The sequence below is a fragment of the Mobula birostris genome, chromosome 1 (assembly GCF_030028105.1).
Source record: "Mobula birostris isolate sMobBir1 chromosome 1, sMobBir1.hap1, whole genome shotgun sequence".
Lineage (NCBI taxonomy): Eukaryota > Metazoa > Chordata > Chondrichthyes > Myliobatiformes > Myliobatidae > Mobula > Mobula birostris.
The window spans coordinates 236,007,781-236,071,762 of record NC_092370.1 but is presented as its reverse complement, the minus strand read 5'-3'; the positions used below and the strand labels follow the sequence as shown (position 1 = coordinate 236,071,762).

General features: G+C 41.5%; 2 protein-coding genes across 3 annotated transcripts; one reads left to right on the top strand and one right to left on the bottom strand.

Moving 5' to 3' along the window:
- Window positions 1-3,381: 3,381 nt before the first annotated feature.
- On the bottom strand, window positions 3,382-12,366 carry LOC140186583 (NPC intracellular cholesterol transporter 2-like). Its single transcript, XM_072240950.1, has 4 exons — window positions 11,999-12,366; window positions 10,562-10,669; window positions 6,609-6,781; window positions 3,382-4,587 (listed from the first exon to the last, which is right to left on the bottom strand). The coding sequence occupies exons 1-4, from the start codon at window positions 12,081-12,083 to the stop codon at window positions 4,501-4,503; spliced, it is 453 nt and encodes a 150-aa protein (XP_072097051.1). The 5' UTR covers window positions 12,084-12,366; the 3' UTR covers window positions 3,382-4,500.
- Window positions 12,367-12,683: 317 nt separating this feature from the next.
- isca2 (iron-sulfur cluster assembly 2) lies at window positions 12,684-32,754 on the top strand. 2 transcript variants are annotated; one of them, XR_011888012.1, is made up of 5 exons: window positions 12,684-12,768; window positions 23,176-23,362; window positions 26,269-26,384; window positions 28,053-28,365; window positions 32,392-32,754. XR_011888012.1 is itself a non-coding variant. In XM_072273817.1 (4 exons), exons 1-4 carry the CDS (start codon window positions 12,707-12,709, stop codon window positions 28,225-28,227), a joined length of 540 nt encoding a protein of 179 aa, XP_072129918.1. In that variant the 5' UTR covers window positions 12,684-12,706; the 3' UTR covers window positions 28,228-32,754. The 2 variants fall into 2 exon arrangements, 1 of the variants encoding a protein (XP_072129918.1); XM_072273817.1 differs by having other exon boundaries at window positions 28,053-32,754.
- The last annotated feature ends 31,228 nt before the right edge of the window (window positions 32,755-63,982 follow it).

Here is a 63,982-nt window from a genome sequence, read left to right as displayed (position 1 = left end):
CCATCATGACTGATTTATTTCCCCCCAGCCCCATTTTCCTGCTTTCTCCCTATAACCTTTGACACACTTAATTATCAACCTCCACTTTAAATATGGTCAATGATGGCCTCCACAGCCATCCGTGGCAACAAATTTCACAGATTCACCACCCACTTACTACAGCAATTCCTCATCTCTGTTCTAAAAGGAAATCTTCATGAACTGATTCTATGCCTTCTGATCCTAAACTTGCCAACTATTGGAAATGTTCCACTCTATCTAGGCCTTTTAATATTCAGTAGGTTTCAATGAGATCCTCACATTTTTCCAATCTTCAGTGAGTATAGGCACAGAGCCATCAAACTCTTCTCATACATTAACCCTTTCATTCCCAGGATCATCCTCTGGATACTCTCCAATACCAGCAGATCCTTTCTTAGAGATAGGGTCCCAAAAAGAGCTCACAATATTCAAAATATGACCTTATAAAATCTCAGCATTACATCCTTGCTTCTATATTCTAGTCCTCTGACTTGCTTTCCTTACTACTAACACAATCTGAAAGTTAAACTTTAGGGAACCTTGCACTAGGACTCCAAAACTCCTATGCATCTCCAATTTCTCAATTCACTCACATTTAATGGTTTACACTTTTATTCCTTCTACCAAAGTACACGATAAATCACTTTCCTGCACAGTATTCCATCTACTGGCTCTTTGCCCATTCTCCTAATCTGTCAGAGTCCCACAGACTGCTTTCCTCAACACTGTCTGCCCCATAACCATCAGCTGCAAACTTGGCTACAGAGTCGTTAATTCTATCATCCAGATCATTAACATATAAAAAATAGTGGACCCAACACCAACCCCTGTAGAAAACCACTAGTCACTGGAAGACAAACCAGATAAGACTCACTTTATTCCCACCCTCTGCTCTCTGCCAGTCAGTCAAAGCTAGTACCTTTCCTGTAATATTACAGTATCTTGCTTAGCAGCCTCATGTGCAGCAGCTTGTCAAAGGCCTTCCGAAAAAACAAACAGTATCCATTGTCTCTTCCGCCTGTTATTTCCTCAAAGAATTCCAACGGATTTGTCAGATAAGATTTCTCCTCAAGGAAACCATGCTGACTTCAGCCTATTTTGTCATGTGCTTCAAAGTACCCTGAAACTTAACCCTTAATAATGTAAAATCTTCCCAACCACTGAGGGCTGACTAACTGGACTATAACTTACTTTCTTGTGCCTCTCTCCATTCTTAAAGACTGGAGTGACATTTGCAATTTTCCAGCCCACTGGAACCATTCCAGAACCTAGTGATTCTTGAAAGATGACTACTAATGTCTCCAACAATCTTTTCAGCTGCCTCTTTCAGAACCCTGGGTGGCTTATCTACCCTCAGACCTTTCAGCTTCCCCAGCACTTCCTCCTGTAATAGCACTCACTTCTATCCACTGACACACTTGTATTTCTGGCATGCTGCTGGTGCCTTTGCAGTGAAGACTGATGCAAAATACTTTAGTTTTACTGCCATTTCATTGTTCTCCATGACCAACCAGCATCATTTTCCATCTGTTCAATGTCTACTTTTGCTTCTTACTCTTTAAACAGACCTGGGGGGAAAAAATCCTCATGTACGATTCCCTGAAGATTAACTGACAGGTTGAGATGATGGTAAGGGAGGAAAATGCGATGTCAGTATTCGTTTCTAGAGGACTATAATAGAAAAGCAAAGCTGTAATGCTGAGGCTTCATAAGGTGCTTGTGAAGCCTCACTTGGCGTATTGTGGGCAGTTTTTGACCCCTTATCCCCCCAAAAAAAGGTTGTGCTGACTTTGGAGAGGGTTGAGAGGATGTTCACAAGAATGATTCTGGTTATTGTATGAGGAGCATTTGATGGCTCTGGACCTGTACTCATTGGAATTTAAAAGGTGTTATTAATGATGTTTTTAGTCATGTTGTTGCCTTTTGAGCTACTAGTAAGCTATCACCCAGCTTCATTAGTGCCAGCTTAAACAAGTTCATAGGGTGGATTTTGTCCATCAAGAGACACCACGGAGATCATTTTGCCTTTGTGTGACAACTCTAGGAGAAATGCAGGGAGCAGAACTGTTATATCTTTGGTAGCATTTTACAATCTCATTAAATCTTGATTACATCAAACAGGAGGAAGTAGTGAACTTTCCATAATTCAACAACGTGTACAAATTCATTTCCCTCTGACCACAAGTTCGTGCCAATTCATGCTACCATTAAACAAGTACGCACTGCAGCCTGCTGTTACAAAGCTGCATCAGTGAGAAAGATTACCATGTGTGGAAATGCTTCACCTCACCTCCTCCAACAATTTTTCTGATTAACTGGAACAAATCTACGGGGCTAATGGAAGGAAAACTTTTAAGACTTGTCACCTCCTCCACAACATACAGTAAACAAGGTCCTCCACCAACTGCTGCTACTATACAAAGCCTCTGACAATGTTTCATGGAGAGACCCCGGAAGAGTGAACCACTCCTATTTCTCAGGAGCCAACTCTCAAAAGCAGACTTTGCTGAAATTCTGAGAAATTCAGCAGGTCAGGAAGCATCTGTAGAGGAATAAACAGTTGAAGTTTCAAGCACAGACCCTTTATCATGACTGATGAAGGATCTTGGCCTGCAATGTTGATGGTTTCCTCTCCATAGGTGCTGACTGATATGTTGAGTTCCTCCAGCATCTTAAGTGTTGCTCTGGATTTCCAGTATCTGTAGAATCTCTATGTTTCGGCATTGCTGAAATTCAATTATTTTTAGTACATGAACAATGTCCTTTGTCCACTGAAGATAAAGGACCAAGATCACCCAGGACTTGTGTTCTATGAATTGGCAGTGATTCCTGCCCTCCATTACATTTCCTGGATTTGGACTACTGACAATAGGTGCCTCAAAGCACTGGCAAGAAGATACTGATCTCCCTGTGATATCCTCCAAATCCATTAGAAACACAAGTGAACCGGTATTGCCCCAGAAGCCAAGTTGCACTGTGCTAGCTCTGTTAGGCAGGTGTCATTGTTTGCCTCTCAAAAGAAACACACTTCCAAGCCTAGGAAAAGATTACCTCAGAGGGAGGAAAGGATTCAAGGATGTGGTCAAAGCTTCCTTAGGTTAAAAAAAAATTGCAATATGCCACAGGCTGCAGGGTACTTCTGATCACGACCGTTGTTGCATGAAAGTAGTCATGGTGGGAGAGTACTGGTAGTTATGAAGCAGCCTCTGTACTTGACAAAGCAGCATCAAATGGAGACCCTTTTGGTGGAAAAAGATCTGCTTGGTCCACACTATTCAACATTTTATGCACCAAAGATCAAAGAAAAATTCAGGACAATTCAAGCAAATCCATATTTACAATGGTTTATTTAAACCCTACATCACTTTCACACTTCCCTCCTTCGTACCCATACTACAGACACACAAACAACGCATTTAAGTCAGAATTGTCTGGTTTTCCAATTAACTGTGATGTCTTCCAATTAGCTTAGTTCTTAGGAACCCATTGTTCAGAGTTGCACTTCAGATTTAATCTTCAATGCATATTCGGATCTGAAGGTTGGTCACTGAAGTCAATATTCACTTTATGTCCTAACCCCAAAAATACCCCAACAATGACCGTGCTGCAGAGGATAGCAAGATTAATATACCACTTCAAACTGCCCACTTACCCATCCTGTTAAGGCTGCCCCATTGGTTCAATGCCAAGACCCAAAGAACCAAAATGAAAGCCACCCATCTTTCCTGATAGATCTCCCATTAAGGACCTCAGACATTAAAAATTCACATTCATCTGCAATTCATAGTCATACTTTATTGATCCTGGGGGAAATTGGTTTTCATTACAGTTGCACCGTAAATAATTAAATAGTAATAAAACCATAAATAATTAAATAGTAATATGTGAATTATGCCAGGAAATAAATCCAGGACCAGCCTATTGGCTCAGGGTATCTGATCCTCTAAGGGAGAAGTTGTAAAGTTTGATGGCCACAGGCAGGAATGACTTCCTATGACACTCTGTGTTGCATCTCAGTGGAATGAGTCTCTGGCTGAATGTACTCCTGTGCCCAACCAGTACATTATGTAGTGGATGGGAGACATTGTCCAAGATGGCATGCAACTTGGACAGCATCCTCTTTTCAGACACCACCGTCAGAGAGTCCAGTTCCATCCTCACAACATCATTGGCCTTACGAATGAGTTTGTTGATTCTGGTGGTGTCTGCTATCCTCAGCCGACGACAGCAAACATGATTGCACTGGCCACCACAGACTTGTAGAACATCCTCATTTATTGATCCATTCAATTGTTTACAAAAGGCAATAATGGGACAAATCATTGTTTAGAAATGCATGTTCAAAACTTACAAATTTAAGTAAATGTTACTTGCATTAATTTGGCTTAGTCCTTAAATAAATAGGTGATAGAAACTTCTTGGTTACATGGATAAAAGGACGTGGATACTGTTGCAGCAGTAAGGAATACAGAACCTAATTTATTTGGAAATCTGTACAGGGATCCTGCAGCAAAAGAGGTCTCGATCAAGCTCATCCTTCAGCTCCCATTCAACCATCAATTTAATCTGGGAAAAGAAAAAAAAATGTCATAATCATAGAATTGTTATGACCTGGAACAGACCGAACTGGCTTCTCGTTGAGCAAACCCATTTTCCTGCAAACAACAGGAATTCTGCAGATGCTGGAAATTCAAGCAACACACATCAAAGTTGCTGGTGAATGCAGCAGGCCAGGCAGCATCTCTAGGAAGAGGTGCAGTCGACGTTTCAGGCCGAGACCCTGCATGTTCATTACAGCTCTTAAATTCTCTAAACAATTCACTTTGATGCAATGATTGGCCATGTTTCCATGGCGCAGCAGTCAGTTCAACCCAACCTTCAGTGCTGTCTGTGTGCACATTTTCACCTACTTTCAAGGTGCTCCAATTCCTCCAATATCTCAAAAGATGTACGATAGATTAACTGGCTACTATTAATTATCCCTAGTGTAGGTGGGTCACACACAATAGGGGAGAGTTGATAGGCATGTACAATACAGTAAATTACAGAGAAAATGAGAGAATGAGAATGCTTAAAGATGGCTGAGTACTGGGCAGAACAGTCTCAGATGTCATCAGAAAACAAAGCAGAAAAACTTGAGCAAAAACAAAAAAATCTCCCTCATTTTCCTTTTATCTTTTGGCTAAAATTTAAAATTTGTTCCCTGATCCTGGAATAGTTCATTAATGATTTCCTTTCATTTACCCCAAAACATTTCTCAATCCTGACTCTAGAGCAGCTCCACTTCTCCTATCTAAACTTATAACTCCCATCCCAGGAAATCTAATAAATCACTTAATTATATTAAATGGTGTGTGCTGATTAACTAGACATAGTGGAGTGAATGTATTTTTTCATTCTTTTAGTATATTTCTCACAGAAGATGAGCATATTTAGATGATAAAACAAGTTAACACAAATTCAATTTCACTGAATCACTTCAAAGGCTGGCATTCCTAAAAGCAGATTTAGATTCACTTTTTCCTATTCATCTGCTGTCTAACATTATGCAAGAATGGATACAGTGTGCAAACCTGCAAGCTATAGAATTTAGCTTAATAGCAGCTTCAGAAACAGAATTGTCCTTGCTGGGATGACGAAAGTGCATGACTTCACATTTCTGTTTGAGATACAAGCTAGCAGACCAGGAAGTGTGTTGGTTAACCCTTGTGAACTTAGACCTACATTTTCCGAATGACCAAATGTGCAGATCTTGCTGATAACTGGCCATATGCCAGAGCAAGATCCGTCAAAAAGTACTAAAGCAAAAGGCACCCATCCATGATTTAGCACAACATGGCATTTAAGCATTCTGCACCTACCCAGAAAGTGAACTTGCTACGTGCAAGTAGTAAGTTTAAATACTTTCCACTTCAACTATTCCAAATTATTCATAGTGATAGCTTAGATGTCTAAAGCAAAAGCAGTATCACAAGATATACAACCATCTGGATACCTTGTTTTAAGAGATAAATGATGTACCCTTTCCTCACTAAACATATTCCATGAAGACTATTCAACTTAAGATTTTAAATACCTGATAGAGCAACTAGTTTAAAAATGTTAATTGCTCATTACAGCCTTGTTTTATTGCTTGTGGCAATCATACAATGCCAACAACATGGTTTCTCACATCAAGGAAATGCAAACTAGAAGGTTCTCTAATATTCTGCTATTAAGAAATTAATTTAAGGAAATTGAAGCTCTTGCATTAATCAGGAGGACAGCACTACTAATACTGAAAGACCGGTGAGAGCTGCTGGAATTGTTGAAGTGTTATTTTAAACTAATTAGACAGATTTTGGAATCAAACAGTTTACTTAAAATTTTTAAATAGTAAGACAAGAAAGTATACACACATCTTAAATTTCAATGTTCTAAGTTTATTATACAATATCCTCACTGAATGGAGCAGAGCTCAGCATCAACCTGCATTCTAAAGGACTTGTATAAAAATGCCTTTTGTTAAAGTATATAACATACAAGGCTTAGACAAACAATGATTAAGTTGAAGATATTAGAATTCATTCATGTTTTATGACACTTACTGATGGGTATTCCTTTTTTATTCGTAAGTAGTTGAGGTAGTGGTAGTTCTGATTATTCTGAATGGGACACTGAATCCCAGATTGACAACCATCAGCATTAGGAATATTAAATGGGATTGCAATGCCATTCATAATGCCATAAACCGCAGCCACAGTTTTTTGACTCGATGTTTCTGCGAAGAAATTATAACAGTTAGCCTTCATTGATTCAAGGCCAGGTTTCAGAGGAAGGGCAGTACATAGGGTCATAATTTCTGCTAACTGGGACAAAGGGCATGTTTCACAATAGAAGTTGCAATGCTCACACTTTACATTTCCAAGCAATCCATTACTGTTACATTTTGAAAAGCTTAAATATTGTTCTAGCACTCAGAAGCCTAAAAGGCTCTTCAATTTCATCCAGAATTTTAATTACATGACAAAATTTGTAATGAAAAGTGAAAATATGTTGGTGAATATTAAAAATTAGAGTATGCAAGTTTGGCATTGGTAGTGCTGATAATGAGCTGTACATGGAATCTAGATTAATTGATTGAGCCTTTTAAAGTCAGACAAAGCTGCCTTTATTACTGTATCAAATCTAGTTTATTTAATTTTACAGTAGTGGGTTTTCTAAGTTTCCCTTAATAACAATTTTGCTTTTCCCAAAACTTTCCTCCAGGTCAATTTACTAATCTGCTCAAGAAAGACTTGCTTCCACCTGCATATCCTCTCTCCACTCTGCAAATCTCCCTTGAAATTGTCATCCATGCTTTTATCTGGACACCCAGCTATTACAGAACACTCTCTACCTTCGCCCTTATTCTATTCACCATAAAGTTGACTGAAAACTCTTTTGTTCATAATACATGTCATGTCATAAATGCACCTTATTTGTTCATTTATTTGTGGTAATATTACTATGCTTTGTGTGTACAAGTTGTATGTACTGTGTTGTGCACCTTGACCCAGAGGAACGTTGTTTTATTTACTGGTATACATGTGTATGGTTGAATGACAATAACTTGAAACTGAACATGAACAAAGTGGACTTCCCACCATTTTCCCTTAAGTTTCTGGAAAGATGGCAGTATGTTCAAACGCAACGACGTCTACAGGGCCAACCAAAGGTATTGTCCTTTTTAAACATTTTATTATTTTTTTTTTTAAGATCACAGGACTCTGCTGGCCATTAAGAACTGCAGGTCTATCCCATCACAGAGTTACTCGTTGGCTGAGAAACTGAAGGAGCTGAACTTGGATGTGGAATATGCACCAGAAAGGCGTCGGAGGAATCGGTGTGCAGTCTAACAGCAAGTGATCATCTTAGTAACTCATCTTGTGACAGCAAGACTCTGTTGGACATTGTTAATGTGGAATGCTGCAAATCTGATTCAGTAATTTATTAGCAGACGGCAAGGAAGCAGTGTAGGCTCAGCCGCAGCGGGGACTCCGCCTCAGGCCACAGTGTTACCGTTTACAGCTGCCCATGAGAGATGGCCCATCGGAGGCAGTGTGACACATGTCCAAGCTGCAGTCAGTGGTGCCCCCCACACCCCCGTCCCAGCGTTTGCTTGGCAGAAGTCAAGCTGTATTGTGTTCAACTGCAGACTGTTCCAACATTCATGTGCTCAGGGACATTTTTTTTGTGACTACGTTTTACTGATATCTTGTATGTGCTACATGTGCCTTGTGCTGTGTATGTCAATTGGTACTGTGTTTTGCACCTTGGCTCCGAAGTAATACTGTTTCGTTTGGCTGCATTCATATGTATTTATGTATGGTTCAATGACAATTAAACTTGAACTTGATAGCAAACTACCCTGGCTCCCAGCTCAGCAGTACCTCAATTTCAAAATTCTAACCTTCATTTACAGAGCCATCCCGTTCCTCAAGCCTACAGTACATCTCTCTGATTGCCTCAAAATCTCAGCCTGCCAAGATGCACAGCCACAAACAACCTGTGAATTTTGTTTCGTTACTTATCCAAGCTTAAAATACTGGTCAGGCATGTCTTTAGTTCCAAATCTCCAGAGTTCACTTCCTACCCTCCTCCCCACCCCCAAATGCTCTTAAGCTATGGCCATCTCTCCTCCAACTTTCAATCCAGATGAAGGGTCTCTATCTGAAACACTGGATATCCACTTCTATCCGTAGGTGCTGCCCGATACCCCAGCTCTTCCTTGTAATTATTTTCTCAATTCTATTTTAAAATCCCTGAATGAATTTTGAGAATCCTTGCAGACAAGAATTTTTCAATGAACAAATGATGATGAGGAAGCAGTATGCATGTGGCAAAATCTGCAAGGACGATCGTGGCTTGACGATCCACCAAGCGAGGATGAAGTGTTTGGCGGGAGCAGGAGCAGCACAACGCGCAGGTGTCCAACCTGGTGAGACGAAGGAGGGGCCAGGCCCGGGGTCACCCCATAGTGCCCGGAACCTCCAAGTGTTGCAAACTAATCCCTCTAATACGAAGTCTAACAGGAGGCGGATCAAATGGCCTGCAGCTAACATGACTTCACTGTGGAAGCAGTTTGATGAAGATGTTAACCAAATTCTGGAGGAAATGGTGAAGGAAAGGATTGGTAGGAAGCTGCAAGCCATGACAACAATTATTGTCAGTATTGCCCAGTGGAGGTTGGTTGTAGGGGTTTTGCAACCCGTTCCTTAGTTAGAGCCTTCAGCAATTTGGGCTTCGAGGGGGAGAGGAAGAGGAGAGCCATCCGCAGTACCACCGATGCGGCAGACAGGGCCTCAAAATGGCTGTGGCTCAAAATGGGGGAGCCATGGAGTCATAAGTAGCTAGCCATCTGGACACAAGCTGGGGTCTGATCAGCCCGGCTGGGTCACCTGGAGGAGGTTGTATGATGTTGAAAGACCCGAAACACTCAATGATTCCAGGAACATCACTGAAGATGTGGCCAGAAGCATCAGTAGATGTATGTACACAGTTTCCATCCCCACACATCTTCCACTTTTTAAAATTCATGTACCCCATCAATCCCACTTCATGGCATGTGTGAACTATCAAGAGGAACAATTTTCTCAAGGGATCAGGCACAATATTTTAAAAGTCCTGTTGTCTCATTTAATTTGCCTGAAGGAGAATACCTCAGCTTCCCTTGCAAGCAAAAATCCTTCACCCCCAGAATCATTAGTAACCTAATGGGTTGATGACAATATTTGGAAAATGCTGAAACAGTTAATTTAAGGTAGTGGCTAGTGTAATGCTTTATAGTATCTTCATCTGGCTCCCCAAATCAAAAATTTCACTTTTCCCATATTTGCCACCTGTCTGGCTATTCTACAAAATGATTTCCTTACTATGTTTTACAATTGGTGTCATTTACACATTATTCACACTTGTGCCAGTTACTGATAAGCAAAAAAAAATACCAGCAGCACACTGGTCTTTACACGTACCCTGGCAGACACCACAATCTCCCTCCAACTTCAAAGACTACCATTTCATATTTTCTTAGGTACCCAAGGAGGCCATTCACTTCATGTCCATGCTAGTCCTCACAGCAATCCTATTCCTCAAATTACCTCCCTGTAATCTATTCTCTCTCATGTGTCTATTAGTTCCACACCCTCCAGCTCTCCTACCACCACCCCAGCAGTAATTTATGTGTGCAAATTAAGAACCACCAGCATACTTTTGGGACGTGGGGAGAAACAACATCCAGAAGGAAAACTCACATCACAGTGAGAACTTGAGACAAATCTTAGGGCTGAGCCCAGGTCACTGCACTGAGAGGCAGCACCCAAGTGTTTGGACCACTGTTTTACCATTGCCTCTTATTCCATGAGCCTGAATTTGAGGATATAGAATTTGAAAAGGTACAACAAAAGGGATCAGATTGCTTTGCAGGAACATTCAATAGACTGCTTTCCTTCTGAGCTGAAGGATTCTCATCTGTGCTGAGGTTTCTCCTTTGCCAATTTTACACTTTAAAATCAAGACTTACTGCTAGCAAAAGTCACGTTCACAGCATAGGATTGTCCTTTGCGGAGTATACACGGCAGCGAGGGGCAAGGTGTGATATCCACTATTAAAATTTTTCCGGATGTAGATCCTGCAATACAATGAATACAGATAGAGATTAACTATAGCTAGTACCAGAAGTTAGTGTTGCACTGGTATACCGTCAAAGCACCAACCTTTATAATTCACAGCAACACACATCAAAGTTGCTGGTGAACGCAGCAGGCCAGGCAGCATCTCTAGGAAGGGGTACAGTCGACGTCTCAGAACGAGACCCTTCGTTAGGACTAACTGAAGGAAGAGTTAGTTAGAGATTTGAAAGTGGGAGGGGGAGGAGGAGATCCAAAATGATAGGAGAAGACAGGAGGGGGAGGGATGGAGCCAAGATCCCAGCTCTTGGCTCCATCCCTCCCCCTCCTGTCTTCTCCTCTTATTTTGGATCTCTCCCTCCCCCTCCCACTTTCAAATCTCTAACTAACTCTTCCTTCAGTTAGTCCTAACGAAGGGTCTCGTTCTGAGACGTCGACTGTACCCCTTCCTAGAGATGCTGCCTGGCCTGCTGCGTTCACCAACAACTTTGATGTGTGTTGCCTGAATTTCCAGCATCTGCAGAATTCCTGTTGTTTGCGTTTATAATTCACTGACTTGATTTTTGTTTAGGATTAATGGCCCTTTATCCCATCCCCCAGCCCACTGGCCCAATTGCCCAGAAATGTATAATCAAAGCAAAAAGCTTGCTCAAACCAGATTTTGGAAAGAGAAACAGTTAATGTGCTAGGTCAGACATCCTTCACCAAAACTGAATTACCAGTAGATACTAGATGCAATTAGTCACACAAAACCAAGTTGGAGAATGACAATAATCTACCAATAAAACATCAATCTAGGATGTAAATTAGATCAAGCAACACACATCAAAGTTGCTGATGAACGCAGCAGGCCAGGCAGTATCTCTAGGAAGTACAGTCGACATTTCAGGCAGAGACCCTTCTACTCCAACAGCCACTTTCTCTCAAAGGTGACATTAATTACAATGGCACATTCAGACTTTAAAGCACAATAACCAAAACGAAGTTTGTTTTTAAGAGTTAAAGAGCTAATCATGGTTACACTTCAAAAATCGTAGCACGTGGAAAAGTACTAACTCTGAATTTTAAGGAGAAAAATAAAATGCTTCGATAACAGTATTATGGAGTCGACGTTTCGGGCTGAGATCTCATCGGGATCTCCAGCATGGATGTTGCCTCCTCCATCATTTTCAGTGTGTTGCCCAAGATTTTCAGCATCTGCAGAATCTCACGTGTTTGTGCACCAATAACAACAATACTCAAACTTTAGGGCAAATGGATCATGCAAAGTATTTTTCTTGAATTTCTACTGAACTGCCGAATAGACCGTAGGATGTTTTAGACAGACTTACCGCAGTCTTTAAACTTCACCGGCTGTGCCGCACACAACGCGGCCAGGAGCACGAAGCCGAAAGCCACCTGACACCTCAGCTCCATGTCTCACCGTCCTACAGTGAGCGGCTCGCCGCCGCCGAAAGATGGTTTTAAAGCCCTGCCATCCATCCCGGCCGGTGGGCGAACCCGGACCCCACCTTCTTGTTCACACCGGCATCCCATCACCCCTCAGGGTACACGTCTGCTTTCTGCATTAAACACCGCCTTCCTTTATTTGGAAAACACCTACTCACGGAGAATTTAAGAATATTTTTATTGACAGTCACTCAACTGTACTACGACCTTCCCAGGTACAAAGACAAGAACGCTGGGGCAGGTCGCATCCTTGATTGACAAAAGGGAAAGCCAATAAAACCGCAGCGCTCTAAAATTAGCCAATCAGATGTTTAAAATTGTTTCTGCGTCATTGGACCGCCTTCCTGATTATGACAGACACTTTTAATCTCCAATGTAGACGATACGTTGTGAAAAATATGCAACTCACGTTGCACCAATGGGCGTAGTGAGTAGGTGGGGCAAGGGTCTGTTTATGATGGACGTGTTCTTCAGCTAATGAAGTTGGCGATTTCCGGTACAAACCGGTGGGAGTACGCCAATGGGGAAAAGGGCTGAAGGCGGTACTTCCGATGACATTTGATCCGCCTCCCCCGGGCACCGGAACGAAGATGGAAGTGAGTGGGTTGCTGAGGAGATCTCTGTTAGTTGCTGTTGGATTTTGCTGCAGGAGGTGAGCAATCAACAATGCGCGTCAGTAGTCATTAACGAGTGCTGTCAGCTAGAATAACATCCAAATTTCTGATGAAGGGCCCCAGCCCGAAAGGTCGACTATGGATGTTGCCTAACCTGCTGAGTTCCTCAACTATTTTGCGTGTCCTCCTCCTGGGTTGTCTTTTTTGTGAGTTCCTGTCGTCCAGTTAATCATATTAAACCAACTGTATTTCTCATTAGGGATGGCTAAATGCCCTGGGATCAGCTGTCAGTCGGGACTAACACCAAATATGCTTTTCATTTTTTTTACACGAGGATATCAACTTCGGAAAATGTGTTCGCCCTTTTATTTTTTAATGATATACAGTATTGTTTATCATCCTGATTAATATTGTTAGGATTATCATTCAGCTAGAAGTGAATATGTGAGTTATTTACAAGCCATTTTACACAAATACGACACCAAAGCTTAAATTGCCTTTTGGTTATGTATACTTCGGAATTGCGAATATTAGATAATTTTTTCATGAATACCGATGTGGATCTTTAAACCAAATTATCTTTCCACAGTTTCTTGGTGACTTAGTTATGCAGGCGTGAGTAGTACTTTGTCTCCCTGTTGTCAATAATTGCTTGCCATAAATGTTCAAACTTGACAGTTCATGCTTCATCAATGAAACCAAACCATTCTGAAAAACATTGGTGGTTGTTCGTCGTGTTCAACGATGACAAGAAAGCTTGTTTAGGAGTTTCAAAGATTCAAAGAACATTTATTATTAAAATATATGTGCAGTACACAACCCTGAGATTCGTCTTGCCACTGACAGCCACGAAACAAAGAAACTCCATGGAACCTTTTCAAAGAAAACAACAAACACCCAACGTGCAAAAAAAATACCCAAACGGCAAAAAAAAAGCGAATAACATAGTATATTAAACGCCAACCCGCACAGCCTTGAAACAGTCTGGGAATGTTCAGTTTAGTTCAGTTTAGCGCTGTGTGGTACGTTGACTGCAGACTGCAGAGCCAGGCCACCCCGATTAAAATAGCAATAAAAAGGGAGTCACCAGAAACACATATAAGGTGACCTGCAGATTCATCTCAATTAGTCCAAACCATAAATTGTGTCGATCAAACCTTGCCCAAGACCCAAGACTCCAGCAGCAGAGAGGGAGACAGAGAACTAGGGCTGTTCCATTCTTTCAACCCCAGTGGCCTGGGTCCAGAATTCCCAACTGGGTTTTCCTTGGTTGCAGTGGATGGCCAATACTACTTCTGTGCCTTGTCACCCCCTCCGCTCTCCACGGAGTGTTGCAGTACTGCTTTTCTGGATGAAATACCATATATAAATATGACTGGGTTTTATGCTGTTTGCAAATCGAGCGACATCGGCGACAACACGGTTTCACTTCCAGATGAGCTCATTGTGTTCTTTGCTCATTTGACCGTCAGAACATGGGGAAAACATCATGAACTCCCACAGGCCCCAATGATGCTACTTTAGTCTCTTGAGGCTGACACGCGAGCAGCCTTCAGGAGGGTGAAAGCATGAAAACCACTTGACCCAGCTGGTGCATCTGGCCAAGTACTAGAGACCTGCTGTGGCTGGAGTGCTCACGGAAATCTTTAACCACTTGCTTCGGCAGTCTGACGTACCCAACTGCTTCAAGCAGGCTTCATTTGTATTGGTGCCCAAGTAGAACGTGGTGACCCGCCTCTGTGACTATCATCCAGTAGCGCTTACACCCACAGTGATTAAGTGTTTTAAGAGTTTGGTGATGAAACATATCAACTCCTGCTTGAGAAGCGACTTAAATCCGCTCTAATTTTCCTACTGAAGCAACAGGTCAACGGCAGATGCCATCTCACTGGCTCTTCACTCAACCCTGGTACACCTGGACAGCAAAGATGCAGACTGTACATCAGGATGTTCTTTTTTAACTACAGTTCAGCACTCAATACCATCGTCCTCTCAAAACTAATCAATAAGCTCCAAGACCTTGGCTCAATACCTCCTTGTGCAATTGGATCCCCGATTTCCTCACTTGCAGACTCTAGTTAGCTCAGACTGGCAGCAACATCTCCTCCATGATCTGCATCAGCACAGGTGCACCAGAAGTCTGTGTGCTTAGTGCCCTGCTCTACTCACGTTTCCTCACGTTTCACTTGTGACTGTGTGGCTAAGCACAGCTCCGATGATATATTCAAGTTTGCTGATGGCACCACTGTCACAGGCTGAGTCAAAGGTGGTGATGGATCAGCATTCAGGAAGGAGATTGAAAATCTGGCTGAGTGGTGCCATAATGAAGGGAACGTTGACTCAGACCATGAGAGGCCTGCGTCGGGCATTTTCATGCCTTACAAGGCGCAGATTGGAAGTCTGTGTGGGGCGCCACTCCTCTCACAGACTACAGCAATATGTGATTAAGTGCCTTGCTCAAGGACACAAACGCTGCCACAGCTGAGTCTCGAACTAGCGACCTTGAGATAACTAGATGAACGCCTTAACCACTTGCCATGTGCCATAACACCAACCTGTTACTCAATGTCAACAAGACGAAGGAGCTGATTATTGACTTAAGAAGGAAAGCAGAGGTCCATGAGCCAGTCCTCATCAGGGGATCAGAGGTGGAGAAGGTCAGCAATATTAATTTCCTTGGTATTATCATTTTGTAGGACCTATCCTGGGCCCAGCACCTAAGTGCAATTACAATGAGGGCACGGTAGTGCCTCTACTTCCTTAGAAGTTTGCAAAGATTCGGCGTGACATCTCAAACTTTGAAAAACTTCTATAGATTGACTGGCTGCATCATAGCCTGGTCTGGAAATACTAATGCCCATGAAAGGAAAATCCTAGTGGATACAGCCCAGTCCATCACAGGTAAAGTCCTCCCCACGACTGTGCACACCCACATGGAGGGTGGGAGGGTGTCACAGGAAAGCAACATCCATCATCAGGGATTCCCTCCCCACCCAGAATATGCTCTCTTCTCACTGTAGCCATCAAGGAAGAAGGTACAGGAACCTCGGCTCCATCAGACTCTTGAACTAAATGGGATAACTTCACCTGCCCCATCATTGAAATGTTCCCACAACCAATGGACTCACCTTCAAGGACTCTTCATCTCATGTTCTTGATATTTATTTATTTATTATTATTGCTTTCTTTTTGTATTGACACAGTTTGTTGTCTTTTGGACACTGGTTGAATGCCTAGTTTGGTGTGGTATTTTATTGATTCTGTTATGGTTATTATTCTATGGATTTATTGAGTATGCCACTAGAAAATGAATCTTAGGGTTGTATATGGTGACGTATATGTATTTTGACAATAAAGTTTCTTTAAATTTTGTAGTTTAAAAGAGTCAGTCAGTCAGATAACTGACCAAGTTATCAGTTGACCTTGTTTTTATCATGGGGCCTTCAACAGTGCTGAATCTGAACTTGAATTTTTATTTCAGTCTGCCAACTTGTGTAATGCAATGTAGATTTTTTTTCTTGGTTACTGAACAAATTAAAACGTTGAGGTTTTCAGACTTATGTTTGTGAAAATTAATTTGTGCATACTAATTCATTTTCTTGTTTGATTTATAAAACTGTAGTTGTTATTTTCTACAAATAGATGGCTATGGAGGCCAAGTCATTGGGCATATTTAAAGTGGAAGTTGTTAGGTTCTTGATTATGGGGGGCAGGCAGGAGGGGTTGAGAGGGATAATAAATCAGCCATGATGGATTGGCAGAGATGACTTAATGGGCCGAAGGGCCTAATTCTGCTCCTATGTCTTGTGGTCTTATAATGAGGTCTTTGCTGATAAAGTCAGCAATTATTGCTCATGCTGAACTGTTCTTGCAAAAATGGTATTTATTCCTCGAACTCTTGAAGGTACTTTAGTGGTCAGTTGACTGAGTTGTTCTGGAACTTTCCAACACTATTAACAAAGAAATGTCAGTGTATTTCCAAGCTTGGATGCTGTGTGACTTGGAAGCGTGGCCAGATTCCCTGCAGCTGTGATAAATCTGAAATACAAATAGAAAATGCTGAAAACGTGCAGCAGGTCAGGCATCATCTGTGTAGAGTTAACAGATTGTGCCGAAGGCTCTTTGGCAGAACTGAGAAAGAGAAAATAATGTTAATTTTAAATTCCAGAGAGTGAGGGGCAATGGGTAGGACAAAGAAAATGTCTCTGAGGGTGATACCAGAATTGCTGTGCTCTGGTTAATGGATTAGTAAAGTTAGTTTAAAAAAAGGGAACAAAGGCTATGATATGAACCAGTATCAGGTTTGTTACCACTGACTTGTATAAATTGAAATGTGTTGTTTTGTGGCAGCATTAGAGTGCAAAGAGATTAAAAAATTACTAAAACTACAAAATAAACTGAAAATATACCTCACGAAACAATGGCTCGTGACAATGGAGGGGAAGAATAGTTGAGTGTGTGTCTTTACTTTCCTCTACCTCCTCCCCAATGATAGTAAAACGAAGAGGGTATGTCCCAGATGGCCAGGATTCATAGTAATTAACGTCTTCTTGAGATACTGGCTCTTGAAAATGTCCTCAATGGTGGGAAGAGTTGCACCTATGATAAAGCTGGCTTAAGTCTACAAACCCTCTGCAGCTACTTGTGATCCTAGGTATTGGATTTTCCATACCAGGCGGTGATGCAACCAGCCAGAATGCTGTTCATGGTATGCCTATAGAAATTTGCAATTTTCTTTGGTGACTCAGACTCCACTGGTGTGCTTTCTTCATGAATCCATCGATGTATTGCACCCAGGAACGTGAAGCTGCTCGCCTTCATCCAGCACTGACTGTTCAGTGCCGATTTGTATATGTTCTCCCAGCCTCCTGACCTGAGAGCAGATAGGGATTGAAAATACAGAGAATGGATTATGAAAAGATATAAAACGCAGGGCTGAAAGATGAGCAGGTAGGTTAAGGTGTGGAGAAAAGAATCTGAACCAAGATGGCATTTAGATGACTTGCAGCCCAAAAGGTCAGTCTGCTATAGATAGAAATAAGCAAGTTGTGATATTGGGTCCAAGATACTGCAGTGTGCTCAAACAGATGGTAAGGTGATATTCCTCATGTTTACGTTTTGCTTTGTTATATAAATGTGCAGGAAGCCATAGATCACAATAGGATAAAGAACTAAAGCACAGTCATGTAGAAAACTTGAGGTCCTCCTTCCTGCACGCTCTGCAAATTAGTAAATCAATTTGTGATTAGCTTCTTAAATATTAGAGAAGACCACATTGCCAATCACGTGCTTTGGAGATGGAAAGATCTTCTTTTCACATTATATGTCAGTGATCTGGATGAGCGAATTGATAACTTTGTGGCCAAGTTTGTGAACAATATGAAGATGGGTAGAGGGGCAGGTAGCATCGAGGAAACAGGGAGGCTGCAGAAGACTTGAACAGATTAGGAGAATGGGCAAAGAAGTGGCAGCATTCATTTCGAGAGGACTAGAATAGAAAAGCAAGGATGTAATACTGAGGCTTTATAAGGCATTAGTGAGGTGGCCGTTGGAGAATTGTGAGCAGTTTTGAATCTCTTATCTAAGAAAAGATGTGCTGGCATTGGAGAGGGTCCAGAGGAGATTCACGTAAATGATTCCAGGGATAAAAGGGTTAATATATGAGGAGCGTTTGATGGCTCTGAGCCTGTACTCACTGGAGTTTTGAAGAATGAGGGGGGGACCTCATTGAAAGCCATCGAATATTGAAAAGCCTAAATAGAGTGGATACGGGGAGTATGTTTCTTGTAGTGGGGGAGTCTCGGACTGAAGGGCACAGCCTCTGAATAGAGGGATGCTCCTTTAGAGCAGAGATGAGGAATTTCTTTCGCCAGAGAGTGGTGAACCTGTGGAATTCATTGTCACAGACAGCTGTGGAGGCCAAGTCATTGGGTATATTTAAAGCAGATGTCGATGAGTATTTGATTAGTAAGACATCAAAAATTACGGGTAGAAGGCAAGAAAATAAGGTTGAGAGGGAATATAAATCAGGCATGATGGAATGACAGAGAATTGTCTAATTCTGCTTCAATGAGCTGAATGTCCTAATTCTGCTCTTATGTCTTATGATCTTACCTAGGAAGGGAAGGAAATAGTCAAAGATGGACCATCTGAGGGTGAGAGGTAAAACTGGGTGGAGAGATGGGTTCAGCGGAAAGTGGAAGGAGAGAATGACTAGGAGGGTATTCTATATCAAGAATTATGAGAGCTTGGAAACTTTCCTACTTGATAGCCGATCTGAGGTAGAGTGAGTCGGTGTTGTTGCAGTATTGGCACTGCTACTTTTCACATTGTCACTGATTTGGATAATGGAATTGATGGCTTTTTGGGAAGTTTGCAGGTGATACAAAGATAGGTGGAGGGGTAGGTAGTGCTGAGGAAGCAATGTGATTGCAGCAGGATTTAGATGAATTGGAAGAATGGGCAAAAAAGTGGCAGATGGAATACAGGATTGGGAAATACAGGATAATGCATTTTGATAAAAGGAACAACAGTGCAGACTATTGTCTAAATGGGAAGAAGGTTCAAACATCACAGGTGCAGAGGGACTTAGGAGTCCTCGTGCAAGACTCCCAGGTTAATTCACAGTTTGAGTCTGTGGTAGAGAAGGCAAATGGCATTTATTTCAAGGAAAATAGAATATAAAGGCAAAGAGATAATGCTGAGGCTTTATAAGACACTAGTCAGGCTGCACTTGGAGAAATTGTTAACAGTTTTGGGCACCATATCTTAGAAAGATTTGTTGTCATTGGAAGGAGTCCGGAGGAGGTTCACGAGGATGATTCTGAGAATGAAGGGGTTAACACGAGGATCATTTGGCAGCTATGGGCCTGTACTCACTGGAATTTAGAAGATTCCAGTGAGTTGAATTTTTCGCGGGGTATATCATTGAAACCTACCAAATATTGTAAGGCTAGATGTGGAGATGTTTCTAATGGTGAGGGTACCCAGAACTAGAGAGCACAGCCTTAAAATTGAGGGGTGATCTTTTAGATTAGAGGTAAGGAGGTTTTTTTTCAGCCAGAGAACAGTGAATCTATGGAATGCTCTGCGCAGACTGCGGTGGAGGCCAAGTCCACGGGTATATTTAAGGTAGAAGTTTATAATTTCCTGATTGGTCAGGGCATCAAAAGATATGGCGAGTCTTAGTTTGGAAAAAATTAGAAGTTGAACTTTTGAACCTACGTGTGATTTTGAGAAAAGATGGGGTTCATTTGCTCGTTACTATCATTTGAGTTAATTGATAGATTTCCTCCACGATCTAATTGTAAATTTTTGATATTTTTTTTTCTTGCTGGCGGTTTGATGTTTATCTTTAGAAGCTTTTTGTATGACGCATGGCTCCGGGGTTGAACCCCTAATGGTTTTTTTTCTTACTTTTCCTTGCTTAGTAGGGTTTTTATTCTCTTTTTTTGTCACTAAAATTTTTTCAATCTTTAAAACAATGTTTTTTTTTCTTGAGACATTGTAAGTGTTGCCTACTTCGAGGTACTCTTGTTAATTTTGGATAATAATAATAAAAAGATTTGAAAAGAGAAAAAAAGAAGGCAGGTGTATGGGGTTGAGTGGGATCCAGGATCAGCCATGATAGAATGGCAGAGCAGACTCGATGGGCTGGATGGCGTAATTCTGCTCCTATGATTTATGGTCTAATTCCAGATATTAGAAATCTAAATTAAAAGTTACAAAGTAGCATGTAACACACTTTAATACAAGAAATGTTGACAATTTGCTCACTAAGTGGCAATAGGAAGAAACAATGTTTGCTCTATTGATGACTGGAAGCCTGTATGTTCCTGGATTTACCTTGAGGTTTCAACTCTGCTTTATTGTGGGCCATTGGTGCTGCTACTGTATTCTGTAAGATGCAAAACAAATGAACAAAGCAAAGGCTAAACGGAAAGCAACTGAGTGTTTGTCAGAGGATACTGTTAAAGTGGAGCAGATATAATTTCTATTCCTTCTTGGTTATAACTTCTCAAATTTGGTATTACTTTCATGCTGCTTGTTTCTTAATTGACTTTTAACTTAGTTAACCTACTTTCCCTCCTCCCATTCCCAAGTGGGTAGTTATGAAATTTGAAGATCAGATCCAAACCTTCCCTGTGCCATATACTTAATTGGAAATCCATGGTGTTTCTAAGAGTACTAGATATAACAAATAACTATTGATTGCTCAATTTTAACTTTTCGTTTGGATTACTGAAGAGACATCACTTTATGAAGGGTGTAGAATAGGGTAAATGCAAGCAAGCTTTTTTCATTAGGGTGGATGAGACTAGAGCTAGAGGTCATGGGTTCCGGGTGAAAGGTGAAATGTTTAAGGGGGACATGAGGAAGGTCTTCTTCGTTCAGAGGGTGGTGAGAATGTGGAACGAGCTGCCAGGTGGAAGTGATGGATACAGGTTTGATTTCAACATTTAAGAGAGATTTCGATAGGTACATGGATGGGAGCAGTATGGAGGGCTCTGGTCCAGGTGCAGGTCTACAGGACTAGGCAGGATAATAGTTTAGCACAGACAAGATGGGCTGAAGGGCCTCCTTCTGTACTGTGGTGCTCTGTGACTTTAAAAGGTATTTGTAATAGGTGGGACTTCTTTGTAAGGGGGCACTGGAATCTGAAGCAGTAGAGTAACTCAGTAGGTCAGGTGTGTCTATGCAGGGAAATGGACAGTCAGTGTTTCAGGTACAACGTCTGGGTACTGGCACTCAATGTCAGTAAGACAAAAGAGCTGATTGTGGACTTCAGGAAGGGTAACATATACCAACCCTCATAGAGGGATCAGAAGTGGAGAGTGATCAGCTTCAAGTTCCTGGATGTCAAGATCTCTGAAGATCTAACCTGGTCCCAACATATCGATATAGTTATAAAGAAGTCAAGACAGCGGCTATACTTCATTAGGAGTTTGAGGAGATTTGGCATGTCAACAAATACACTCAAAAATTTCTATAGCTGTACTGTGGAGAGCATTCTGACAGGCTGCATCACTGTCTGGTATGGACGGGCTACTGCACAGGACCAAAAGATGCTGCAGAAGGTTGTAGATCTAGTCAACTCTGTCTTGGGTACTAGCCTACAAAATACCCGGGACATCTTCAGGGAGCAGTGTCTCAGGAAGGCAGTGTCCATTATTAAGGAGTTCCAGCACCCAGGGCATGCCCTTTTCTCACTGTTACCATCAGGTAGGAGGTACAGAAGCCTGAAGGCACACACTCAGCGATTCAAGAACAGTTTCTTCCCTTCTGTCATCCGATTCCCAAATAGACATTGAATCTCATTTTTTTTTAATATACAGTATGTTTTTTAAAAATCTATTCAATATACGTAATTGATTTATTTGATTGTTTATTATTTTTTATTTTATTTGTTATTTTTTTCTCTCTGCTAGATTATGTATTGCATTGAACTGCTGCTGCTAAGTTAACAAATTTCACATCACATGCCAATGATAATAAACCTGATTCTGATTCTAATTCTGAGGTTGAGACTCTCCACCTTGGCCAGTATAAAAAAGGGGAGGGGATAGAGCAAGAAGCGTGAATTTATAAGTTGTTAGACTCCTAATAGAAATATATTTTTCTTCTCAGTAGGAGCCTTTCATGTAATTATATTTCATCATAGCTTAACCTGGTACTTGAGATAATGTTGCATGACTTTTAGGTGTAATCTTGTTCCATTTACTTATTGAGATGAATCTAATATATTCAGTAGCATTAGTTGAAAATGAATAGGGATTCCTTCACATTGAGGCCAATTATTGCCTTTCAAGTAATACCAGCTATATATAAATTAGTCATTATTGTATGTTACACCATGTGCTATTTTGGCTGCTATTAGTCCTAAAGAGCTGGAAGTGCTTTGAATACAAGTTTCTTTCATCCCTAACTTGCCTGATGAAATGAGTAAAGTTTGTGGTCTAACATTCAAATAGAATAATCCATAGCCACTGACCCTCAACTGCTGTTACTAACTCGTTATGGTGAAGTGCTGACATAATTGGAAGTTCTGCCACCTTTGGAGTCAAAGAGAATTAATACCAACACACGGTGAAAGTGAACAGGTTGCTGATGTATGCTTGAGATTAATGGCAGGTTAATTCAGGGCCAACTATCATTTCTCAAGTGTGTCAACACTGACTATTTAAGGAATCAGTGAGATCAGTCTGAATTCCTACAGTATTTTTTGTTGTTTGCTGGCTGTGGTGTGCCGAACAGTGCACTTTCAAAATTTGTGTCCTCCATGTAGACTTCTGGTAAGTGCAGCAAGTTTCTTCCACAATTGACACAGGGCTGTTTAATAGACTTGAGTAAAGGGTAAAACTGCATTAGTTACTTATACTTGTCAGGATGTTTTCTGTTTTGTCCACTCTTCTGCTAACTATTTTAATTTTTGTGTTTTTTAACAGGGTGCAATGTTGGCCCACTTCTTTGCAGAGCCAACCTCTGTTATTAGCTAATGTATCTCGCCCTGTGGCATGCCAACAATTATTAAACACTCGATTAAATAGAAGGTGCTTCTCAGCTGGTCAAGAAACTGAATCAAAGTCTGGTACATCCCAGGATACAGTGACACTCAGTGACAGCTGTGTTAAGGTAAAGTTCAAAAGATGTCGAAGATCAGTTTCAATAGCCACTTGTCACCGGTATTGCACTATTTCCCTTTATGTTTAGAGATTCTTTTTCCAAGTAGGATAGCTGTAGGAAGTGAAGAAAATACCAGTTGCAAATATAGGGGATTCCAGTTAAACGTAGCCCAATATCATGTTTATAACTCAGAGGAAATCGATTTTCCGACTTTAGACCTATATCCATAACTTAAACATAAAACCTAAACATGTTGAGCTCCTGGTTAAGTGAAGGAAGGAGGTGCCTAGTGGTATATATAGGTAGGTAGGAACGAATAAGATACTTCAGGAGTATAAGAAATGCAAGAGAACACTTAAGAAGGAAATCAGGAAGACTAAAAGAAGGCATGAGTTTGCTCCAGCTGACAAGGTGAAGGAAAACCCAAAGGGCTTCAACAGATACGTTAAGAGCAGAAGGATAACAAGGGACAAAATTAGTCCTCTGGAAGATCAGAGTGGTGATCTATGTGTGGAGCTGAAAGAGATGTGGAGGAGATCTTAAATGGAGTTTCTGTATCTGTATCTACTCGGCAGACAGAAGTGTTTGCTGCCTTGAGGTAAATTAGGGTGGATAAATCCCCAGGGCCGGACAAGGCATTCCCTCGGAGCCTGTGGCAGGCTAGCGCAGAATTTACAGGAGCCCTGGCAGAGATATTTAAAGCATCCTTAGTCATGTGTGAGCTGCTTCAGGATTCGAGGCTAGCTAATGTTGTTCTGTTGTTTAAGAAAGGCTCTAAAAATAAGCCAGGAAATCATAGTCATAATCATACTTTATTGATCCCAGGGGGAAATTGGTTTTCGTTACAGTTGCACCATAAATAATAAATAGTAATAGAACCATAAATAGTTAAATAGTAATATGTAAATTATGCCAGTAAATTACGAAATAATTGAGCCTGACATCAGTAGTGGGGAAGTTTTAGGAAGGTCTTCTAAGGGACTGGATATATATATAATAAATATTTGGATAGACAGGGTTTGATTAGGGATAGTCAACATAGCTTTTTATGTGATAAGTCATGTCCAACCAATCTTTTGAGGAAGTTACCAGGAAAGTTGATGAAGGCAAGGCAGTGGAGGTTGTCTTCATGGACTTTAGCAAAGCATTTGACAAGGTCCCACATGGGAGGTTGGTCAAGAAGGTTGAGTCGCTTGGCGTTCAAGATGAGGTAGCAAATTTGATCAGACATTGGCTTTGCGAGAGAAGCCAGAGATTGGTAGAGATGATTGCCTCTCTGACTGGAGGCCCATTACTAGTGGTGTGCCACAGGGATCGGTGCCGGCTCTGTTGTTGTTTGTTATCTATATCAATGATCTGGATGATAATATGATAAACTGGTTCAGCAAGTTTGCGGATGTCACCAGGATTGGGGGTGTATTGGATGGTGAAGAAGACTATCAAAGCTTGAGGGGAGATTTGATAGAAAATTATGAGGGTAGGGGAACCATGAGAGGCCTGTGTCAGGCATTTTCATGCCTTACAAGGCACAGATTGGAAATCTGTGTGGGGCGCCACTCCTCGCACAGACTAGAGCAATGTATGATTAAGTGCCTTGCTCAAGGGCACAAACACACTGCCACAGCTGAGGCTCGAACTAGCAACCTTGAGGTAACTAGACGAACGCTTTAACCACTTGGCCAGGGTATAGGTAGGGTAAATGCAAGTAGGCTTTTCCACTGAGGTTGTGTGAGACTACAACCAGAGGTCATGGGTTAAGGTTGAAAGGTGAAAAGTTTAAGGGGAACATGAGGGAAAACTTCTTCACTCAGAGGGCTGTGAGAGTGTAGAATGAGCTGCCAGCACAAGTGGTGGATGCAAGGTCGATTTCAACATTTAAGAGAAATTTGGATTGGTATATGGATGAGAGGGGTATGGAGGGCTGTGGTCCCCAGTTTAGGTCGATGGGACCAGGCATATTAATGGTTCGGCACAGACTAGATGGGCCAAAGGTCCTGTTTCTGTGCTGTAGTGTTCTATGACTCTATAGAGGCATGAAATGTTACACCTGTTTTTGAGTCAGATTGCAAGTTAGAGTTGTTGAAACATTTCCAAACCTCATTAGTCTTCATGTGGAAAGAGATGATTGTTTTTCATTGATATGTGCCGGGTTCAAGCTTTGTCCCCAGCTCCAATATCACGGGCGCCATGGTAGTGTAGCAGTCAGAACAATGCTATTACAACTCAGCACATTGGAGTTCAGCGTTCAGTTCCATCATCATCTGTAAGGAGGCTATACGTCTTCACCGTGGAATGCATGGGTTTTCTCTGGGTGCTCCAGTGTCCTCCCACAGTCAAAAGACATATTGGTAGGTTAACTGGTCATTGTAAATTGTCCTGTGATTAGGCTAGAGTTAATTGGGTGTTACTGGGTAACATGGCTCAAAGGGCCAGAAAGGCCTGTTCTGCACTGTATCTCAATAAATAGATAAATAAATAAATAGACTTACCACTCAGCCAACTTCTCACACTGAGGTTGTAAAATAAAACTCAGGGAGTCTGTGATTGAATTATTTGGAAAATTCATTTGTGTTGGCACCAGACTCACTGGATGGTATTCGTGTGCTCCATCTAACACACTGAGGGACCCAGTTCGCAGAGCTCTGGTTCCTGTGCTCCTTTGAAAATTCCCTGTTTCTGTTTCCCATGCTCCCTTCAAACAAACTGGTTTCATTGGAAAATTTTACTATACAGTTGTATTACATATAGTTAAATTAAAAATATGTTGGAGTGTGATTTGTCATAACATCCAATTTCCAGTACTTATTTCAGACTCCTAGTATTTACAGTTTTTTTAAATGTTCATTATACTTTGTAGCAGCTTTTTGAATAATCCTACATGATTAACGTCTCATTAGATAATAACTGTCTTCCAGCGACTACAGAAAATTTTGGAAAAGGATGAGTTCCTGAGGGTACAAGTGGAAGGAGGTGGCTGCTCGGGATTCCAGTACAAATTCGTACTAGATAATACAATAAACTCAGATGACAGGTAAAAAATCACTAGAGTTTTGTTTGATAATGCCACAAAATCTTTTTCTGCTGGGCTGTAATAATCATCCATTGTAGCAGATGCATGTGCAGTTACAGAATAGACTAACGCACCCAAAATGCTGGAGCAACTCTGCATATCAGCCACCATCTATGGAGAGGAATAAACAGTCAACTAATAGAGGTCCAGATGAAGGGTTTCAGCCCAAAATGTTGTCTCTTTATTCTTCTTCATAGATGCTATCTGACCTGCTGAATTCCTCCAGCATTTAGGATGTGTTGCTCTGGATTTCCAGCTATGCAGAATCTCATGTTTATGATCTTGAGTTACAAAATAGGCTTTGTGGGGCTCTGTATTTTGATGGAAGACATTAGAGGAAAGGGATTTTAAAATCAATCAGTTAGTTTATCACCAACTTACTCAGTTTTTTGAGGCTGGAACTATGCTTGTGTATGTAGTCTACCAGGTGTATGTACACTCATTGCCCACTTTATTAGGTACAGGAGTGGATCCCGGTGTGGTTTTCTGCTGCTCTAGCCCATCCACTTCAAGGTTCAATGTGTTGTACATTCAGAGATGCTGTTTTGCACACCACTGTTGTAATACATGTTACTGTCACCTTCCTGTCAGCTTGAACCAGTCTAGCCATTCTCCCCTGATCTCTCTCATTAACACGACACTTTCGCTCACAAAACTGCCGCTCACTGGATGAGTTTTGTTTTTTCACCATTCTCTGCAAAATCTAGAGGCTTTTGAGTGTGAAAACCCCAAGAGATCAGCATTTTCTCAGATACTCAAACCACCCCCGCTAGCACGAACAATCATTCCACTATCTAAGTCACTTAGGTCACATTTCTTCCTATTCTGATCTTTGGTCTGAACAACAACTGAATCTCTTGATCATGCCTGCATTCTTTTATGCATTGAGTTGCTACTACATGATTGCCTGATTAGATATCTGCATTAATGAGAAAATGTAGCTAATAAAGTGGCCACTGAGTGTATTTTAAAATGGAATCTCAATACTTATTTTCAATGCTTTGAATTTTAAACTTTTATAAAAAAAAAGCTCAATGAGAATTTGCCATCAAGGTTCAGTTGGACAGGGTAACTTCATAATAAATGTCAGTCTTATCTGGGCCTTTTCTCGAATTTCCATGTTCAACTCTAGGTTTTGTAATTGGTAATTAATCCCCACAGTCATGTCTCCAAGCTTTCATAAATTTAAATGACTGTATTGGGCCAGCCAAAGTATGTACTATGTTGTATTGTAACCAAGATCTCAGACTTTTGTGGTATCTCATTTTCTTGTGGACGGCAATAAGTTATATAACTTTTACACAAAGAATCACTTTCAATCAGAAGATTCAAAAAGGAATTTTCTACATATTTTGCAGTACTGAACTTTGCAAAATGAGACATTATTCCTAATAAAGCTTGAAACAGTATCTGTGTATCGTTTAATCTAACCGTACCCATTATAATACAAATTTTTCACATTAGTTTATAAAGCATTTGTCTTAAGGGATACTGCATGTATATGTGACTTGATACACATGACAGCAAGCGTAGCAAGAACTATAGTTTATTAATGTAGAATAAATATTTTTTTTAAACTGTTAATTTTCTACCCTGCAAGTTAATGGTATGCTTGTCTTTACAAATTAGGGTCTTTGAACAGGATGGCGTTTGTGTTGTCATTGATTCTGATAGTCTGGAGTACTTGAAGGGAGGCACAGTGGACTACAGCGAAGAACTCATCCGTAGTTCATTCCAGATATTGCACAATCCACAAGCAGAACATGGATGTTCCTGTGGGAGCTCTTTCTCCATTAAATTGTGAAGTGAAGAAGCTTATCCTTTCCACTATGTTGAAAAGATGCTCACAAAAACAAGCTTGGCTAAAGAAAAATGCAGAGCCAAGCTTAAAACAAAACAATGTCCGATATTACAGCCTTGCTGAAGATTACAAAGAAAATAAGTAGGTACAGAACATTGGAGTTACAGTATTTATACTTGGCAATGCAATACAGTGAGATGTTTTGAAACACTATGTGCTACTAATAATAAAGGTTGCACAGTATCTTTTATGAAGGCCTTGTACTTTTTCAGATTGAAATAATAAGGGCAGACAAAGCATTAAGTAATTGAATCCACAGCCCAAGAAATTGGAAAACTAGGTTCAGTGTATCTGACCTGAAGAAATGTACGGCACTGTGTCTGTTGGGCTTGCAGCTTTTGGTAGAAGTGGCTGTGTAATAGACTCTTACCTGAACTATGTATCAGTGACCTTTACTAGTTATCATTGAGATCCCAGTAAAATACAAAGCAACAGCCAAGATTTAACTTTTTAATTTGGTTTGGTTAATCTTGTTTCCAGAGTTCTGTTTCTAACATTGAATATGTTGAAGAGCCACAAATTTTAATAATTTTCGGACATTTTATTCATCAGACAAAGTTTCATGAATCTTGAAGTGTTGCCCATTTAAAATTCTACACCAATTAAAACCATAAATTACAGCAGAGGCCATTCAGCCCATTTTCCCTGTAGTAGACCTGTCCCATTATTCCAATTCCCTGCCCTTCACTCAAAGTAGTACAGATTTTACATAATTTATTTATTTGATTGCTATTTGGAAGCACTATTGAATCTGTTTGCAATCCTTTTCCACTTCTTTCCCTCACCATCTACCAACAGCTTTTAGTCAATTACCTTAAATTTGTGCCTGCAAGGGAACTTTCCTGCTAGAATAAGTTCAACCTATATTTCTTTTAGAATCCCTTTATATTGTCTGCCTTTATGAACTCTTCAAAACCTTCTCTGCTTAATGAAGATCAATGTTAGCTTCTCTGGTTGCTACTTGTGTTCTAAAATTGGTTAAAACCTTAATGTGGCCAGTTGCTTCCTATTACAAGATGGTAACTCCAATATAATCATGAGCTTCCATAACAGCTGAGTTAAGACTGGTTTTCACCAAATCCTGAACTACCAGAGATCCTTTTTCCAAGTGCTCCTTTTTTTCCCTGAGTTGGTACTGGAACATAGGCCACCCGCGTCAGCTTGCCAGAGTCCTCTGTCCTGGGACAGTCTTTAATGGTGTCTCCAGGTGTAGTCCATCTTCTTGGCGTATCCTTCCTCTCCTCAGGATGAGGTCTTTGGAGCCTTTGTTGGTGTTTCTATAACTCTGGGTTTTTAAGGGATGTGTTGCTAGCTGTGTGTCAAACCCACCTCTTTTTGTAGCCAGGCTGAGGACTGTCCATGGCAGAGCTTCCCTTGAGTTGATCTCGCTAAAAAATAATAATGTAATTACCATGAAGAATACATTCATTGTGCTTTTTAAATTTAAAAGAAATGGAATAAGGGGGTTGTTGGGATGGAGGGGTGTGGAAATCTTGAACAAACTTTTCCTACCATTAGTTTGCAAGATGCTGGGCAGCTCTGTGAAGACGAGTATGAAGCAAAATTATGAAACCCTACTTCCAGCATTATGCATAAAGGAAGCACTGTCAAAGTGAACCCTTATTTTATCTGTACTGGCGATTCCTCATTTCAGATCTGCTTGTGGAGTGTTCTGTACTCTGGTCACTCCTGAGTTCAGGCCAACATGTCCTAGTACAGAGTTGACTTGTATTAAATTTAGTTAATATAAGAAAATACAAATGGTCTCTCAGATAAGAAGGGAGAGATCATTTATATTGAAGGTCCCTGAATGGTGTAAAATATTTTTTCCTCCTAACTTCTGCTTTCCATATTCCTTTCTACATCATTGTGTCTTTAAAAAGTACATTTGTTATGAATTTTAAATGTTTTTTTTTCTCTGATACCACTTTTGTCCTTGGCGTTTGCTAAACATTTGCCAACTTCGGTGGAACTCTGCAGCCCGCTCAGTTTTATGCTCTAAACATTGCCCTCTAGTGGCACATAGAATAATAGATATTTGAGACCATAAGACACCGACGCAGAATTAATGTCATTTGGCTCATTGAGTCAGTTCCACCATTCAATCATGGCTAATTTACTTTCCCTCTCAACCATAATCTCCTGTCTTCTCCCCATAACATTTGACACCCTCACCACTCAAGAACTTATCAATCTGCACTTTAAATATACCAGAAACTCCGTCTGTGGCAATGAATTCCACAGAGTCACCACTATCTGGCTAAAGAAGTTCCTCATCTGCTCTAAAGGGTCTGTGCCCTCCGATCCTAGACTCTCCCATTATTGTAAACATCCTCTCCATCTCCACTCTGTCTAGGCCTTTCAATACTCAGATGTTTCAGTGAGATCCCCACCCCACTGCCCCACATTCTTCTGTACTTTAGAGAGTACAGGCCCAAAGCCATTAAACACTTCCTTTCATTTTCAGATCATTTTTGCGATACTCCTCTGGACCCTCTCCAATGTCAACACATCCTTTCTTAAATAAGGGGCTCACAATAATTCAAGTAGAGTCTGAACAATGCCTTATAAAGAAACAGAATTACACCCTTGCTTTTATATTCTACTCCTCTCGAAATGAATGCTGACATTGCTTTTGCTTTCTTTATTACCAACTTAACCAACAAGTTAGCCTATAGGAAATCCTGCACTAGGACTCCCAAGTTCCTTTCCATCTCCAATTCCTGAATTTGCTTCCCGTGTAGAAAATAGTCTATGCCTTTATTCCTTCTACTGAAGTGTATTTCATCTGCCACTTCTTTGCCTATTCTAATCTGTCTAAGTCCTTCTGCAGATGTCCTGCTTCCTCCACACTACCTACCCCTCTACCTATCTTTGTATCCTCTTTAAACCTGACCACAGTAGTTTCAAAGGTTCATTTATTTTCAAATTATACTACTATGAAATTGGTCAATTTGCTGGGTAGCCAGCAATTCCGTCATTCAGATCATTAACATATAACGTAAAAAGTAGCGGACCCAACACCAACCCCTGTGGCTACCACCAGTCACTGGTAGCCAACCAGGAAAGGCCCTCTTTATACCTACTCTCTGCTTTCTGCCAGTTAGCCAATCTCCTCTCTGTGCTAGTATCTTCCTTGTAATACTATGGGCTCCTATCTTGCTTAGCAGCCTTGTGCAGTGCTTCATCAGTCCTTTTCAAAATCCTGATAAGCAACATCCACTGCCTCCTTTGTCTGTCTTGCTCCAACATACCCCATAGGAGCATAAACAAATTTGACCTTATGCCACATAACGAAGACATTGGAACAAATGATCAAAACCTTGATTGAAGAAACAAATTTTGTGGACAATTATGAAGACCAAATACCTTGTAATCCTAAATAAATCGTTTTTTTTCCCCAGAGAATGTAAACTGTTTAGAACTGACTATCACTAAAGGAGAAGAGGTACTCTTCAAGTGTCTAACGTCTCAGTACCTGTAATTAAATGATATCTATAAATTAGCATAAACATGGTATTTTTGTTCCTCTGCTGCCTTTTGCTGCATTCAGAAGGGCTGTGCATATATCATAACAAAAAGAGTTGGAGAGGTCTGCTTATTGATCTTTTTCAGGAAAAGCAAATGGTGTAAGATTAAATTTATAAAATGCAGGAAGAACTCAGCAGGTCAGGCTGCATTTGTGGTAAGAAGGTTTTGAGCTGAGACATCAGGAAATGCCCCTCCATCATTTTGTGTGTGTCACTCTGAATTTCCAGCATCTGCAGAATCTCTTGTGTTTAAGATTAAATTTAGTAAGTTTTACACAAGCTATTTTGAAGTGCTCTTCCCGACAATGCATGTTGGTCCATGCACTCTAAAAAGGAAATTAAAGACATATTTTCAGCTACTTTATAAAATGAAAATCAGGCAGAATATACAAACGGTACACCAGATTGTTGTTGCTTGCTTAAAGCCTGTGTTCATATTGAATTATTTTGCAAGTGTTTTAATTAGGGTGCTGTAGGGAAGATCAAAGCAAGAACATGCATTGGCACAAATAGAAAGTTAGCAAATGCCATTCTCTAAAGTCCAATATTTGAGTGCTTATTTTCTTTTCCTTTCCAGTTAGTTATATAAAGTTAATACCGTTGGACAGCTGACAAGTGGAACATTCCATCCCTGCCTGTCCTCAATCGGGCCTCCCTTCAGATTCAGATTTGTTGAAAATGAATCTATTTTCCTTTCAGTAATACGTTACTGAGTGAGAGAATTTGTTCTGGTAAAAGAAGGTTAGCACGCCTGTGAAGTGGGATTGACCACAGTCTTGAGTTAAAAGCAGATATGAAAGCACTATGGCAATTTTCAGCATTTGTGCTTTCTTATGTTCAAAGATAAAGGTGAGATGAATTGTTGTTTTGTATGCAGTAGTCATCATTTGTAATGTGGCAAAACTTGTAAATGCTTTATTTTATGATATAATAAATATTTTGCACTCTTCAAGCTGTTTTTATTAATGCACTCTGGTATATTGCCAGTAGGTTTTGGTGAAATAGCTTCCATACCTTAACAAGACCTTGTAAAATACATTATCCAGTTAATGTAGCAGGACGTGTGGATGTACACTCTGAGTTTCATTGGGTGACAGCCTTGGCTTTGCACCAGGACTTTTGTTCTTTAGTTCAAGACCCTCTTCAGAGATTTGAAGACATATTCCCGCTAAGTGTAGTTATATGGAAATGTAGCCCTAACAGAAGAAGAATCATTTCACATGACAGAAGACAAAGTTCAGAAATAAACAGTGTAAAACAAAGCTCTAAAATCAGGAATTACCAAGGGAAAGTTCTATAGTTTCACTAGGAAGATGAGCACTTCTCCTTTTGATAATATCATCACCACATTTTCAAAGAGACTGGTTGCATCTGACAAGCTGTTGTTTACGGCTGAATCCCCAGAAGACTGCCTATGGAAGAACATGATTGTAAAAGTTCTTCCTTTGATTTTTCATCTCAGAAATATATTTGACAGCTTGGCCCAGCATCATACCTGTAATAATACAAGTTTTCTGAATAAAATGCTTCAACCAGGCCTGCCTTCAGATTCAGATTTGTTGAAAACGAGCCCATTGCCCCCTCTGTAATGTGCACATTTTCCCTACTTCCCATGCATACAAATCTTTTGTAGTGACAAAAGCTGTAAATGGTTTGTTACATGTTATACTGAGGTACTGCTACACTGGGAAATATTTTGAGTTATATAATTATCACTCTTAATGAGCTTTCTAATTAAACTTGTACTAAATACTTAACTTACTTCATAAAGGCTGAAAGACCCGGCAATAGAAAGAAAATGTCTGAGAGTAACCAGCAAGTTCTTACTGAAGGTGCTGAAGAAAGGGTGTTGAAGTATGAAGTGGGCACATAGTGTGTATTGCTTCTGCTATTAATTGGGATTAAAGAAATATTAGCTTTATTCATCACATCTACATCAAACCTATAGAGAAATCCGTCGTGTTGTGTCAAATCAGATCAACGAAGATCATGCTAGACAACCTGAAAGTGGCGCCACATTTTTGGCGCCATCATAGCATACCCACGACATTCACAGCTGTGATAAACAGGAGAAAGTCTGCGGATGCTGGAAATCTAAAACAACGCACACAAAGTGCTGGAGGAACTCCGCAGGTCAGACAGCGTCTATGGAAATGAATAAACCTGCTGAGTTCCTCCAGCATTTTGTGTGTGTTGCTCTGGATTTCTCTGCAGAATCTCCCGTGTTGATGACCTGCTGCGTCATGCGAAGTCTCTTCGAGGGATGCCTACCCAGAAGAACTTTGAATCTTCTCTTCAATGGGAGTTGTGAAACCCTCCCTTGCTGCTCCCCCTCTGTGATCTCTGCTGTCTTCCTCTTCGCCCATGTACTCACCCAGACCCGCTACCACAGCCTTCTTCTCCAGCCATTGACCTTTCCTACCCACCTAGCTTCACCTATCACCTTCTCTCCCCCCACCCCACCCAACCTTTTTATTCTGGCATCTCCCCCTCCCACCCTACCTTCTCAATCCTGATGAAGGTTCTCGGCCTGAAACATTGATTGTTTATTCATTTCCATAGATGCTGCCTGACCTGCTGAGTTCCTCCAGCATTTTGTGTTTTGCTTCCCCGCTATGAGGTGCTACACGTAATGAACAGATGACGTGCATCGTGGGAAGAACCTAATACTTGCTAACTAGCCTAGATGCTAACTTTGACTAAAACAAAAGGATGCTGAATTATAACCATGATATAACAAAATGAATTGGAGGAGATACTGAACTTTGTAGTGATCTGCTTAGCCCATGGTTTAAAGATTTCTCCTTAATTGCTTAGGTAAAATAGTGAGGTTCAAATTCTGCAGATGGAGCAAAGGAAGATCTACAGACCTGGTGCTTGATGTCAGAGATAGAATGAAGGCTGGTGAAACTTCATCCAGGGATATCACTGTATATCATCCGTGAGGTGACCACATGGACTGAGTAGACAGTAATAAGAAAAGATATACACTATGTACAAATCGAATGCCACCTATGGTTGGTAATTGTCACTGAGGTTGCATTGTGTTGACTCAATGAGGCCCATGGTACCAATCATCTCGGAACTTGTTCAAAATGGATTTATTCAAATTTCTGGCTCATTTGGACATTTTGATCTATAACTTCTAGTTACAGTAAACAAACATTCAGTTTGAGGAAGAACTCCGATTGTGTTCCCTGTTCTACATAGGCAGTTGGTTCATTCAGAATGCTTTTTTCCTATGGATGGAAGCTGCAGAATGAACATGACTTACTTGCACTTAATGTTTACATTTGGTTGATATGAATATCTTCTGTAATGAATAATATCTTACTGCAACACACATAAAAGTTGCTGGTACCTCTTCCTAGAGATGCTGCCTGACCTGCTGCGTTCACCAGCAACTTTTATGTGTGTTGCTTGAAATTCCAGCATCTGCAGATTTCCTCGTGTATGCGTTTTTAAATTCACTACTGCGAAACCTCTTCCACTGATGCCTACACTGAAGAAGTTTAAATCTTCTCTTCAACGGGAGTTCAGTGAAACCATCTCTCACTCCTCCCTATCTTTAATTTCTTCGGCTCTTCAACTTTTCGACCACATTTTGACTCAGACTCGCTATCACAGCCATATATCCTTTCTTGGAACGTGTCTCTCCCTAGGCCTCCTGTCCCATGATCCTCTCATAGCTCTTTTGCCGATCGACTGTCCAGCTCTTGGCTCCATCCCTCCCCCTCCTGTCTTCTCCTATCATTTCGGATCTCCCCCTCCCCCTCCGACTTTCAAATCTCTTACTAGCTCTTCTTTCAGTTAGTCCTGACGAAGGGTTTCGGCCCGAAACGTCGACTGTACTTCTTCCTAGAGATGTTGCCTGGCCTGCTGCGTTCACCAGCAGCTTTTATGTGTTTTGCTTGAAATTTCAGCATCTGCAGATTTCCTTGTGTTTGAATATTTTACTGCAGGCAGTTTGAACTCTGGGCAGGTTGGTGGAAATACATATTTACCAAGGGAGGTGTATGGCGCTCCTTCCCTCCACTAACCTGTAGGTCACCCTTGGGAAAGGTGTAGCACCTGCTTAGCTCCCTGATCAGGGTCACGTGAAGCCACGAGACCAGGTGGTGGATGGTCGTATGAACAGCTGATGCACATCACAAGTCTTGGTTATACAACCACTGACGACAGGCAGACATTCCCTGAAGAGTATTGATAATGGCTGGGCAAACACGAGGAAATCTACAGATGCTGGAAATTCAAGCAACACACATAAACAATGCTGGTGAATGAAGCAGGCCAGGCAGCATCTATAGGAAGAGGTACAGTCGACGTTTCGAGCCGAGACCCTTCGTCAGGACTAACTGAAAGAAAAGATAGAAAGAGATTTGAAAGTGGGAGGGGGATGGGGAGATCAGAAATGATAGGAGAAGACCGGAGGGGGAGGGATGGAACTGAGAGCTGGAAAGTTGATTGGCAAAAGGGATACAAGGCTGGAGAAGGGAGAGGATCATGGTATGGAAGGCCTAGGGAGAAAGAAAGGGGAGGGGAGCCCAGAGAATGAGCAAGGAGTTATAGTGAGAGGGACAGAGGGAGAAAAAAAAAAGACAGAAATAAATAAATAAATAAATAAATAAGGGATGGGGTAAGAAGGGGAGTAGGGGCATTAACGGAAGTTAGAGAAGTCAATGTTCAGGCCATCAGGTTGGAGGCTACCCAGACAGAATATAAGGTGTTGTTCCTTCAACTTGAGTGTGGCTTCATCTTGACAGTAGAGGAGGCGGTGGATAGACATATCAGAATGGGAATGGGACTTTTCTCAGCCTTCGCAGGAAGTAGAGATGCTGCTGGGCTTTCTTTGCTATGGAGCTGGTGTCGAGGGACCAGGTGAGGTTCTCTGCCAGGTGAACACCAAGAAATTTGGTGCTCTTAACGATCTCTTCGGAGGAGTCGTCGATGTTCAGCGGAGAGTGGTTGCTCCGTGTCCTCCTGAAGTCAACAACCATCTCTTTTGTTTTGTTCACATTCAGAGACAGGTTGTTGGCTCTGCACCTGTCCATTAGCCACTGCACCTCCTCTCTGTATTCTGACTCATCGTTCTTGCTGATGAGATCCACCACGGTCGTGTCATCAACGAACTTGGTGATGTGGTTCGAGCTGTGTGTTGCAGCACAGTCGTGGATCGGCAGAGTATAGTCATAGTCATAGTTATAGTCATACTTCATTGATTCCGAGGGAAATTGATTTTCGTTACAGTTGCCCCAACCAAGAATAGGGTATAAAATAGACCATTGGTTAGTGTAAGACTTCTAATATAACACAAGGGCAATTTCCCCACCCCTTTTGTGGGTGCACCGTGGTCTGGAAAAATGTTGTTTCATTTGATTGTATATATATATACAGTAAGACGATGAACTTGACTTATAGTCTTTTTATTGTTGACCTCTGCAAGAAAAAAGTGTGTGAGTTATTGCGAACTTGTAAGCATAAACCTGTTGACATACAGACCTAGCTTTTACAACTATTGCACAAGGGGAATCTAGATGTGAAAGTATTCATGATCTGTACAACTTAACAAATATTATAACTGACGGACAGAAAATCACATGGGTTGTAGATCAGATAAGCCTTCTTTCACTTTCAAATCCTCCAGATGTTCTCCATGTATCCAAATTTCCATACAGATAATGTTAAATTATTAAAAGTGTATATTTGTCAAAAATTTGTGAAATATTTATGGGAAATTGTAAGCAATACATGAAACTTTAGAAGGGGGAGGGACATGTTACTTTATCAGCTGTCAAAGCTCCTCTGAATTTCTTAAGCCATTCTCTTCACTTTGTAGAACAGTTGCATTGGTCACTGATAAGAGCCTGGTGTAAAGTGTAAAATGTCTATGTGTAAGATTGGATTTCAGCACTGTCACACTTGATTCAGCTTTGGGACTGCAAAGAAGAAGAGCTTCATTTACTAGTGATACTGGACATCTCTGGAACCTCCTCTAAAAAGCCTGGTTTACATTGAGTTGGATTGCATGCCCTCAGAAAGCTATTAAGGTTCCGTGATGCAGTGCAATAGCACATTCTATCAACATGCCGTTCCAGAGAGCTAGTTCTCTGCAGATGAGTATTAATTTGTCAGCTCATTAACTATCTAATTGGCTTCTCGTTGAAATTATTATCAACCTTCATATGATATTTGAACTCCCCCTTCTATAACAGAGCCCCATTATCCATTATACTATTTTTCACTTGCTTATATGGTCAAGACCTCAGCTTAATATCTCTACCTTAGGTATCACTGAGTATCAGTAGCTACTTCCATCTGTGGAGGTAAGACTTGCAAGTAGACAGAAAACCAGCAAGTAAACTTAACAATCCTATTTTTCATCCATGTCCGCCCCGATTCTTTGAAGTAGAAAATCTTACATTAATGTGGAGTATGAGACAGTTCAAGCTTTGTAATATGTCAAGTATTTCTCGGAGATCCAAGACCTAGGCGCCACTGTAGTACAGCTAGTAGAGCTGCTGCCTCACGTTTCCAGCGATGCAGCTTAATTCAGACTTCCAGAGCTGTCGGTGTGGAGTTTGCACGTTCTCCCTGTGACTGCACGTGTTTCTTCTGGATGCTCTAGTTCTTTCTCACATCGTAAGAATGTACAAATTGGTAGATTAGTTAGTTTGTTTGTTTTGTGCTGTGTCGTATGACATGGGTGATCATGGTCTTTCCATGACCATGATTGATCTTGGCAGTTTTTTCTACAGAAGTGGTTTGGCGTTGCCTTCTTCTGGGGGTAGATTAAGTAGGAACTGTAAATTGGGCCTAGTGTGTAAGTAAAGTGGTGACGGTAGAATCTGGGATCTGGGAGGAATCTGGGAAGGATAAAATGGGAGAAGTGTAAGTGGGTGTTTGATAGTTGGTGTGGATTCGTTGGAATGATAATTCTGTTTCTGTGCTGATTAGCTCTAAGGCTGTACCATAGGTTATGCATAATGCAAAGGATATCAGTGGCTCAACACGTCATGATTGCTTAACGTCATTTCCAGTGCACAAGTGTGAAGGAGAACAAAATAATTGTTACTCTAGATCTGACATTCAAGATGGCGTCAGTGACCAACACAACCAAAGCTGACATCCTGCAGACAGCTCACAAAACGACTTCTTCTTCCTTTATATATGCTTCTTCTCCTGCACTGCAATGAATTGCAGCCGATAATCTCCATTTTGATGATGTATATTTGGGCCGACTGAGTGATTTGGTGCTTTTCCTGTTTCTGGGTGAATTCGACAAGGTTGGGAGCAGAGTGTGTGTCCATCGTTTCATCATAGCACCATTACCCCTCACCGATTAAAGCGCGGAGTAAGGCTGAACTTGACGAGGACGAGAGCTGAAGGCAAGTGGGTGTTCAGTGCTGTCTGCCTGTGTTTGACTGGTTTGACTGCTGCCAGAGGAAGATACGGGAATCGTGGGCTCCAGGCTGCAAGGTTTGATCGTGGCTCGTGGCTGTGGGACTCACACGTGTACTTTGATAATAGAAAAATGACTTTACTTGATGTTTAACATCTTCAGCATTGAATGCACTCTATAGCTGTGGACTTGTTTTTTGGAGACCTCTGCAGTTCATGTTCCATGTGTTTCTGGTTACTCTTTTTTGATTTCTGCATGATTTGATCGAGGTGCTTTGACGTGGAACTGTCTCTGTTTCTGAGGCCTGCACTTTGACACACTGCTAAACTGAACTGACACAGTGGCTGTCACTCCGAGACAGTTTCAAGGACATGAACGTTTGATGTTTAATATAAGAACATAAGACCATAACAAATAGGAACAGGAGTAAGCCATCTGGCCCATCGAGCCTGCCCTGCCATTCAATAAGATCACGGCTGATCTGTCCGTAAACTCAGCTCCATCTACCTGCCTTTTCCCCATAACCCTTAATTCCCTTACTATGTAAAAACCTATCTAACTAAATATATTTAGTGAAGAAGCCTCAACTGCTTCCCTGGGCAGAGAATTCCACAGATTCACCACTCTCTGGGAAAAGCAGTTTCTCCTCGTCTCCATCCGAAATCTTCTCCCCTGAATCTTGAGGCAATGTCCTCTAGTTCTAGTCTCACCTACCAATGGAAACAACTTTCCTACTTCTATCTTATCTATCCCTTTCAAAATTTTGTATGTTTCTATAAGATCCCCTCTCATTCTTCTGAATTCCAGAGAGTATAGTCCCAGGTGACTCAATCTCTCCTCATAGGTTAGCCCCTTCATCCCTGGAATCAACCTGGTGAACCTCCTCTGCACTGCCTCCAAAGCCAGTATATCCTTCCTCAAGTATGGAGACCAGAACTGCACACAGTACTCCAGGTGCGGCCTCACCAGTACCCTGTATAGTTGCGGCATGACCTCCCTGCTCTTGAATTCAATACCTCTAACATTCCATTTGCTTTCTTAATAACCTGTTCTGCCTGCAAGTCAACTTTTTGCCATTCATGTACAAGCACTCCCAAGTCCCTCAACACAACAGTATGCTGCAATCTTTCACCATTTAAATAATAATCTGCTCTTCTATTATTCCTTGCAAAGTGGATGATCTCGCATTTACCAACGCTGTATTCCATCTGCCACACCTTGGCCCACTCACTTATCTACATCCCTCTGCAGACACTCCACATTCTCTGTAAAATTTGCTTTTCCACTCAGTTTAGTGTCATCAGCAAATTTTGCTACACTACACTCAGTTCCCTCTTCCAAATCATCAATGTAAATGGTAAACAGTTGCATGCCCAGCACCGACCCCTGTGGCACCCCACTCACCACTGACTGCCAACTGGAGAAACACCCATTTATACCAACTCTCTGCCTTCTATTGGTTAACCAATCTACTATCCATGCCAATACACTTCCTCCGACTCCATGCATCCGTATCTTATTTATAAGTCTCTTGTGCGGCGCCTTATCGAACGCCTTCTGGAAATCCAAGTATACAACACCCACCTGTTCTCCTCTATCCACTGCACTCATTACGTCCTCAAAGAACTCCAGTAAGTGTGATTCTGTGTGTTATTCGCTCACTTTTTGCTGTTTGCATGATTCTTTTTTTCACATGTTGGGTGTTTAATGTTTTCTTTCGATCAGTTCCATGGTGTTTCTTTGTTTTGTGGCTGCATGCAGGAAGACAAAAGGTTGTATATTGTGTACATACTTAGGCAGTACTTTAAAACTTTGCAACTTTGATGCTGCACACAAAAAAACATAAGCTAAAGAACACAATAATAACAAACACAAGAAATACGTTAGATAGCTAATACACATAGATTGATTATATGTCCATAAAGTGGCACTAGACACAGCAGTGACTGCATATAAGGTGACTCTGACAGGAAAAGATAAAGTAATGGTAGTAGGGGTGTGGCGTGGTGGGTTAGTGGGTGGAGGTATTGATCAGCCTTACTATTTAAGGAAAGTAACTCTTTCTGAGTCTGATGGTCCTGGTGTGGATGCTACGTAAACTCCTTCCTGATGGGAGGACAAGCAGTCCAGGAACAGTGTGGGTGGGATCCTTCATGGCATTACTGGCCCTTTTCTGAATATACGTTCTTTATGGCAGGTAGGCTGGTGTGCTGGAGATGGAGTGAACAGTTGACACTTGCAAGTAAAAAGTATCTCTTTAAAATGCAGTTTATCATAATGCTTGTACACAATCCATTATGCAAAGCAGCGTCCCCTTTGTAGACCTTATCTGCACTTGTTGCCGCCTCGGGAAAGAAGCCAAGGATGCCTCCCATCCTGGTCATTCTCCCTTCACCTCTCTCTTGTCAGGCAGAAGATAGAAAAGCTTGTGAGCCACTAGGTTCAGGAACAGCCATGTCTTACCATCAGACTCTAGAACAGACTTCTCATCTGCTATAGAATGAACTCTTGATCTGCCCATTGACTTCATCACAGTCCTTGAGTGTTATTTGTCTACCTGCACTGCACTTTCTCTCTCACTATAGCACTATGTTCTGTATGGTGTTTTCATTTTTACTCTCAGTGTACTTGTGTATAGAATGATCTGTCAACAGGCATACAAGCAAAAGTTTTTCCACTGTATTTCAGTACATGTGATGGTAACAAACCAACACCGCTAAATGAAGGGGGTTCCCCTAATTTCAAGCTTGTTTGTGGAGGAAAGGTAATAAACAAGGCACAGAAAGAGTGTGAAGGTGGCAACAAGGTGGCAAACAGCTTTGTCCCTCTCGTTCACTGCTGCCAGAGGAGGGTGCAGAAATCTTGGGTCTTGGGCAAGGTTTGATCAACATGGTTTGTGGATTGCACTAGTCTTTAGAGGACTCTGCAATTCATATTACATGTGTTCCTGGTTTCTGGTAACACATTTTTATAGCTTTCTTTTAATTGTAGATGCGGACTTGCTCTGTGGCCTGCAATCAATGAACGACACAAGCTGAATTGAACTACACTGAGTATTCCTCGACTGTTTCAAGGACTCTGCCATTTGATGTTTAATTTTTTTTGTGTGTTATTCGCTTGCTTCTTGCTGTTTCTTAATTTGTTATTTTTTCACGTTGGGTCCTTGATGTTTTCTTTGAATGGTTTTCACGGTGTTTCTTTGTTTCTTGGCTTCCTGCAGGAAGACGAATCTCGTACTGCATATATACTTTGATAATACATGTACTTGAAACCTTTGAAACTTTGAAGAATAAACCAAGGCAGAACATAGTACGTAAGAATTTTGCAGCAAAGTACAGGGACTCTGGCCCAAAATGTGTTAACTTTTTAACCTACTCTAATATCAATCTAATCTTTCTCTATTTTCATCTATGTGCCTACATAAGTGTCTCTTAAATGCCCCTAATGTATCTGACTCAACCTGAGTCCCTGGCAGGGCTTTCCAATCTCTCACAACACGCTGTGTAAAAAACTTATCTCTGACATTCCCTCTGCCCATTCCCCCATACTTTGCTCTAACTACTTTAAAAGTATGCCCAGAGTACTGGGGAATTTTGTTCTAAACTAGTGACACCACAGGGGTCAGCATTTGTGGAATAAAACAAGTCACTGAGGAAGATTACAATGAAATTATCACAGATTTTGTCACCACTGGATCATAATCCTAGAATGTCTTATTCTCCTCTCTGACACAAATGGGATTCCTGTGATGACTTCACCAACACCATACGAACTGCAGCTTTTCAAGAAGTTACCTCCTCATCACATTCTCAACTCAAAGGATGAAGAGTCTATTATAAACACGAGAAGTTCTGTAGATGCTGCAAATACAGAGCAATACACACAAAATGCTGGTGGAACTCAGTGGGTCAGGCAATATAGAAACCATAGAAACTACAGCACAGAAACAGGCCTTTTGGCCCTTCTGTCTGTGCCAAACCATTTTCTGCCTAGTCCCACTGACCTGCACACGGACCATATCCCTCCATACACCTCCCATCCATGTATCTGTCCAATTTATTCTTAAATACTAAAAAAGAACCCGCATTTACCACCTCGTCTGGCAGCTCATTCCATACTCCCACCACTCTCTGTGTGAAGAAGCCCCCCCCTAATGTTCCCTTTAAGCTTTCCCCCCCTCACCCTTAACCCATGTCCTCTGGTTTTTTTCTCCCCTTGCCTCAGTGGAAAAAGCCTGCTTGCATTCACTCTATCTATACCCATCATAATTTTATATACCTCTATCAAATCTCCCCTCATTCTTCTACACTCCAGGGAATAAAGTCCCAACCTGTTCAACCTTTCTCTGTAACTGAGTTTCTCAAGTCCCAGCAACAACCTTGCAAACCTTCTCTGCACTCTTTCAACCTTATTTATATCCTTCCTGTAATTTGGTGACCAAAACTGAACACAATACTCCAGATTTGGTATCTATGGAAATGGATAAACAGACGATGTTTCATGGTGAGATCCTTCTTCCAGGTAGTTTCTTGTTAGTCCTTCATCCCACAGATTGCAAACACTAAATTTAAGTTTTGCATGTTACATGATTTAGGTGACAGGCAAGGTAGACAGAAGAGTTTAATCATTATCTTGTCGAAAATGTTCCAATAAAAGAGCGTTAAGGGCAACTGAAGTCATAATGCAGCATTTCAACCTGAAATATCAGTCGTTTGTCACCTACCGCAGGTGCTGCTCGACCCACTGAGTTACTCCAGCAGATTGTTTATTGCTTTAATTACAATTGCATGTGATCCCATTTTTGAACACCTTGCTGTTTGTCCAGTAGATGGCAGTGAAGGTTTACTTATGTCCAGACGCAAGTAAAGCTGTATGTAGAATTGTTGCAGATTGCGTGTATTAGTCCCCTCTGGTTCTTCATCCTTGGAATATATCAAGGTCAAGATGGATGACAGGTCAGAAGCTTGGACAGAAGCAACAAAAGAATAAAGGATTGATTAAGATGGAAAAATTAAAATATTAAATAAAGCTAAACATAAATATAAAAAGACTAATATAGTCTATCAATATTTGAAAAGGAAAAATTAGCAAGCCAATTGTTGGTTCTAAAGAGGAACAATCTGCAGAATTAATAATAAGATACAAAGAGATGGCAACTAAATTAAATCAGTCATTACTTCAGAGCCCCCTTACGTAAACCCATGACCCCTAAAAGGGCATAGGCCACCAATAGCATCTTGCTAGAGTCTTGTGTCTTGGGCCAGTTTTTAAGGTTGTGTCTTGGTGTAGCCCATGAGGTCCTTGGAGCTTCTCTTGCAGTTTCTGTAGCTCTAGGTTTTTACGCTAGCCCTATGCCCAGTCCTCCTCCTTCGGATCTATTGTGTATTGAGTATTTCAGCAATATTTGAGTAACTTTGTAAATACTGTATATTCTTGAATTAAACATTCTTTGGTGCCTACATAATGCAATACAGTTTATATGTAAAAGTATGGGGATGACTAATGTCACCATGCCATTTGTGTGTGCTGCACTATAGTAAGAATGAAACAGACACATGGATGAAATTCCCAAGTTCATAAGCAGTGAGTACTGGGTGATAATAATAATAAAGAAAGAAAGAAAAAGCATAAATGGTTGGCTTCATCAGAAAAATAGACATGCTTGATTGCATAACAGATAACTGGATTTTGTATAACAGAGCAAATTGAACAGTATTTTAAAGCAAATGAAGTAGCCAATGAGAAACAAGTGCCAGTGTTACTGAATGCATTGGGTGGGAAGGTATGCAGTTTGTTTTGAAGTTTGACTGCTCCAACCAAACCAGCCGAAATAAGCTTTGCTGATATTGCGAAAGTAATGCAGGAACGTTTAGAACTGAAACCTTTTTGCTAGCAGAATGCTTTAGGTTTCATAAGTGGAATCAAAAGGAATGAGAGTCCATTTCAGCTTATGTGGCTGAATTGAAAAAATGTCTGAGCATTGTCATTTCAGTGAAGAGCTTAATGATGCACTGACAAATTGCTTAGTTTGTGGAAGAAGGAGGAGAAGATGGCGGCGCGACGCAGCTTGCGCGGCCACTCCAGTGAATGATATCTGTAATCTGTCAAGTAGGGTGCCGTGCACAATACTGATTAGATGGAGACAGACGTGAGAGAACGAAGGAACATCTGCAGAAACTTCTGAAATGCCTTTTTCACTGCTGCTGTTACTGTGTGAACCAGAATCTCCGAAGGGGAAGGCCCCGAATCCTTGGCTTTGCTTGTTGCTCGGCGGCCGGGACAGGGTCGAGCGCTCGGCAGAGATGGTGCTTGGTGCTCAGTGTCGAAGGGCTGATCGGAGGCTCAAAGTTTCTGGACAGACTCAGGGTCGGCTGTGGTTGGGTGCTTCCAATGCATCGACAGTTGTCGGTAACTGGAGGTTTATGCCAGAGAGAGTTTCTCCCTTCTGCTGCCTGCTATCGGTGAATATTGGGAGTCGATTGGAAGTTTGAGACTTATTTTTACTGTTCCCATGGTCCGCTCTTTAACAAATTATGGTATTGCTTTGCACTGCTGTAACTACAAGTTATAATTATGTGGTCTTGTCAGTGTTAGTCTTTGATTTGTCCTTTTTTTGTGATATCACTCTGGAGGAACATTGTATCACTTCTTAATGCATGCATACATTTCTAAATGACAATGAACAAGGACTGAGCGTCCTCATAATCTAATCTAATCTACCTAACTGAAGCACAAATCATATTTAAAAGAGCAGTTGAAGTCGCTGTTTCCATGGGAACAGCAGACAGAGATGCAATTGAGTTGCAGTCAGGAATGAAAGTGAGTGTGAACAAAATTGCAATGTCTAAACAGAAACTGGCTGGCAAAACAAATAGTGTTCTGTCGTGACAGGGGCTCACATACTACAGTACAATGCAGGTTTAAATGTGAAACATGCAGAAAATGTGACAAAGTAGGACACATACAAAGAGCATGTCAGGCAGACTAAAATAAATGAACTGCACAGGAAAGAGAAAAAGCTAGAAAAGTCAAGTAGCAGTTTCAAAAAGTGTACTCACTAACCTGCAAGCTGTTGACGAAAGTAATGAGAGTGAAACAGGATTAGGTAGTCTTGAGGTTTACAATGTGAAAACTAACAAGAGGTAAGCAACACGGCTTTCACAAAATGTGAATTAATTAAAACGAAATTGGATGCTGGCTTGATTGTATCAGTCATTCACAAAATGAGTTTGAATGGTATTTCAAAGATACTGAGCTGAAGCCTGGAGATATCTAACTAAGAATTTACACTGAAAAAAGGTAATTCCTGTGGGAATATTTTTAACAGTGAAATGCAACAACCAACAGGCCTCATTGCACTTGTATGTGGTAAAAACAGGACGGCCATCATTGTGGGGCTGTGATTGGCTGAGGCAACTACAACTTGATTGGAGATCCATCCACCACTTGCATGCCAGATCCCTTGGAATAAAGTCAACCAAAAGCAAATTAAGAAAGGTATTGGATAATGCCACAGCATTGTCCAAGGATGACACTGGAGAACTCAACGTACCAAGGGTAAAATAGCGTTGACTTAAACTGTCACACTGAAGTTTTACAAAGCCTGTCCTGTTCCTTACACCATCTGTGATAAAGTAGCCAGTGAGCTAGATTGCATGGTAGAAGAAGGAATTCTTTCCTAGTTTGAGTGGAGCCATGGGTATCACCGGTGGTTTTGACAGCCAAGAAGAATGGGTCTGTTGGGATCTGTAGTGATTTTAAGGTCACCGTGAACTCAGTACTGAAAGTAGATCAATACCCTCTTCCCTGGGTAGAGGATATATTTGTAGACCTTTCCACAGAGGAACAACAACAAAGTTGATTTAGCTAATGGCCCAGCTACAAATGGACATGGAAGAAGAGTCCAAAGTGTTTCTCACCATAAACGGTTACAAAGGCCGTTGTCAAAATAATTGACTTTATTTTTGGAATAGTATCTGCACCTGTGCTCTGGCAGAAAGCTATGGACCAGGTGCTGCAAGGCGTCCAGGCACTCAGTGTTACCTGGATGAGATCATTGTTACCAGCGAGAATGACAAGGAACTTCTCCAAAATCTCAAGAGAGTGTTATAAAGATTAGAAGATTATGGGCTCAGGGAACAACATGACAAGTGTGAATTCTTTAAGTCAAACATCACCTACACATCTTTTGACCTTGGATCATCCACCACTGCTTGAATTTTCTCAGCACAAAATTATTGCAAAACAATAATTTTCATGTCATATAAGAAATAGACCTAATTCTGATTCTGTTTCTGAGTAGCAGCAGTCTTAAAGCATGCCAACACACAAATGTTGTCTGCTTATTGAAGTTCAGCTAACCACCTTCCCCTCCCTCTTCCTTTTTATTCTGGCATTTTCCCCCTTCTTTTTCAGTCCTGAAGATGGGTCTTGGCCCGAAACATAGATTATCTATTCACTTCCATAGATGTTGCCAGGCCTGCTGAGTTCCTACAGCATTTTGTGTGTGTTGCTTTGGATTGCCAGCATCTGCACTTTCTCGTGTTTAGAGGTTGGAATAACCTTTGTTTTAGAGTGGCAGAATAAAAGCAACATGCATTAACCTTTTTCCCACATTTCCTGTGGATTAGGTCCACATTGGCTGCAAGTTTATTGCAGAAGAGGTGTAGTTCTCAAGTGTGAATGATTGTGAGAATAACGCAGCCTTGCTTGATGAGAGTTTGTGCTAAGATTGTCTGCTCTGGGCTCACTGGTTAAAATCACAGTGTATGCTCCATGATTTAGCAGATGCAGGATGGAGGCAAGTTTCTGAGGGATTAGAATTAGGCCATTCAGCCCATCAAGTCTTCTCCATCATTCAATCAAGGCTGATTTATTTTCCCTGTCAATCCCATTCCTGTAATCTTTTATGCCCTGACTAATAAAGACACTATCAACCTCCACTTTAAATTACCCAATGACTTAGCCTCAACAGCCACCTGTGGCAATTAGTTCCACAGATTCACCATCCTCTGGCTAAAAAAAATCCTTGTCACCTCTGTTTTAATGGACACCCCTCTATTCTGAGGTTGTGCCCTCTGGTCCCAGATCTTCCACTGCTGGAAATGTCCTCTCCACATCCACTCTATCAAGGCCTTTCAATATTTGGTAGGTTTAAATGATCTCCCCCCACTGATTCTTCTAAACTCCAGCAAGTACTGACCAGAACCATTGAACACTCCTCATATGTTAACTCTGTAAGTCCTGGAATTATTCTCATGAACCTCCTCTAGACCATCTCCAACACCAGCATATCCTTTCTTTGATAAGGGGTCTGAAAACTGCTCACAATATTCCAAGTATTGATTTGATTTGAAACGTGCGCCACTCTATTTCTGTTGTGATATCTCAAAAACATCATACATATGGTAGGTAGTGTTCCCTCCACCTCTTTTGGAGTTATTGTGTGATGAAGATCAAGATCACTTCTGGATAAACAGAATCCACACTGCAATTCAGGAAGCAGCACTCCAGCCATTGGTCAGAGACTGTTGCAGAAGATCCCAGAAATAATTCTCCTGTGGCAAAAAACAGGGTTTGTCCTCAGTAGCCAGAAGTCAGTAATGGAGCTAGGATTAGAGAGTTCCTTCAAGCAAGCACTGTGACTCTCTGTCCTTGATAAACTCCCTTCTGTTCTTGGCTCTCTGTGTGGTGGGTCCTTGACTATTTGGGCTATTGGTAACAAACAAGAGAAAATCTGCAGACGCTGGAAATCCAAGCAACACACACAAAATGCTGGGGGATCTCAGCAGGCCAGACAGCATCTATGGAAAAAAGTATAGTCGACATTTTGGGCCAAAACCCTTCAGCAGGACTGGAGGAAACAAGATGAAGAGTAGATTTGAAAGATTGGGGGAGGGGAGGGGGAAAACACCAGGAGATAGGTGAAACTTGAAGGAGGAGGGATGAAGCAAAGAGCTAGGAAGTTGATTGGTGAAAAAGACAGAAGGCCATGGAAGAAAGAAGAAAGGGGGCGGAGGAGCACCAGAGGGAGGGGATGGGCGGGCAAGGAGATAGCATAAGAGAGGGAGAAGGGGATGGTAATAGGTTAGGGGCTACTGGTAATCTTAACGGTGTTGAAGAGCCTGGACGTGTCATGGATACCAACTAGTTGCTGGGCCTTTTGTTCTGTTTGGGCCTTTCAAACTGCTTCTTTTCCTACGAGGCATTCATTGACTGGGAACAAAAACATTCGGCAGTTTTTATTGGACTAGGTGAAGGTTATAGATGATTCTATTATCCTTCTACCACATGGATCGTTGCTTGCATCACTGCCACAAAGATGATTCATGTCCAACAGGTCAAATGGGTGGGTTTCCGTCTAGTGTGGGTTAAAGAAGCATTTTACTTAATCAGGAAGCTTTGTTAAAACAATACTTCAAAATCATCCCTTAGTGCAACCTTGATTGTAGTGATCTAAGGAGATTTAAAGTGTGAACTGAATAAGATGCAATCGCACGAGTATTCTAGGAGTCTCTGAGGAGTGAAAAGCAGAAACTAATGGATCCAATTAACCCTATGCAGCAGAGATGAAAGCACAGTGACCAGAGGGTCATATCTCTCTTATCACCATTATATAATTTGTGTACTTAAAAAAAATGATAACCATCACTTCATTCTCGGGCAGTGATATACTTCGTATAGTATGATTAAATTAATATCATGAGAATTCTGCAAACCAAACTGTTTTCTTTAACATTTTCCTTATATGGCTAAGTTACACTTTTCCCTGAAATAAACATTGAGCAAATTCCTGCAGTTACTTCTACTATAGATGACCAAGATGACAGGTAAAAAAAAGTTACTCCAATTCCAAAACCAAAGGTTATCTTGATTTGCAGATTTTATTGATGCCAACTATGTGGTTAAAGTATAAATAAGGCGGCACCTAATGTGGGCAGATTATTCTTTTATTATTGCTGATATCCTTTCAGAGGGTTGCCCTTCATTTATTGGGCTTATACACTACCCATTGATCCACACACTAAGACATCCTGGTTGTTCCAAATGAAATATTTTTATTCACTATAATTTGTTTAGACAGCCTTAATGATAGAAATTAATGTAACAGTACATCAATAACCAACAAGTGCCTTGTACATTCTGAAAATCAATAATACTTTCCCAGTGCCTCCACTTAAGGGTAGGTTGAGGGCACATACACACACAGAATTATTCTCCTATGGTTGGTGTCACTCCTCGCTATCGGGTGTGGGTAAGTGTACAGGAAAAAACAGGTGGTAAGCCAGCACAGCACATTAGTGCAAGGGTTTTATTTAGTGCCAGGTGTGAAAAAAAACAAAGCTGCTCAAAAGTTGTGAAGAAACAAAAGTATTTGCAAATAGACAAATGAAAACAAACATGAACAAAGATTTACAAATAGACTGAGGTTTTCTCCACACACGCTTTGTCATTAACTTTCCAATATAACTATTCGCCAGCCATCAAATCCAACCTCCACACTTCTCAGCAAAGCAGAACTGGTGGTTTAAATGCGCCTGCTAAGGGTATAGTGTACCTGATCTCACTAACCCAGACATTATTTTAGTATGTCCCAAACTGTCCCTTGGGTCTTTTGGGGCTGTTCTAACTGTCTACAAACTGATGTAACAGTGTGAGTGAAAATGAATGAAACTGTTTGGAATGCCTGTGTCTAGAATCCTTATTTTTATGAGTTATAAGCCAATAGAGCACGTTAGCTGAAGGGGCTGTTTTGATTAGCCAAGCTAGTGATTGTTTTATTGTTGAGGTGTGTAAATGGTGAACTCTCAAGAACTGCGGAACGGGAGGGCAAAGTGTGTGAACTACCGGGGAAACTAGACCAGGGACAGAATGAGGAGAAGTGACTAACCGGGCAAAGGGGCAGGGTTAGGGGGGAGAATTAGCATTGCCAACCCATTCTGTCTCAGTTGGGATATCAGAAACAGGACAGCAAAGGATAAAGGAGCAAGGAAGGAGTTTCAAAGAGAATTTAGAAGTTTGTTTTACACAGACACTGATTGATATTTGGAAATCAGAAGGGGCACAGGAGTCAGATATAATCAATATAAAGTGTCTTTTAGACAGGCACTTAACTGAGGAAGGCATCGAAGAACTTAGTCCAAATGTGAACAATTGGGATTAGTGTAGGTAGACAAACATGGATGTGTTTGGCTGAAGGATCTGTTCTTATGCTGTACAGATGTATGATTCTCAGTGAACATACTAATTATGAATTAAATCACATTGAATGTAGGGTATTCTTTTATACAATGAGTAACCCTGAAGATTAGAAGGCGAATAACAGGAATTTATCCTAATAATATTTGATATGTTTTAGAGGGTGATAATGTGCATTGAAGGTGGTGGGGTGGAGATACGTCTCTACCAAAGAGAGGTGTAAGGCGCTCCTTCCCTCCGCTAGCCTGCAGGTCACCCTTGGGCAAGGTGTAGCACAAGGTCACATGAAGCCACGGAAGCAGGTGGTGGATAGTCATATGAGCAGCTGGTGCAGATCACAAGTGCTGGTTATGCGACCTCTGATGCCAGGCAGACAATCTCTGAAGAGTATTGATAATGGCTGGGGTCACCCGTCGTGTAAAGACACCGCCCAGATGAAGGCAACGGCAAACCACTTCTGTAGAAAAATTTGCCAAGAACAATCATGGTCATGGACAGAGCATGATCACCCATGTCAAAGAACATGGCACATTATAAACAAATGTGCACTGGACAGATATGACAATTGTCATTGTAAAAGCGAAAGACTCATTGAGATAGATAAACATAAAACAGTACAGCACATTACAGGCCCTTTGACCCACAATGTTATGCTGACCTCGCAACCTATTCCACGATCTTATTCCCTTCCCTCCCATACAGCCCATAGCACTCCATTTTTCTTTCATCCATGTGCCTATCTAGGACTCTCTGATATGTCTCTAATGTATCTGCCTCAACCACCATCCCTGGCAGTGCATTCCACTCTCACACCTTCATCTGACATCCCCCCCTAAGTTTTCCTCCACTCATCTTAGAAGAATGTCCTCTGGTATTGATCATTGCCGCTCTGAGTAAAAGGCGCTGGCTGGCCATTCTATCTGTGCCTATAATCTTATACACTTCTGTCAAGTTGCCTCTCATCCTCCTTCGCACGAAAGAGAAAAGCCCAAATGAAATGTCAATACAATGGAGTCTTGTTGCTGTTACAATTCTGGATGTGTATCTGAATGGTTCTGCATCTCCTACCAATTCTGTAAGTGGACTCAGAGCTACCTTATTAGGCACCTCCTGTACCTAATACAGTGGCCACTGAGTATATGCTCATGGTCTTCTGCTGCTGTAGCCCATCCACTTCAAGATTCGATGTGCTGTGCGTTCAAAGATGGTCTTCTGCAGTCCATGTTGTGACGTGTGGTTATTTGAGTTACACTGCCTTTCTGTCAGCTTGAACCAGTTTAGCCTTTTTAGTCTGCTCTGCAAAGCATTTTTGCCCATAGAACTGCTGCTCACTGTTTCTCTCTGCTTTTTTTTTGCCCCATTCTCTGTAAACTCTAGAGAATGTTGTGTGTGAGAATCCCAGGAGATCAGCATTTTCTGAGATATTTGAACAATCCTGTCTGATGCTAACAATCATTCTAGGGTCAAAGTGACCTGGGTCACATTTCTTCTTCATTCAGATGTTTGGTCTGAACAGCAACTCAATCTTTTGACCATATCTGGACACTTATATGCATTGAGTGACTGGCACATGGTTGGCTGACTAGACATTTGCATTATTAGACACTGATTGGCCTAATCTCAAATAATAATGAGGCAGCCTACAGAGAAGAAGTCATCACCCTGACACAGTGGTGTCAAGAAAACAACCTCTCCCTCAATGTCACAAAAACAAAGGAGCCGGTGTGGATTACAGGAGGAATGGAGTCAGGCTCACCCTATTGACATCAATGGATCCAGGGCTGAGAGGGTCAACAGTTTTAAGTTCCTCGGCATGCACATCAGAGGATCTCACGTGGTCTGTGCATACTGGCTGTGTGGAGAAAAAGGCAGAACAGCACCTCTTTCACCTCAGACGGTTGAAGAAGTTTGGTATGGGCCCCCAAATTCTAATAACTTTCTATAGGGGCATAATTGAGAGCATCCTGACTGGCTGCATCACTGCCTGATATGGGAACTGTACTTCCCTCAATCGCTGGACCCTGCGGAGAGTGATGCGGACGGCCCAGCGCATCTGCAAATGTGAACTTCCCACTACTCATGACATTTACAGAGACAGGTGCGTAAAAAAGGCCCAAAGGATCATTGGGGACCTGAGTCACCCCAACCACAAACTATTCAGCTGCTACCATCCGGGAAACGGTACCGCAGCATAAAAGCCAGGACCGACAGGCTTCGGGACAGCTTCTTCCATCAGGCCATCAGACTGATTAATTCATGCTGACACAACCGAATTTCTATGTTATATTGACTATGCTGTTGTACGCAATATTTATTATAAATTACTATAAATTGCACATTGCACATTTAGACGGAGATGTAACGTAAAGATTTTTCTCCTCCTGGGTATAAAGGATGTAGGTAACATTGTCAATTCAATACTGAGCAGCTGTACAGCTGCAGCTAATAAACTGGCCACTGAATGTAGAAACACAGGAGATTCTGCAGACGCTGGAAATCCAGAGCAACACACACAAAATGCTGGGCGGAGGAGCTCAGCAGGTCAGGCAGCATCTATGGAGGGGAACAAACATTCAATGTTTCAGGCTGAGACCCTTCATCAGGACTGGAAAGGAAGGGAGAAGATGGTGGGGAGGGGAGGACTACAAGCTGCCAGGTGACATGCAAAGCCAGCTGAGGAGGGAGGTGGGTTGGTGGAAGACACGGTATGAAGTAACAGGCTGGAAGGTGATAAGTGGATGAGGTAAGTGCAGAAGAAGAAGGAATCTGATAGGAGAGGAGAATGGACTATGGGATAAAGGGAAGGATGAGGTGCACCATAAGGAGGTAACAAATTAATGTGTCTATTTCTGCTCAATGTTTAGATCAATATAGCGGTATTATAACTAAAATAATAAATTACACTGCTGCTTACTGAAGAAACTTCCCTGCCATTTGCTTATCAACGGAAGAAAATATTAAATCAGTCAGTTTGTTATCTATATTAAAAACCAAGAAACTAATTCATCAAATTTTGTGCAGGAAATCAACAGTACTGAATACAGTACTTGCAGCTTGATGTAATTTCAGCATGTTGTACTGTGCTTTCAAAATATATTCTAATGAAATCAATGTAGCACATCTCACACTACTGATTCAGAACAATTTTCTACGCACATGTTCCTTTTATATTGTCCTCAGTGTCAAAACAATGATTACATGTATTTGTGCTAACTCTCAGTGTAAAATTCTTAATACAGAATTACTACTTCTGTTCTGATTTGAACCACGAAACAGAAAAGCAAGTGAGGGTGTGGAGAGATAGATAGAGGGGCGGAATTGAAATGGGAGGGAAAGGAGTCATGGGAAAGGGAGATGTGGAAAATGATGTTTAGTGCTGTGAAGTAATGCTGAGATTAGAGGTAAGACAACACCTTACTGAATGTTGGAACAGACGGAAGGATTGATTGGAGCACTCTTACTTCTATTTCTAATGTTCTAAGACAGTTTTTTTTATATAGAACAGTACAGGAACAGGCTCTTTGGCTCATAAAGTTGTGCTGAACCAATTAAATTAGTAATCAAATGGCTAACTAAACTAAACTCTTCTGCCTACTCAATATCCATATTCCTCCATTTTCTTCTCATTGATGTGCCTATCTAAACCTCTATTAAAAACCCCTAATGTATCTGCCTTTACCACCACCCCAGGCAGCGCATTCCAGGCTCCCACCATTCTCTGCGTAAAAAATTTACTCCTCACATCTCCTTTGAAATTGCCCCCCCCCCCCACCTTAAAATCATGCCCTCTTGTATTAGACATTTCAACCCTGGAAAAAAGATACTGTCCACCTACTCTATCTCTGTCTCTCATAATCTTATAAACCTCTATGGGATCTCCCTGAGCCTCTGCTGCTCTTGAGAAAATAGCCCAAGTTTCCTATGGTGGGGGGTATTCAGAACTAGAGGGCACAGCCTCAAAATTGCGTGGTGACCTTTTAGAACAGAGGTAGAATGAATTTTTTTTTTAGCCAGGGAGTAGTGAACCTGTGGAATGCTCTGCCACAGACAGTGGTGGAGGCCAAGTCTGTGGGTATACTTAATACTGCAGGTGATAGTTTCCTGACCAGTCAGGGTATCAAAGGATATGGTGAGAAGGAAGGTGTATGGGGTTGAGTGGGATCCAGGATCAGCCATGATGGAATGGTGGATCAGACTCGATGGGCTGAATGGCCTAATTCTGCTCCTATGTTTTATGATCTTATGGTCTTAAGTTTGTCCCACCTCTTGTTGCAGTACATGCCCTCTAATCCAGGCAACCTCCTGGTAAACCTCGTCGGCACCTGCTCCAAAGCCTCGACATTTTTCCGATGATGGGGCAGCCAGAGCCATGTGCAAGGCTCCAGATGTGGCCTAAACAGAGCTTTATAAAGTTGCAACATCCTGACTTTTGAACTCAAAGCCTCAACTGATAAAGGCAAACATGCTATATGCCTTCTTAACCACCCTATCAACCTGTATAGCCATTTTCAGGCAGTTATGAACTTGGATTCTAAGATCCCTCCTCTCAACAACACTGTTAAGGGTCTTGGCCTTAACAGTGTATTGTCTCTTTACATTTGACCTGCCAAGGTGCAACATTTCACGATTGACCAGATTAAGCTCCATCTGCCATCTCTCTGTCCATATCTGCAACTGATTTATGTCCCTTTATATTCTTTGCCAGTCACTGCAGTATCCAGAGCACCACCAATCTTCAATCATCAATCATCTGCAAACTTACTAATCCACCCATTTAGATTATGAAGACACGTAGTCTTCTTTTATTGTCATTTAGTAATGCATGCATTAAGAAATGATACAATATTTCCTCCGGTGTGATATCACAAAACACAGGACAGACCAAGACTGAAAAAACTGTCAATGCCACATAATTATAACATATAGTTACAACAGTGCAACAACACCATAACTTGATGAAGAAGTCCACGAGCACAGTAAAAGTTCAAAGTCTCTCAAATGTCCTACATCTCACGCAGATGGGAGAAGGAAGAACTCTCCCTGCCATGCCGACCACAGTCCGACTCTAAGTCATCCGAAAACTTCGAGCTCTGATCAGCTGTCCGACACCGAGTACTGAGTGCCATCTCTGTCCGAACGATTTGACCTCAACCTCGGTCGCCAACAGCGGGCAAAGCCAGGGGTTTTGAGGCCTTCCCTCCAAAAGATTCCCGACCACGCAGTAACAACAGCAAACGAGCGTTTCAGAAGTTTCTCCAGATGTTCCTCTGTGTTTTCACGTCCATTCTCCATCAAATCAGAATTGTCCACGGCCCCTATTTAACAGATACGATATCATTTTTCACCAGAGGGCTGCATACGCGCACGGTGCACTGCTCCCGTTCTCCTCCCTTTATCCTCCCTTTACATTTATATAATCACAAACAGCAGAGAACCCAGTACAGATCTCTGCAGAACACCACTAACCATGAACCTCCATCTGTCTTCTATAGGCAAGCCAGTTCTGAACCCAAATGGCCAATTCACCATGGATCCCAAGCACCTTAATCTTCTGCATGACACTCCCATGAGGGGCCTTGTCATGGATGAGACCATGTGGATATCATCCAGAGCTCTACCTTCATCAATCATCCTCATCACCTTGTCAAAAAACTCAGTCAAGTTAGTAAGACATGACTTACCTCGCACAAAGCCATACTGGTTCTCCCTACTTAGGCCATGGTTTTTCAAATGCTCATAAATTCTATCCCTAAGAATTTTCTCCAGTAACTCCCCTACTATTGATTTGAGGCACAATGGTTTATTGTTTCCACAACTATCCCTGGTTCTCTTCTTGAATAATGGAACAACATTAGCTACTTGTCAGTCCTTCAGGAGGACACAGAGATATTAGTCAAGACCCCAGCAATCTCTTCTCTTGCCTCTCTCAATTACCTGATGTATATCCCTTCAGCCCCTGGGGACTTATCCAACTTAATGCTCTTTAAGAGATTCAACTCTACCTTTTCCTTTATCTTGAAATGCTCTAGCTTATCAATACATTTGGCATTGTTCTCCCTATCTTCCACATCCTTCTCCTAAGGTACTCATTAATGTTCTCACCTACATCCTCTACACCCAAGGAAATATTCTCACCTTTATCCTTGAATGGTCCACCATCTCCCTAGTTATCCTCTTGCTCTTGATATATGCTTAGAATGCCTTGGTATTCTCTTTAATCCTACTTGCGAAGGACTTTTCATGGCTCCCCCTGACTTGCCTGATTTTCTTCTTGAGTATACTTCTCCTTTCTCTTCTTGACTAAATTCATCATCTCTTTTGACATCTAAGGTTCTCTTACCTTGCCATCCTTGCCCTTCTTCTTACTGGAACATACTTGTCTTGTGCTGTGTGCAGTTGGTCTTTAAACAACCTCCACATGTCAGAAGTGGACTTCCCAATTAACTCTGCCTAGTTCCTGAATAATACTCTCGTAATTTTCCCTGCTCCAATTTAACACTCTCCCATAGGGTCTATACTTATTCTCATCTATAGCTATCTTAAAACTTCAGGAGTTGTGGTCACTGTTCCTTAACTACTCACCCACTGAAAGCTTGGTCACCTGGCCGGGCTCATTAGGAAACACCAGGTCCAGCACAGCCTCTCCTCTTGTTGGGCTATCAACATATTGATTTAAAAAGTCCTCTTGGATGCACCTTATAAATTCTGCCCCATCTGAACCTCTTGCACTAAGAAGGTCCCAGTTTATAAAAGGCAAGTTGAAGTATCCATGACAACAACACTATTGTTTTACAACTGGCCTGCATATCTGTTCCTCGATGTCCATGTGGCAATTGGGGTACAGTCCCATCAGAGTGATTGCACCCTTCCTATTTTTTGAGCTCTACCCATTGTGACGAGAATACACATAAATTAAGATGTTTGCTGGCCTGGGCTTGCACCAGTGGCATCAGCAGTTGGTCTGCCACCTGTCCTCAGGGGAAGGAGAGATAAGGAACAATGAAGCAGCGTCTGGAGATGTGTGATGAAGGGACGGGAGAGAGAGCTGTCTAGAGCGGCTCCCCCTTTGAACCCTGAACTGTTTGAAGTGATGGACAGGCGATACCCCAGCAGGGGGATAAAAAGGGACAGGTTCGCTAAGGCAAGACACACACGACACCCAAGGTAACGAGACCCTGGAAGCGGTGCGCCTCTCACGAGTCGGTGGGAAGTACCGGACCCTAAACGCACAGGGTGGAAAGGTACGATCAGCGGGAACCCAGTGTGTGTCCGCCCTTGCTTGGGTGCCAGGTTCACTGCAGAGGATCGACCGCATCTGGAGGAGGGGTCACAGTCGGTGACCTCAGGTGACATCACAAAGGACCCGCCCGAAAGCTGCTTGTGAGCAATATCACCGGTCTGCGAGTGGAAGCAGTTTCTGAATGATCAGTCGTTCCCGTTCTCTCTCTCCCTCCCCCCACGTTGTCCATCGCCATGGCAACGATTACTGCGAACTGAACTAAATTGAACTGGACTTTTGTGTCACTTTGAAATTGGTCATTTACGCCTAGACAACGATAGAGCTTGATTGATGCTGTTATCTTAATTCTGTGCACATGTGTGTTTATCATTGCTGAACTGTTGCATTTATTATCCTTTCGATTACTGTGTTGCTTGTTTCTTTAATAAAACTTTCTTAGTTCTAGTAATCCAGACTCCAACTGAGTGATCCATTTCTGCTGGTTTGGCAACCCAGTTACAGGGTACGTAACACCATCTAGACTCAGTGGACAAGCCCCCCATTATATCCCCTCTGAGTATAGCTGTGATACTGTCCCGAATTACCAGTGCAACTCCCCCACCTCTTTTACCTCCCTCTTCATCTTTTCACCAAATACTACCTTGAGATTTAGTTTCTTGCAGGCATTTACAGGAAAATAAAGAAATACAACAGAATTTATGAAAAAAATATACAAAGACTGACAAACAACAAACATGTAAAAGACAAATTGTGTAAATAATAAAAAACATAAATAACACTGAGTGCTCAAGTTGTCGAGTCCTTGAAAATGAGTTTATGGGCTGTGGAATCAGTTTTGAGCTGACATGGGTGGAGTTATCAGCACTGGTTTTGGAACTTGATGGTTCTAGGGTAATAGGGACTTGGGAGTCCTTGTGCTAATGGCATCTTGGCCTTCATAACAAGGGGAGTTGAGTATAGGAGCAAAGAGGTCCTTCTACGGTTGTACAAGGCCCTGGTGAGACCATACCTGGAGTATTGTGTACAGTTTTGGTCTCCAAATTTGAGGAAGGACATTCTTGCTATTGAGGGAGTGCAGCGTAGGTTCATGAGGTTAATTCCCGGGATGGCGGGACTGTCATGTGTTGAAAGGTTGGAGCGACTTGGCTTGTATACACTGGAATTTAGAAGGATGAGAGGGGATCTGATTGAAATATATAAGATTATTAAGGGATTGGAAACACTAGAGGGAGGAAAAATGTTCCTGATGTTGGGGGAGTCCAGAACCAGAGGCCACAATTTGAGAATAAGGCCATTTAGATCGGAGTTGAGGAAAAACTTTTTCACCCAGAGAGTTGTAGATCTGTGGAATGCTCTGCCTCAGAAGGCAGTGGAGGCCAATTCTCTGGATGCTTTCAAGAAAGTGTTAGATAGAACTCTTGATAGTAGAGTCAAGGGATATGGGGAGAAGGCAGGAATGGGGTACTGATTGTGGATGATCAGCCATGATCACAGTGAATGGCGGTGCTGGCTCAAAGGGCCGAATGGCCTACTCCTACAACTATTGTCTATTGTCTATTGCAGAACACCCTAAAGGTTAACTTGCAGGTTGAGTCAGTTTTGAGGAAGGCAAATGCCATGTTAACATTCATTTCATGGGGTCAAGAATACAAGAATGTGATGCTGAGGCTTTATGATGCACTGGTGAGGCCTCACCTTGAGTATTATGAACAGTCTTGGGCCCCTTATTTTAGAAAAGATGTGCTGGCATTGGAAAAGGACCAGAGGAAGTTCACAAGGATGATTCCAGGAATGAAAGAGTTATCATATGAGGAATGGTTGATGGCTTTGGGTCTGTACTCGTTGGAGTTCAGAAGGATGAGGGGGGAACTCATTGAAACCTTTTGAATGTTGAAAGGCCTAGACAGAGTAGATTTGGAAAGGGTGTTTCCCATGGTGCGGGAGTCTCGGACAAGAGGGCACAGCCTGAGGATAGAAGGGCGCCCTCTCAAAACAGAGATGCGGAGAAATTTCTTTAAGCCAAAGGGTGGTGAATTTGTGAAATTTGTTGTCACATGCAGCTGGCCAGGTCATTGGGTGTATTTACTAGCCGAGATTTATAGGTTCTTGATTGGACATGGCATCAAAGGTTACAGGGAGAAAGTCGGGAACTAGGGTTGAGGTGGAGAAAAAAAAAGGATCAGCCATGTTTGGATGGTGGAGCAGACTTGATGGGCCAGATAGCCTAATTCTGCTCCTTTGTCTTATGGTCTTATGGTCTAATAATAATTTCTGAACCTGGTGGTGTGGGACCTAAGACTCCTGTACCCCCTGCCCGATGATCATAGTGAAAAGAGAGCATGGTCGGGATGGTGGGGTTTGTTGATGATGGATGCTGCTTTCTTGTGGCTGCACTCTTTGTAAATGTGTTCAATACTGGGGAGGGCTTTGCCTGTTATTCTTCAGCCAATAGTAAATGCAAACTGATGCCTCGACAGTGCCATCACATGCATTCAGTGGTGTAGTGACCAAGATTTTACACAATACACTGGCTGGTGTTTTTATTCTTGTGTGTTTTCCTTGGTCTTATATTCACTATCTGTCTATCTTCTAGGTTCCATAGCTATATACTCCAAGATTTCTCTATGCTCCTGCATTTTGTACTATCCACTCACTTGGTATGTAGTCCCTCACATGCATTTGCCCTCCCCAGCTGCATTACATCAAAATACTTCTGACTGAATCACATTTGTCAGTTTTGTTCTTATCTACCAATCCAATTCTATTTCTCAACTGTCTGAAACACTCTTCCTCACTGTAAAACTCTAACAGATTCAATCTCGTGCAAGACTCTTAAATCTTGGCTGCTAACATTAAATGCAACCATAACAGAAGAAAATAAAGAACCTAGCAGAGACTCCTGTAGGACATCACAACCAACATCTCCCTTGTCGAAAAATTCCATTTTTTATTTATTATTGATTTATTTATTTGGAGATACAGTGTGGAACAGGCCCTTTGGGCACAAAGGGCAACGTCACTCAGCAATCCACCTACTTAACACTAACCTAATCACAAGATAATTACAATGACCATTTAACTTACTAACTGGTACGTCTTTCGAGCACTGAGGGGAAACCAATGTACTCACGAGGAGAGTGTACAAATCCCTTACGGACAGTTTCAGAATTGAACTCCGGAATCCAGAATGTCCGAACTGTAATAATGTCACACTAACTATTACACTGCTGTGGCCTTTTGCCCACTGCCCTTTGCTTTATTCCATTCAACCAATTTTTACTTTGCCTTAGATCTCATACTAAAAATCTATATTAACTGCTTCAGATGCACTTTCCTTATCAACTTTCCTTATATCACTTGAAAAATATTCAACTAAATTAGTTAGGCATGTTGGACTTGGGTCCAGATTGTTGGACTCATTATCTTTTTCTTTGTAGCCTTAGCTTGCTTTATGCTTGCTTATATTGTATGTTTGTAAATGTCAGTAAACCTTTAGTAATTTATAGTATTTTTGCACCTGTACTTCTACAGTTTCCTTGTCTGCAAAGATGAAGCATGAGTCAGATTGTACCTGTACCTTCACATATACCTTATCTAAACTGGTTTAGAGTGGTTTAAAGTATAAAGAGAGAGCATGTTCAATGGGACATCCCTATCTCAACGGGAGATAGAAAATGCATGTCAAATGGGCACTGTTACAATATACATGAGGGGTTTCAATATGCAGGTAGATTGAAAAAAATCAGGTTGGTGCTGGGTTCCAAGAGAGGGATTTTCTAGAATGCCTATGAGATAGCTTCTTAGTGTAGGGGATCAACTATTCTGGATTGGGTGTTGTGTTAGTGAACCAGAATTGATGAGAGAGTTTAAGGTAAAAGAACCCTTGGGGGAAAGTGATCATAATATGATCAAATTCACCCTGAAATTTGAGAAGGAGAAGCTAAAGTCAGATGTATCTATACTACTGTGGAGTAAAGGGAAATACAGGGGCATTAGAGAAGAGTCGGCCAGAATTGATTGGAAAAGAACACTGGCAGGGTTGATGACAGAGCTGCAATAGCTGGAATTTCGGGAAGCAATTTGGAAGACTCGCGATATATACATCCCAAAGAGGAAGAAGTATTCTAAAGGCAAGATGATATAACCTTGGCTAACAAGAGAATCCAAAGTCAATATAAAAGCCAAAGAGAGGTCATATAATACAGCAAAAATTAGTGGGAAGTTAAAAGGTTGGGAAGCTTTCAAATACCAACAGAAGGCAACTAAAAAAGTCATTAAGATAAAGATGGAATACAAAGGTAAGCTGGCCAATAATATTAAAAAGAATGCCAAAAGTTTCTTCAGATACATAAAGTATAAAAGAGAGGAGAGAGTGGGTATTGGACTGCTGGAAAACAATGCTGGACAGGTAGCAATGGAAAATGGCGGTTGAACAGAAGAAGTATTTTGCATGTCTTCACTGTAGAAGACACTAGCATTATGGCGGAAATTCCAGGTGACGGGGGTATGAAGTGCATGAAGTAACCATTACTAGGGAGAAGGTTCTTGGGAAACTGAAAAGTAGATAAGTCACCTGGACCAGGTGGTGTAAACCCCAGGGTTCTGAAAGAGGTGGCTGAAGAGATCGTGGAAGTATTAGTAATGATATTTCAAGAATCACTATTTCCTAGAATGGCTCCAGAAAACTGGAAAATTGTAAATGGCACTCCACTCTTCAAGAAGGGAGAGAGGTAGAAGAAAGGAAATTATAGGCCAGTTAGTTTAAACTCAGTGGCTGGGAAGTTATTTGAGTTGATTGTTAAGGATGCGGTTTCAGGGTACATGGAGGTACAAGACAAAATAGGCCATAGTCAGCATGGTTTCCTCAAGGGAAAGTCTTACTTGACAAATCTGTTAAAATTCTTTGAAGAGATAGGATGGACAAAGGTGAATTAGTTGATTCTGTCTACTTGGATTTTCAGAAGGCCTTTGACAAGGTGCCACACAGAAGGCTGTTTAACAAGCTATGAGCCTATGGTATTACAGGAAATATACTAGCATGGGTAAAGCAGTGGCTGCTTGGCAGGAGGCAAAGAGTGGGAATAAAGGGAACATTTTCTGGTTGTCTGCGAGTGACTAGTGGTATTCTACAGGGGTTTGTGTTGGGGCTGATTCTTTTTTACATTATATGTCAATGATCTGGTTCATGGAATTGATGGCTTTGTTGCAAAGTTTGCAGACATTATGAAGATAGGTGGAGGGGCAGGTAGTTTTGAGGAAGTAGAGAGGCTACAGAAGGACTTAGACAGATTAGAAGAATGGGAAAAGAAGTGGCAGATGGAAAACAATGTC

What these genes read in the sequence shown, in the direction of transcription:
- isca2 (XM_072273817.1), top strand. Translation starts at nt 12,707, where the DNA reads ATGGAAGTGAGTGGGTTGCTGAGGAGATCTCTGTTAGTTGCTGTTGGA. An exon ending in GTTGGATTTTGCTGCAGGAG is followed by an intron (nt 12,769 to 23,175) that starts GTGAGCAATCAA and finishes GTTTTTTAACAG; the next exon opens with GGTGCAATGTTGGCCCACTT. An exon ending in ACAATAAACTCAGATGACAG is followed by an intron (nt 26,385 to 28,052) that starts GTAAAAAATCAC and finishes TTTACAAATTAG; the next exon opens with GGTCTTTGAACAGGATGGCG.
- LOC140186583 (XM_072240950.1), bottom strand. Translation starts at nt 12,083, where the DNA reads ATGGAGCTGAGGTGTCAGGTGGCTTTCGGCTTCGTGCTCCTGGCCGCG. An exon ending in GGTGAAGTTTAAAGACTGCG is followed by an intron (nt 10,670 to 11,998) that starts GTAAGTCTGTCT and finishes ATTGTATTGCAG; the next exon opens with GATCTACATCCGGAAAAATT. An exon ending in TAAAAAAGGAATACCCATCA is followed by an intron (nt 4,588 to 6,608) that starts GTAAGTGTCATA and finishes TTCTTTTCCCAG; the next exon opens with ATTAAATTGATGGTTGAATG.